A 72,089-nucleotide genomic window follows, 5' to 3' on the forward strand; every position below is an offset into this window, starting at 1 on the left:
GGGAAGCCTTAGGGGTCAATCCAATTAGCCGCGACGTGTGCGAGTTTCCGTTGCAACGGCGTTAAAACGCCAGCAACGGATCGACACCTTGCATTCTTCATGGCCCCCTCTGAGCCCGAATTTGCAAAATGGGGCTGCGAGCTAAATTCAGCGAATCCAGGCTGCCATAAAGTGCGGCTATTGCCGCGATGATTTGCGCTGGCGAGATCATCGCGTCTGATAGCATTGACCCCTTAGAATGGGCTAATCCGCTTACCGAGTCCAATGTTACTATGCTCCAAGATTTGCGGTTCTTCATGATGCTGTAATTAAAAAATTTAGTCCAAAGACTTTAAAACCAAATTATTTTAAAAACACCTTCTCTGAGAAAGTTTGTGCCTTCCTCCAAGCATTCTACATGTCCAGCCCAGAATCCGTCTATTGCTCTGTCCTCCACTCCTCTGAAGTCTGAGCAAAATCAAACTTTAAAGGGCCAGCGTGCTGACTCCCAAGCCTCCACAAAAAGCAGCACTACAAAATCTGCATCCATGGACATGAGAATTGGATACAATTCTTCCTTGTCTCCTTCTTACAGCAGTTCCTCTCAAAACACTGATCTTCTAGATTCATAGTCTACTCAACTCCCTAGATATCCCTCCCTTTCCGAGCAAGATAAAGCTTTGTTGGATCAATACATCAAGAATTACAAGAATAGGAATACTCCAAAAACAGTTCAGAGAAAACAGCCTGTTGACTTAAGTGTTGGCTATGTTTCCCTCAATTCATCCTCTGATTTCTTTGGGTATTCCAGTCCTTCCAACTGATTTAGATTCTGCTGTTTCCAGAAAAGAGGATCCAATGCTCACCTTGGTCTCTGATTCTGCTTCCATGATCCTATCATGATGCTACTCACTTTCCTGATGGTCCCATGCTTCCAGACACTATTTTTCCTAGCCATGTATTTTCCCAAGAATTGCCGACAGTTTCACGTACAAAACCTCTTTGTACCTCAGTCTCAGGAAAGCATCCTTATACTGTTGACTCAATGGGCTTTCTAAATGAAGAAAATTTAGTTTATACTGATAAATGGTCCACTTGTCCTGAAGACAAATGTCTTTTTTTTCTGGATATGAAAGTTGAGAAGATTGCTGAAGACCACAGTTTGAGAGTGTGTTCCAAGGTCCGGAGTACACCCATGAAGGGAGGGGGGGATACTGTCAGGATCCTGACTATTTCTTTAATTTGTTTTGTCTTGTGAGTTACCCCTGCCACTGGGTCACATACGCTTCTACTGCCTACCAACCTACTTCCATGGCATAGTGCCCACATTTTCTGTCACCTCCAAGATGTATAGGCTTCATAAATTCCCGGCCTACTAGGCCTCAATCCACATCCGAGCCTCACCAGATGTACTGCTGTGACAAGTCTCGATTATCTGACCACAATACAGCCAATCGCGTAAGACAGCATGAGCTTCCCTGCATCACATGATATCGCTCAGCCTATCCCAGCTAACCCAGGGTTATATCCCCCAGCCTCTGGCACTCAGCGTACATCTAAAGGGCCCCATACATTACTGATGGATCGCAGTAATCCTGCGATAGGATCGGAAACGCCGATCCACAGGTCGGAAATGCCGACCGGCGGACATCGACGTTCCGCAATCCGTCGCAGGATCGCTGATGTTTTGCATGTTAAATTTCACCGATTTGACAATCACTATCAATGTCCTATCTGTGAAATCCAACATGTTGACTTTCTGTGATCTTGCAATGCCTGGTTGCAGGATTGCGGCAATCCATTGCTGATGGATGGGGGCCTTAAGCTACACTGAATTCCTGGACTTCTTTCCCTAAAGTAGTGAGTATCCTGTAAAGTGCAGTTTTGTCATCCTGCTGTATTGCTAGCTACTGTTTAATCCAGTCCTCACTGGGTGAAGCTTTCCTGTATCCTGTACTAGTTTCCCTGCTAGTACCTATCCTAGCAATTGTTCAGCATTGCTTGAGTCTGTGTGTTTGCCTGCTGTGAGTCTAATCACCAACTATGTGGTTCACCTGCATTTCCACTCTGCTACTAAGAATCCTGAAACCACGCCAGTGCAATTAACCTGTGGACTCCCAGTTTTATGTTTTAGTATTGCATTCATCTGTGACCTGACTGTACAGTTTTGTTCTTAATAGCTGTACATGTACAGACTCCTGCATCATCTCCAGACCGGTGCCTACTATTTATCTGGCTGCAAAGGTAGTTTTTCTGCACCTGGTTCCTGATTCAAGCCTGTGCTCATCATTCCCTGGCAGCACAAATAGTTACTACTGCCGGTCCCAGTCCAGCTCTGCAGGTTACTCCTACCGGTCCCACTCATTTGTCAATAAAGTTGGGAAGGACATGTGACTCCATCTGGCCAATGATAGAATATTAAAAATCATATGGCCAAAATCTGGAGTCCATTGTTACGGTTGCCATCAAGCATCCAAGTAGGTAGCAAGGGTTTGTTGCCAGGTAAATGACCATGACAACTACCCTATATAAGTCGCATTATAAAAATATTAAACTAAATGAATATTAAGTGAAATCTAAAATTCGGAGTCCATTGTCATGGTGACCACCAAACACCCATGCATATGGCGAGTGTTTGTTGCCGGATAGATCACCATGACAACCGTCTAATCAATGATGGAATCTAACTAAATGACAAAAACATTCCTGTTGTGTGGCTCAGATGGACTATCAGCAGCATGAAAATTAAGAAACACCCGTTGTCATTATACAAATGCATCTATAACACAACTTACAAAAAACACAAACCAAATATACTCTATTGTTAGTAACCCCTAACGTAGTTCTAAATTACCTACCCTTGCTAGTACAGAGTTGGAACCTGATTTATGTCAGTTCCTTATTGAAGAAATATCTTTCATTTTGTCAAATACTTATTTCAATTTGATGGCCAATTTTATAAACAGAACATCGGCACGGCAATGGGCACCAGGTTTGCGCCCAGTTATACTAACATCTTTATGTCCAGATGGGAGGAGTCCCATATATGGGCACAGCATGACTGGAGTGCGAACCTGGTGCAGTGGTGGAGGTATATAGACGACGTTCTGTTTAGTTGGAAAGGTGAAATGTCTGATTTGGAAGCTTTCTGTAGGTACCTTAATACCAACAATTTAAACATAGTACTGACTTATACTATCAGTTCCACCACAGTCAACTTTTTAGACTTGACAATATAAATTTTAGAAGGTGAAATTATCACTTATAATTATATCAAACCGACAGACTCAAATACATAGATAAATAAAAATAGTAATCATCTTCCTCAATGGTATACCCAAAAGCCAGCTGTTAAGATTACGGCGAAATTGCATTAAGAAGAAAACCTTTGAAAGTCAAGCAGATAATATGGTAAAAAAATTTGTTCAATAAGGTTATAGTAATGATGACCTGGATACCATTTTGAAAGAAGTCACAAATTTGGATAGAAAACATTTGTTAAGTAATACAAATAAGAAAATTTCCAATTGTAATGACAATTTTCATGTGGCATTTTGCACACAATTCAACAAACAATATAAGAAAGTAGAAACTATAGTCAGAGAAAATTGGAATATCCTCCTTTAAAGATGATACACTTAGTAAGATCTTACCAGAAAGGCCCAAATTTATTTATAGGCGGGCTCCCACACTAAAGGACACTATCACTTCAAGTGCATTACCGATGAACAAAAACAGATTACTTCCTAGACACAAGGGTTTCTACAGATGCGGAGAATGCAAATTTTGCAAAACCTGCCGCAGTAGTCATTCTAAAGCAACTAATTTTGACACTAAAGGAAGCAATTTTGTTATTACAGACTTTATTACATGTAACACCTGTTATGCTATCTATGCAATCGAGTGTTCATGTAATTTAGTATATGTTGGCAAAACCAAGCGTCTACTGAAGGTGAAAAGGCAGAGCATGCCAGAAACATCATTAAAGGCCTAGATAGTCATCCATTCTCTGCCCATTTCAAAGAAAAGCACAATAGTTCCCTTGCGGGTATAAAACGGTTTAGTGGCATTGCGTTAATGAAAGACAATTGGAGAACAAACAATAAAGATATTAGGTTAGCACAGAAAGAAATGCGTTGCATCTATGATTTAAATACTCTGAAGCCACATGGATTAAACCATGACTTTAAAATTAAATGGTTTCTACAATGAATAGGTACCATTTAACATATATTGCTCGTCATCAAAAGGTTAATCAATGTTCACTATATTATTTAGTGTATTTTTTATATGGTCACTTAGTATACCTACAGTTACCATGTAGAATGGCTTTTGCAATATGTACCTCCTTTATTCCATTGATAGATTATTCATGAACCAGTGTATATGTAGGTGATTGAGTACTATGTTAGGGGTTACTAACAATGGAGAATATTTGGTTTGTGTTTTTTGTAAGTTTTGTTATAGATGCATTTGTATAATGACAACGGGTGTTTCTTAATGCTCATGCTGCTGATAGTCCACCTGAGCCACACAACAGGGATGTTGTTGTCATTTAGTTAGATTCCATCAATGATTCAATTTTAAGATTACTTTTATGATGCGGTTCACACAGGATGGTTGTCATGGTGATCTATCCAGCAACAAACACTCGCCATATGCATGGGTGTTTGGTGATTACCATGACAACGGACTCCGGATTTTAGATTTGACTTATCATTCATTTAGTTTACTATTTTTATAATGCGATTTATATGGGGTGGTTGTCATGGTAATTTACCTGGCAACGAACCCTTGCTACCTACTTGGATGTTTGGTGGCAACCGTAACAACGGACTCCAGATTCTGGCCATATGATTTTTAATATCCTATCACTGGCCAGATGGGAGTCACGTGTCCTTCCCAACTTTATTGACAAATGACCAACCGTTTTTTTACATTGTAATAAAACCACGGAAGCCGCTATTTAGTTATTGGGCATGGTTACAATGTGCAGGTTTTAGAGATTGCGGGTTCCAGGTCCGTTATCATGTGAAGTATATCACCATTGGTAGTAACTTTTGCAACTTAGGTTTTACATTCACTTCCGGTTCTAATAGTTCCGGTACATTGGTATTTAACCCCGCTTTTACGTAAACATGTCGGAGGAGTGAGGGGGGATAATTCCATCCACTTACCTGCCAGAGAGATCAGAAGCATCGACAACGTAAGATACACCCGGGTGCCATCCATCTACGTGTCTGTCCTATGCTGATCTTTTGTTTATCTCATAGTACGGAATATATCCTCCCATTCTATTGCTTTTATTTTGTGATTTATTAAACCCATACATTTTAAATATTACACCATGAGGAGTATTTTTTACTCCCCATTCATCTGTCCATGTTGAATTGAACGGGGACCTGGAATGAAAGAAACCTTTATATGTGTTCTCTCACTTACTTTCAAGTAAGCCTGACTGTGAGCATTCATTTCATGTAAGTTATTTTCTCTGCATGCCTACTGACACAGGTGCATTGATGAAAAGAAACCTCTATAGGTACTTATCCTATGCATTTATGTAAGCACTTTTTTTTTCGTATATGGGTTTACTGGAGACACTTACCTGGCTTTGTGGGGCCTATTTACCCTATATGTTGTAATATTTTAGTCTGTATACAAGGATACAAGGACTTATACTCCCTATCCGACTCTCCACCGCTCTACAAATCTTCAAATGGGGTCTCAAGACTCACTACTTCAAATCCTTCCAGCTCTCATCCTAACTTGCTGCTTACATGCTTCTTCCTCACTGTCTACCCTATCTGTCACCCCTCCCTAAATAATGTAAGCTGTCACGAGCAGGGCCCTTTTCCCTTATGTGCTTTTCCTTCCCTCACTCATATGATCATCTACTCAAAACTCCACAAGGGCACCTAACACTTGGTAACTGCTTTTTTGAGTGTTATGATCGCTGCAGCAATGTTTATAAACTATGTTCTTATTCTGTATTGCCTTGTACTGTAAGTCGCTGTTTTACGAGTTTGCTAATTTGTTTATTATTATTATTATACTTTATTTAAATGGCGCCACAAGTGTTCCGCAGCGCCTTACAAAGTACATAGAACTAATAGGTGAACAAGAAACAAGTAACTTACAGTACATTACATTACAGTGCAGGACAAGGACACGACTTCTATACATTGCTGAAATAGTGATTAAAGCACTCACAATAAGCTGCCGGAAGTTGGCAGTCCCGTGTTAGGTGCCCTAATGGGGAGTAGAGAGTAGAAGAAAATGTAAAGAGAAGCACATGAGGGAAGAGGTCCCTGCTCATGAGAGCTTACATTCTAAGGGGAGGGGCAGACAGACAGGCATGACACAGAAGGGGAAGATAGGAAGGAAAGAGCATGAGGTGGGTTAGGATGTGTGCTGAAAGGCCTTGATGAAGTAGTGGGTCTTGAGAGCCCGTTTGAAGATTTGTAGAGAGGTGGAGAGTCTGATAGGGAGAGGGAGAGCATTCCAAAGGTAGGGAGCAGCACGGGCAAAATCTCGGATGCGGGAGTGGGAGGAAGTAATCAGTTGGCAAGAGAGGCGGCATGCATTAGTTGAGCGAAGTGGACGGGCGGGAGTGTGAAGGGAGAGAAGGTCAGAAATGTATGCGGGAGAGGATATGGTGAGGGCTTTGTAGGCGAATGTAAGAACCTTGAATTGGCATCTGAAGGGGAAGGGGAGTCAGTGTAGGACTTGAAGGAGAGGGGAAGCAGATGTAGAACATCTGTAGAGGAAGATGAGCCGAGCAGCAGCATTGAGAACTGATTGTAGTGGAGAGAGGTGAGAGACTGGGAGGCCAGCTAGGAGAAGGTTACAGTAGTCTAATCTGGATATGACCAATGAGTGGATGAGGGTTTTAGTGGCATCCTGGGTGAGGAAGGGTCTAATCCTGGAGATATTTTTTAGGTGAAGACGGCAGGACTGAGAGAGGTGCTGAATGTGCGGTTTAAAGGAGAGGGAGGAGTCTAGGATAACTCCAAGACAGGGCACTTTGGGGCTAGAGGAGATAGTTGTGCCATCAATAGATAATGAAATTGTGGGAAGTGATGTAGTGGAAGAGGGTGGGAAGATGATCAGCTCAGTCTTAGACATGTTAAGTCTAAGAAAGCGCTGGGCCATTCCCGAAGTGACAGCAGAGAGAGAGTTATTGTACTTTGTCAGACGCTGCGGAGCCGTTGTGGCGCCATAAAAATAAAGGATAATAATAATAATTATTATATTTGTTTCTATTTTATATACCATCATATTGAGAACTACCCTGCAAATATGAAGTTGGATTTTATCACTCTTGTGAGTTCCCGGCCATTTTTGCAAGTTACAGCAAATCCCGCATAGCTTGTTCTGCTCCACAGCTCAGCACATCCCACATAGCTGGTTCTGCTCAACAGTCCAGCACATCCTTCATAGCTTGTTCTGCTCCACAGCCCAGCACATCCTGCATAGCTGGTTCTGGTCCGCAGCCCAGGACATCCTGAATAGTTGGCTCTGCTCTGCATTCCAGCATAGCCTGTATAACTGGTTCTGCTTCTAGTTATCCACAGCTATCATCCATTCCGGTGCTTGGTCTGCATCCGGTCCTGCTATCATCTGAGTGCTCCCAGATCCTGGACTATAGCGACATCCCAGTTCCAGCCTGGTTATTACTCTGCCAAGTTCTGCCACTCTAGCATTCCGGATTACAGTTACCAGGTAAGGAAAGTGTAATTTTCTATTTACAGTATCAATCCAGTAATCAGCCTGGTTAATCTACTGCCACTCTTCTCTGCTACACATATCATGCTGTCACCAACACCAAAGTCCTTGGTGTTTTAGTGGATACGATCCGACATCTCTACGCCGAGATCCGGGTTCGATTCCCGGTCAGGGAAGCATACCAGACTCTATCTGTTTCTCATGCCAGGTGGTCTTTTCAGGCCTGCCAGCTTCATCCACCCTCCTCCAGACTACGATACAGACTTTTCCCTGACCCCAGTTCCACAAAACAAACACAAGCTTGACAAACAACATCTAATATTTATACCTAACACAATGTACTCAGTCACTGTGTGTCTCCTACACATGGACTGGGTCTCCAGGGAGGCGGGGAATTCCCGGGTGGGCCTCGGTGATATATAGCCACGCCCTTTTTTGTGGGAGGGTGGGACTTGGTTCATGACAGCGGCGTCATTGTTTACATGTGCAGCTACGTGCCGGGCAGTCAGCGTGAATTTGCGCACCCGAGAATTGCGAGCTTCATTTAGAAATGCCAATTTGCGATACTCGTGGCAAGGTTTTGTAACTTATCTACAAAAAGTGACCTGGGAGCAGGGATGGACTGGGAGATCCTCTTCACTACTACCAACAGGTCAGTTAAATCTGTTGTGGGGAGCTGGGGCAATAATCAATGAGTGTTTGTTTATCTGTGGGGGCTAATGTATTTTTATTTTAAGGGGACCAGTGTGTTTTATTTTTTTCTTGTTGGACCCAATGTGTGTGTGTTTTTTCCCTGTGGGGGCGAATGTGTGTGTTCATTTTCTGTGGGAAATGGTGTGGGTGTGTTTTTGTCTCATGGGGTACTGATAGCGTGACTTAGCTAAGTTAAAATCTTGTTCGATATGCCGTGAGTTGAAAAAGGTAAAAAACCATTTGTGTATACAAATACAGCTCTCTGTTCGGGTTGGGTGTGAAATACCGATGCTGGAAGCCCGAACAAAAAGAATCCCGACTAGGCAGGTAAGTCAGCTAACCCTCCCTTGGTGATGCCTAACCCTAAGTCCCCCAGGGGGTGCCTAACCCTAAGTCCCCCTGGCAGTGCCTAAACCTAACCTCCCCCCAGTAGTGATGTCAGTTAGTCCGCCCTACAAACGGCAGGCGTTCCTAAGGGAACGCCTGCGTTTGTGCAGCCACCCCCCCTACCCGCCCACAAAACGGGGAGAGCTGTCAATCACCATCGACAGCCACCCCGTCTTGTTGCGAACCCCGTAGCAACTGAACTTCAGTCGCTCAGCGGGGCTCGCACATGCGCGTGCCGGACGCGGCGCATTTGCAGTTCATTAACATTGGGCTGATTGCGAGCGCACAGCGCTTGTGAGTGGCTCTGAATTGGGCACCAGGTGTATGGATAGAGAACATCTGTGCCAGGTTACAGCCAGGAGAAAACACTAGTACAGTATTTGCTTGGCTTATTGCAGGACCATCCGCCAAGGCAGTGATGGCTAACCTGATACATTTTGGGGGCTACATTGGGAGGCTATCTTTTATAAAGTCCGTACATAGGGATACTGTGATAAAGATAATGCTATATCCTGCTAGCATGATGTGGTTCAATGATACATGTGAAAATGGCCCCAGTCCAACACTGAAAAGAGATACCCCAGAGAGATGTCCCCCATCCTCTTTATTCACAGGGTTGTACAGAGGAGAATCACAGTTACCCACAGGGCATAGTAGGTAGTTGGGATTTAGGGTCTCCCAAAATACCAAAGTGACTGTCACCATATGATCTATAGAGAAGCTATGTGTGTCTTATTTACTGGATTTTTTTCCTCCTAAATGTGAATTAATGAAATCAGACATTGGTTATTTTATGTTGTGGGTTACTTAGGGTGAAGATATTAAGGTAGAAGTTATTGAGGGAGAAGAGACGTATGTGAGAGGTGATCAGCAGCATAAGGAGGAGGAAATCCCTACAGATATCAGCACAGGTGAGTAATAAACACTTATTACAGAAAAGAGTCACATATTCTCCTTGCACAGTCACTACAGCAATCTATTCTCCTACACCCTCAAATGAGGGAAATGTATCTGCCCATCGGGAAGTTAGGTGCCATCAGCCCCTATTATACTCCTGCTCTCCCCCTCACATCATGTCACTGTGTGTTACCAGCCCAGAGATCTGACCAGTCTCCTCCCCATACTCTCTGGTGTATCTCCTACATCAGCAGCCATCAGACCCTATTATACTCCTGCCAGGGCCAGATTATAGGGAGGGCGACAGGAGCGGTCGTCCCGGGGCTCCGACACATAGGAGGCCCCCTGCCATATGCCCCAGATTAACTTTTTTTTTTGTAACGGAGCGGCGGCCTGTGATTAAGCGCCATCTGCTCTGCTGCCTGTGGAACCAGAAGTAAGCTGTAATAATATATATATATATATATATATATATATATGTGTCTATAGACCAGGCATTCCCAACCACGGTCCTCAAGGCACACTAACAGTCCTGTTTTTAAGGATAGCCATACTTTAGCACAGGTGATTTAATCAGTACCTCAGTTATTTTGATTGAACCATCTGTGCTTAAGCATGGATACCACTAAAACCAGGACTGTTAGTGTGCCTTGAGGACCGAGGTTGGGAATCACTGCTATAGAGTGGGTGTGTGTGTGTGTGTGTGTGTGTGCGCGCATGTATGTATGTATTAGGGGTGAGCGGGTTCGGATTTCGGAATCCGAACCGATCCGAGTCAGGCTCGACTTTTCCCGCCTGACTCGGATCTGAAATCGAGGTAAAACGTCATCATCCCGCCCTCCGGGTCTCGCAGGTTTGGGATCCTATATAAGGTACCCGCGTCGGCGCCATTTTCTCACTCAGCTGTGGACAGTGAAGAGGGAGGGAGGGTGGGAGTTAGGGCTGGCTGGGCTGTGTAGTGTAGTGCAGTGTTGTGCTGCGCTGTGCTGCTGTTGTCCATAGGGGCTGTGTCCACTACTTCAAAGTCAATAGGGGCTGGCTGGACTGTGTTGTGTAGTCAGTTGTCCATAGGGGCTGTGTTCACTCCAAAGTCCTATGCAGTGTACCAGTCCTAAAGGGGTGCTGTAGTGTTGTCCAGGGGGTGCTCTGTCCATCAGGGGTGCTCCCCCAAGTGCAAAAAAATATATATTTTCTGTGTTTGTGAATTGTGTGCACTGTGGCTGCACGTGCATCAACAAATGAGCAGCGATCAAGCGTGCGCCTGTGTCCCATAGGTAAAGGGCACTCCAAACAAAATAAAAAAATATTTTTTTTTGTGTTTGTGAATTGTGTGCACTGTGGCTGCACGTGCATCAACAAATGAGCAGCGCCAAGTGTGCGCCTGTGTCCCATAGGTAAAGGGGCTGGCTGGCTTGACCGCTAAAGGGTGCTGTAACCCCCAAAAGGGCACTCCAAGCAAAATAACAAAATATATGTTTTCTGTGTTTGTGAATTGTGTGCGCAGTAGCCGCACGTGCATCAACAAAGTAGTGCCAAGCATAGTGCCTGTGTCATAGGTAAAGGGCCGGCTGGCTTGACCGTTAAAGGGTGCTGTAACCCCCAAAGGGCACTCCAAACAAAATAAAAAAATATTTTCTGTGTTTGTGAATTGTGTGCACTGTGGCTGCACCTGCATCAACAAAGGAACAGCACCAAGCGTGTGCCTGTGTCCCATAAGTAAAGAGCCGGCTGGCTTATTTCTTAAAGGGTGGTATAACCCACAAAGTGCACTACTCTCCAGCAAAAATAAAAAAATATTTTCTGTGTTTGTGTGCGCCTTAGCCGCACGTATATATCAAATCAATATAACATAAATGGAGGACCAAACTTTCTCCGATAAAAATAAAATAGGGAAAGATCAAGAACCACTTCCTCCTAGTGCTGAAGCTGCTGCCACTAGTCATGACATAGACGATAACATGCCATCAACGTCGTCTGCCAAGGCCGATGCCCAATGTCATAGTAGAGGGCACATACAATCCCAAATCAAAGTTCAGGAAAATGACCTTAAAACAAAACATTTAAATCATCTGAAGAGAAACGTAAACTTGCCAATATGCCATTTATGACACGGAGTGGCAAGGAACGGCTAAGGTCTTTCCCTATGTTCATGACTAGTGGTTCAGCTTCACATGACGATGGAAGCCCTCCTCCCGCTAAAAAAATCAAACGAGTTAAGCTGGCAAAAGCACAGCGAAGAACTGTGCGTTCTAAGAAGATATCACAAATCCCCAAGTGTGGTGGCGGTTACGATGCCTGACCTTCCCAGCACTGGACGGGAAGAGGTGGCTCTTTCCACCATTTGCACGCCCCCTGCAAGTGCTGAAAGGAGCACCCACAGTCCACTTGCTGATATGCAAATTGAAGATGTCACTGTTGAAGTACAACAGAATGAGGATACTGGTGTAGCTGGCGCTGAGGAGGAAGTTGGCGAGGAGGATTCTGAAGGTGATGTGGTTTGTTTAAATCAGGCTCCGGAGGAGACAGTTGTTGTCCGTGGGATGAAAAAGCCCATCACGGTCATGCCTGGGCAGAAGACCAAACATTCCACCTCTTTGGTCTGGCAATATTTCTATCCAAATCCGGACAACAACTGTCTTGCCATATGTACCATATGTAAAGGTGAAATAAGTAGGGGTAGGGACGTTATCCACCTAGGAACATCCTCCCTTATACGGCACCTGCAGCGCGTTCATAAAAAGTTACTGTCAAGTTCAGAAACTTTGGCTAAGACCGTAAGCAGTCCAGGGACACCTAAATCCCTTTTTCCTGTTTTATCCAAGGAATCGGTTGATGAGGAGGATGAGGACGACATCTTGCCTCCGTAGAGCCAGTTTGTGTAGGGACACATTAATTGCCAGCTTGTTTTGAGAGGTCCCAAACGAACCAATCATTTCAGCCACAGTCATGTGGCAGACCCTGGCGCTAAAATGATTGGTTTGTTAAAGTGTGCATGTCCTATTTATACAACCATAAGGGTGGGTGGGAGGGCCCAAGGACAATTCCATCTTGCACCTCTTTTTTTTCTTTGCAGTATGTACTGTTTGGGGCCTAGTTTTTCAAACAGCCATCCTGTCTGCCACTGCAGTGTCACTCCTAGATGGGCCACGTGTTTGTGCCGCCCACTCGTGTCGCTTAGCATAGTCATCCAGCTACCTCAGTGCAACCTTTTGGCCATAAAAACAATATTGTGAGGTGTTAGGTGTTCAGAATAGACTGGAAATGAGTGGAAATGAAGGTTATTGAGGTTAACAATTAAATACGAGCATAAAAACCCACAAATTCTGTGATTTTAGCTGTTTTTATGCTTTTTTTTTTCAAAAAAATACAGATCCAAAACACAAAACCCAGAACCCAAAACACGGAAGGGTGGTTTTGGCAAAACCAATCCAGATCCAAAACACGAAGAAAGATCCAGATCCAAAACACAAAAGTGCACACCCCTAGTATGTATGTATGTGTATATATATATATATATATATACATATATATATATATAGTATATGGGAAAGATTTCTGGACTGCACACCCTGAATATATATATAATGGGAGGTGCTACCTGATGAGACATTGCAGGCACAAAAACAGACAAATCTCAGGTGCACAACTCCAAATTATTAATAATATATAAATGCAATACAATTTTGCAATCAATAGAGGTTTTTAGCATAATGTTGGCCAAGGTTATGGGCCTACCCACCATATCCAGGTAACCTCTGTAGGGTAGGTCCCTAACATACTACGATTCAAATCCAGAGCGCAGGACACCCCCCAAACTAGCCCAGCTAAGCCACCCCAGGGCACCGCCATAGTAAGAAAAGTGCAGTGTGAAAGAGATAGTTAGGAGCAGCTACTGCATATAAAGAATGAAAATAAAAAGTGAGGTACATATATAATAAACAAACAGTGAAGGGTTAAAATGTGTTATAAAAAAAAAAGTGTGTTATAATGCGGTGCCCTGAAACAGATCAACAAAGGCAATCCAGGGGGACCCACGGCCCAAAAATGAACCAAAGTTGCACTACAGTATATAAAACTTGTAGGACTTACCTAGAATTGTGCCTATTACTTGTGTGCATATTCATTACAAGACTCCATGCTTTTAAACCAATAAGGTAGGGGTGCTAATCCAGACTGAGGGCGTCTCCTTTCCCTCAGGTGTGCAATAAAGCACATTAAATAGAGTATATGGGAAAGATTTCTGGACTACACACCCTGATATATATATATATATATATATATATATATATATATATATTGTCTCTCAAAATTGCGGACACATTTTGAAATGTTAATGTTAACTGTTACACTTCATGCAGTGCAATGATTCATATATCAAATGAAAGGAAATTTAATACTGAATTCAACACAATAAACAGGTTAAATATTTGCATTACAAGGGAAGTTATGCTACTTTCAGTCAGACAAAGAAGCACAGATGCGTGAGATTCAAGAAGCAGATTGTAGTAACAGCTACTACTAGCCAATTGGAATCGCCATTCTGAGGACCAATCAGCAGTGGTTTATGAGCAGGTGCAAGGTCATGTTCAAAGGTGGGAAAGGTCAGATTGGCTGCTTCATTTTGCAGAATAAAGTTGGTTACTGAAGTGCAAATACGGTTGGATGTTTGTGTGTATTGTTTAGTGCTATTGACGTTGTAAAAAATAAATACAACAATGTCATCCAGGCAAAGTGGTGACTGCTCAGCCAGGAAGAGAGCCAGGATTGTGGTGTTACTTGAAACTGGTCTTTCGTATGCAGCACTTGCGAGAGAAGTTGGTGGGAGTGTGACAACATCAGGAGTACGAAAGTTTTGTTTACGCTAGCAGGAAACACAATCTATACAAAACAAAGAAGAAATAGGACGGAAAAAGTGCACTACAGCTGTTGATTATAGGAGAATAAAACAAATTTGCGTCAGGGACAGATGAATGTCATCTGCGGCCATTAGCAGTGAACTGAGCACAACTTGTGTTTTTGTCAGTGCAAGAACAGTACGGAGAAGACTAACAGAGGTTTGAAAAAACTGGTACATCTGAGGCTTCCATCCAATAAAAGACAATTAATTGAGGCTATAATTGTCTCATGGCACCACATAATAAAGAAGGAAGAGCTCCAAACATTGGTTGGCTCAATGCCAGGTCGCTGTGCTGCTGTCTTGAAAAATAAAGAATACCCAACGAAATACTGATAGTGACCCTAAGTGTTGTTTTAACTGCATAACTTCCCTTGTAATGCAAATATTTGACCTCTGTTTATTGTGTTGAATTCAGCATTAAATTCCTTTCATTTGATATATGAATCATTGCACTGCATGAAGTGTAACAGTTTTTCAACTTTGAATGCTTATAAAAACTATCAAATTTCAAAAAGTGTCTGCAATTTTGGCCACCACTGTGTGTGTGTGTTAATTGATAGGGGCCCCACACATTTGTTGCCCAGAGGCCCCCACAGACCTTAATCCGGCTCTGACTCCTGCTCTCCCCCTCACATCATGTCACTGTGTGTTACCAGCCCAGAGATCTGACCAGTCTCCACTCCACACTCTCTGGTGTATCTAATACAGTAGGTGCCGCCAGTCCCTATTAGACACCTGCACTCCTCATAGCATACATGCCTACCCTCCCGGTTTTCACAGGAGGCTCCCGATTTTTCAGGTAACCCCCCGCAACCCCGGAAGGGTAGGCATTTCTCCCGCATTCTGCCCACTACCTAGAGAAGTGGGCAGAATGGGAAGATTTTCCACGGCGATCGCGGGTACCCGAGTAGGGGGCAGGGTTTAATGACACGATTCACCATGAATCGTGTCACTTAGCCCTGCCCCCTATATAAATTTAGGCCAAGCGCGGCAATTTGCAGTGAAGGAGGCAGGCTTAATAATGTGACCCGTCAGGCTCCGCCCGCATCACAGCCCATCTGCTTGTCCTCCCCAGGCTTCTCCCAGGGAGGACAATGAAAAGATAGGCAGCTATGCCTCATAGTCATTTGTGCTACCAGCTCAGTGATCAATCTCCTCCCTGCATCACAACAAATTCCATGTATGCACACACAAAACTATAACCACACGCTCATCTTTGCACAGTCCTTCAATCAGTGCTTGTTTAAAATGAATGATTCAGCCTAAAATATTATTTTGTCTCTGATAGTGGGAATGTGGGCCGATTTAGAGTTGTACATAAACCCAATGGTTTACACACAAATACGATGTTTGATCGATGTGCAGGATATTTACTGCGCATGTGCACTTTGGAGGGAAGCGCCGTGAGCCCCTCAGCCCAGCGCAAACACAGGGAGGGCGTGATCAGTGTGATTGCTATCCCCACAGGCAGAGAAGACTGCAGCCCAGCACAAAGCAGCATGTCCTGGGCTGCTGACAAGTAAGGGGGAGGGGAGTGGTGTCAGACCTGGGCCCCCACCGTGCCCCTCCAACAAGCCCTGTCCCGGGTAACTAGTATCCACCCTCCCCCTTCTTGGCACCCCTACCCATAGGGATGTTTTGGCAGATTGCAAAATAAAAAAGAAAAACATTTTTTGGGGACACACTTGTATAACAAACACTCTGATGTATTATGTTTAATGTAGAAATGATAACATATACTTTATTCATTTATCTTATAATAAGTAGGGATGTGCAGGCTCGGTTCCGTTCGGTTTTTTTTTACCGAATCTTATTGGCTATCCAAAACTCGTGACAGCTGAAACCCAATAAGATTCGGGGAAAAAAACCGAACGGAACCGAGCCTGCACATCCCTAATAATAAGGGTTGGAGAGATTACTTTATTAGAGTGGACCCTGTTGCTAATAGCATTGCAGGGAGGCGCAGTCTGTGCAGATGAAAGCATCTGATAAATGAAATACCTGGGATGATTTGTGATTCCCAAAGTGCTGTACAATCTACAAATAGTATGATACATCTAATTGTACAGTCAGGACCAGACTGATTGAAAGATGCACATTTCACCTGTCCAACGGAGGCTTTGTCAATCTATAAAATATGTATATAATATCTCCTAATTATCAGTACCAATGCTTTATACTTTTATATATAATATTTTTGCCTAATTTGAATAAGGTATTGCCATTTATATCTCAAACATATATTTTGTAACTTTATCATTTATGGCATTTATTGATTTTAATATTTGTCACTTTTTTTTGTTTTGTCTGAGTGAGGAACACCTTCAACCACTCACTAAGGGAGTAATATCTCCAAACCTTTTTTAAGATAAATGAATAAATGTTTTAATTTCTACATTAAAACCTAATTATCTCGTTTACACTAGAGTGTCCCCAAAAATGTTTTGGTTTTTTTTGCAATCTGCAAAAACTTCCTTGGGTGTACTTTGCATACCAAAATTTAGGGTTGAACCACCAACATCATTTAATTCACTACTTTAGGATTTTCCTTAAATATTTAAATGATTGTTGGTTATATATTACTATTTTTTTTCTGCCTGTTATATTAGAGATTTCACTATAGAGTTCTTGTAATGTGTATTTTTTATTATAGTGAGAGAACATAAAATATCAGATTTGCAATTACATAACATATGTCCTTATATGTCTATAGCGATGGCAGCTTCCCACGTGGATGGGCTCCGCTCTCCTGCACTGCCCCAGAGACGCTACAGAGGGGAAGACCAGCCACAATGCACGCTGCAAGGTAGGTGGCTTTCAGCTAATGACACTACTTTTTTCAATGTATCTAGTTTTCAGTGTTGTGGAACTATAAAGCACAGCATGTCCTGTCAGATGCCAAGCTGGAACTCCAAAATAACTGTAGAGCCATAGGTTACATGGGCAGTTTCACCATTCCTGGTACCTGAATGCACCTTAAGAAATGGGCACTGCTCATACAGCATGTACTGTGTGCTTGTGCCCATGTACCACCAGCTGTGCTCCTCATGTTCTTCTACCATTGCATTATACCAGTGGGCCCTTCATGCCCCAGTTCCACACTGCCCCTCATATATATTTTTTCTTTACTATTTGAACGCCTCTGTGTGCCGGCCTGGCCCCGTCCCCACACAGAATGGGACACTGGGTACTGTAGCATTCACTTGCTCTGGGTGGCATCCACACTCCACCTCTGGTCACAAATAAGTCACAAATGGTTTTACATCAGGGACGGGTGACATTTGCTCGCCAGGGCCAGTCCCATGTAAAATGCCTTGGACTGGGTCACTGATATTGCTAATACTAATAGTAAAGAATAGCATGTCAGTTATACTTGGTCAGTTATTGTCATCACTTGTCTGTAAAGTAGACTCCAAGCCAAGCACTCAGGCTCAGACTTGTGTACAACCCTCACACACTCATTCTATATTCCAGAACAGGGTGTTTGGCAGCATAGAATAGTCTTGTTCTAAGCAAAAAATATATTTTTTAAATCTTTGTGGAAAGTGTTACACACAACTGGCATGCTAAGCGGGTTATTTATGTATATGGGTACATGGCATATTGGAGAGGTGTATGTTAATGGCCAAATGTGGGGTTATCTGCTCTTCTAGTTACAGCAGTGATGTATTGCTGGTAATTGTAGGTCCAGATTAATGTTTGTGGGGCCCCAGAGTAGCCAAGTTGTTGAGGCCCCTACTGATATAGTTTTTTAATAACATTGTCAGTATATCTTATTGACAATTTTAACGTATAAATACTCCCAGTACCACAAGTGTGTTATACACAGTGTAGTGCCCCCAGTTCCCATTATGCCACACAGAATCCTCAATCCTAATATGCCCCCCACACTGGTGATTGTGTGTTTGGCCCTGGTATGTTGAGGCGCCTTGGCAACTGCCCCAGCTGCACTGTTGTCACTCTGGCTCTGCATTACTGCATTGTATAACAGCCATCACTGCCTTTATAATGCACCTCTCATCGCTATTTATTTTGATTTGCAGGGTTGGGGTGATGGTAAGTATTTTCCCTGGGTGACAGCCTAGATATGCCCCTGCCAGTACAGAGCTGCACATTATCAGAAGAGGTGCTCATTCTGGCCTTCTGAGGGCACAGTGTGTGTCCTGGGAGGTTGGAACAGCATCACCAAGCCCCTACCCAAACTTTACTATGATGCTTGCCACTGCCTGATCCACTGCGCAACATTCAGACATGTTACATTGGAACAAAATAAGCCCTCCCCAATCTGCCAAACTATGCCCGATCTGGTTGAAATATTGTCCCTTTCAGGCATTGTAACTTGGGGCAGTTGGGCAGTATGCTTTCTACTTCAGGGTCCATAGGGGGTCCACAGGGTTGACCTTGGGGTATAGGTTGGGAACCAAATCCGGGCACCACGCAGTTAAAGCTTTTAGCTCCCAGGATGCACTTGGGTCCACTCTCCCTATAACCCCACCCCCAGCCAGAGGCACCTCAGTTTAAGTTGTACCCGGCCGGAGTCGGGTCACCGTTTAGTGCAGTGGGGAGCTGATTAGCAGCCCCTAAGCTTTATTTTTTCTAAGTACAGAGTTTTTTTATTTTTACTTTGGACTTTCAGAGCGGCAGCGTCGGACTGTCCATAGGACGTCTAAGCTGCCGCTCCGTCACCCCGCCGGCGCTGAGACGCCAGTACAGATCTGGGGATCTCAGCGGGACCCCAGAGTCTGTACTAGCCGGACTCTGCGGGCGCCCAGGACTGCTGCCGGATCTACGGGCAGCAGGTAAGGTCGCAGATCACCGCTTGCGGTGATCCGCGCATTTAATATGCAGTCCTGTGCCTCCGGTCTCCGGGGACAGACCGGAGGCGCCGGCAGTGGCGGCTGGCCCCCCATACCCCGTGTGTCCACTAGACCACCAGGGACTTACTGATCGGCGCTGGGAGCCGGCGTCCCGGGAGGTTAATAGCCGGCCAGGGGAGGAAGCTTTCCCTGTTACAGCGGCTCCTCCCCTCAGCTCAGCGCGCCTTTCAGTATGTATAGTCTGGCGTCGCTGAGCTGCTTTCTCCGCGGGCCACGCTTCTTCTGAGGTCTCCAGCGGCCATTTTCTTGTGGTGCAGCAGCAGAGCTCCGGAGATGGCAGTGAGTCCAGTCCCCAGGCGTACCTCACCATCAGGTCAGTGTACACAGCGCTGTAGCCTTCCCAGACACTGAATCTGGGTAAGTTGAATGCAGTGTAATAGTGCAGTATATTATATCACATGTTTATGTATATATGTATATATCTGCATGGTATGTGACTTATGCTAGTGCTGACTGTCTGTATTTAATTCTCTCACCTGTCAGTGTATATCTATCCCTTTTCCTTATCTGCCCTAATACAGCTGTACTTAGGGTGGTTCTGAGACCTCACATTTATATACTCGTTGATATTTGTGAGGTTTGTCACATACTGTTGCGTGCTGCACGTTGCCACATTTTCGTTGGAACTGTGTGTTGCATACGCTGAAAATGGGTCCCTGCGGCTAATTTTAGCATCAGTCAGGACCAGTATAGCACTGCTTGATATTTCCGTCAAGATTGGTCAGATATGTTTGACCAGGAGATAGAGCGTTATACTGCACCCATTTTCGCTATCCTGCAAGTCATGTGCTGCAGGTGTTAGTGCGGAGGATTTGTTTCATAAAGGGTTCTGTGTGGCGTCATCTGGTGCCGGCCCCTTTCACGACCCCCTTGGGAGGTTTGTTTTCTCGGGATCCTCTCAATTGCGGATCGCCTGTGGGCCCCATTGTTGTACCTCACCTGGGGGTTACTTCACCATAATGCCCTTTTCATCTCAGGGTATCTCGCAGTTTCTTGCACTCTTCCCCTGTGACACAGACTACTGCTCCCTGCAGGGGGTTTTCGCAGTATATGAGATCCCCCTGGTGCCACCATAGTCTGTCATTCCCCTTGCAGGGATTCCCACGGCCACCCTGGGTGGATGTCGTTTTCTACGAAACGCAAATTGGCGTGGTTGACGCCCTGTGGTTACTTCCCAGTTGGCTCTGCGTGAACTGGATACTGTTTTGGGCTCTTTCCCTCTTACACGGGGGGAAGCCTATTTCAAGTATTATTATCCCTGCTTTGGGCTGGTGGCAGGTCCATTCTGGTTAGAGTGAATGTTGACCTGCACCTGTATCATACACCCTCAGTATTGCGTGCCTTCTGGTTCCCTGTTGCTGACTAGCGGGGGGATTGCATGGCGGGACTCTGGCTGTTGTCAGTTATGAGGTATTACAACAGTGTTTGGCCTCCTGTCCCAAATTCCCTGAGGGTCATCACGAGCCCCTCATGGGGTGGATGGGCGTGTTACTCGTCAGATTACAGACGTTACTATGCATCCCATTCCTGCGTGGTCGGATTCTTCTGATCCGTAGGTGGTAACTCTGCCTGAAATCAGTATACTCGCTTTCAGGGGTTGTTACCCATCCTACCATGGCTATAGCATGGTTGGTTAATACTATTGCATACTGAGCTGATGCATTTGAAATGTTTTTTCCCCACCAACACGTCTGGGGTTCAAATGTATTTGGTCGCTCATGTAATATATGCAGTTGTCATAGGTGGACATGCCTATATTGGATACCAGTCTTCTAACTTTCAGAGTTCCGGCTGCGACGGTATCCTCCGTAATACCCTATGGCTGCGCTCTGGGAATGCAGAGGTGCAGATACCATCTATAGGGTAGATCTTGTTGGGTCCTGACCTTGACCGTGGCAGTACAAATTTCCCGCCTTCAGCTATGCCCACTACAGGGCCTCAGACTAAGTCTATTAAGTCTTTTTGTCCTCTGGGTCAGTCTAAAGGTCTGTTTCTTCAACCGAGCAGGCCTGGACTGCCAGCCGATCCTGCTTCTGAACCTACGGATATATCGTCAGCATGACGAGACAGGCCTACCACTGGGAGATGGCAATTTTCTCAGTTCGCCCGGTACTAGTGTCTAGTTGCCGCGGCTACGTGGGTAGGAGGGTACGCCCTCTCTTTGCTCAGGCGGCCTAATTCCATGTGATGGTACGCAGGCCCTTATTCGGACCCGAACAGGGCCTTACGAATCCAGAAAGCTATACAGTTGTTGGGGTAAGCGGAGCTAATTGGGCCATCCCCACTTTCTCAGCGAGGGACTGGTTGTTCTGCTTTCTTTCTGGTGCGGTGGCTGAATGGTCCTCTTTGGCCTATTCTCTGTCTCAATTCCCTGAACCAGTTCCTAAAGCTACCTGGGCTCAGGAGGCAATCCCTATGCTCCATCATACTATGTTTGGAACCTGGGGACTTTATGGTATCACTGGATATACAGGACGCGTGCCTATGGGCACTTACAGAGACCTTGCCTCAGCATGGACTGAGGTTTGCTGTATCACAGCACTTACGGTTTTCGGGCTCTGCCTGTTGGGACTGTTCTTAGCCCCACAGGGGTTTACCAGCGTTTTGGATTTTCTGACAGTTCTTCTGTTCAGTATATCCCAATGCTCCTGTACCTGGATGGCCTCCTGCTCTTAGCAGGATCACCGGGGTACTTTACAGCCGGGTCAGGTTGACTGTGGCTTCTTCAGGGTGCAGAAGTTTAATCAATGGGGAAAAAGTCCTCCCTGCATCCCTCTCTGGGTATTCTTCACCTAGGAGCCCTGCTGGATTCTCAGAATCTGAGAATTCTTCTGGCGTAAGACGGCATCTCCACTCTTCCATTAGGAGTACATGGATGTCTGCGCAGTTGACATATGTCTTTGCACTCTGGGATGCATGGTCCACTATTCAGTTTCTGCCTTTGGAAGGGTGGAATGGGCTTAGTTCCATTCCAGGCCTTTCCATAATTGGCTTATCTCCAGATGGAACCAGGTTTTTTTTTCCTGTCTGATCACTGTTCAAATGATGCTGCTCTCCCCGGAGCCAAGTCTGTCCCTTTTCGGGTGACTATGACCATCTCGTCCAGGGTATTCTTTGCTAAGGACAGTGTCTGGTTCGCATCCATTTCAGTGCAATTGGATGTCTGTCGATTCCACCCTGTCAATTAACTTGTTGGAACTTTAGCCTGTCTTGGGCCTTCACTCTGGCATAGCCCTTGTTTCCCGGTGAACCTGAAAAAGTTCAGTCCGACAGGGTCAGAACAGTAGCTTCCTTTTTAGCAGTACTGTTCGTTGGGTGGCAATGTCAGGTATGTCATACATTCGGACATTGTCTGAGGGTCTCCTCCCGACCATCTCGACAGTGTTCATTTCAGGTGCTCTCCATTGGGAAGCGGGAGTCCTCAGCCGTTACGACGTGCATCCCGGGGACTAGTCTCTTCCCCAAGAGAGGTTTCATCTCCTGGTGAGCAGGGGGGGGGCCCTCCTGAGGTGACATTCATGGCCTTCTGACTCTATCACACTATGGTGTTACAGTCCAACTCTGGGGATTCTGAAGCAACCTTCAGTGACTCTTTGTCGGTGAAGGGGTTCTTCCAATTTGCGTACCTGTGTTCTCCAGTCTCCATTCTTCCTCGAGGGAAGTGTTTCAATCGAGACAGAGATGCTTTCCTGCTGGTGGCTCCTGATTGCCCCAGATGTCAGGGGTACTTGTTTTTTCGGAGTCTCTCCATCGATACTCCATTCCTGATGCTTCACTACCCAGACCTGTTGTCTCAGGGTCCTGGGGTTTGCCTTGGACCTGGGTCGTTTGTCTTTGACTACGTCCCTACAGTGGTCTTACGGCTTCCATGGCTTTGTCATCGTTGGAATGATTGGAGCACATGGATCAGCTTTTGCTGGGACCTACCACAAACTGTGGCAGCCATAATTCTTATGGTATTATACCTATCGATACGATCCTCTGGTGTCCAGGATTTCCAGATATTCTGGCATTCCTTCCGGCTGGCTTGGGTTTCACCCTCGGCCTGGCCTTCCTGACAGTGCAGATCTCTACACTGTCAGTATGATTAGGTTATGGAATTGCTCCGCTCTGATATCCAGTTCATCCTTTGGAGTGTTTTCTGGATTATGCCTCCATTTGTCCTCCCTAGGGACTCCTTGGGAGTTAGGAGTGGTTCTTCATTAACTCCGGGGAAAGTTAATGGAACCGCTGGTTGTGATAGCCATTACATGGTCTATTGCTTTGGCTTTCTCTCTTTCTATCAGGGAGTTTATATCAACCAGGTGAGTGTCGGAATTGGGAGCGTTCTCATGTGGCTCCCTCTTCTGGAGGGCATCTTGTCAGGGTGTGAGTTGCTCTCACCCTGTGTTTCTTCTTAGTGATTTTCAGGTTCCATATTATTCTGGAACTTATGGTGCGGCCATTCAGTCCCCAGTCCTCTCGGCTGGTGTGGCCTCATTGACTGTGGTCCGGCCTCTGTGGATTTATGTGATCCATTCAAGTTCCTGACGGAAATCGGACTCCTTATTGGTGGTCTGAGATTTCTGGTTTTAACAGGAAAAGATGGCCGGCCTGTGGCCATATGTTGGCTGGACGGCCTCGTATGTCTTCTTCAGGGGCCTACCCATGGGTAGGCCTTTCTGTTGTTACTGCTTGTTTTTTCTCGGGCCATGTAACCCTCCTGGGTGGCTCGCTGTGGCGCCTTGGCTGTTTTGCCTTGCTTGGTGGCCACGTGGTCTTCTGTCCACACCTTTTTAAGGTTCTAGGCATTGTTTTCCTTTGCCTCTCAGGATGCTTCCTTTTTGGCGGCGGATTCTCCTCTCAGCACAGGAGCGTCCCCTCCCTTGGTTGAACTGCTTTGGGACATCCCCAAGGTCAACCCTGTGGACCCCCTATGGACCCTGAAGTAGAAAACAAGAGATATGGTAAGAACTTACCTTTGTTATCTCTGTTTCTACGAAGTCCATAGGGTCCACAGGGCGCCCGCCCTGACGCACCTGGCTTCAAATGGGCTGTGTGACTGGTCACCGGTTTTCCGTCTCCCATTTCTGTGAGTATGGTTATCGAGTGTTCCAGTTTTCTCTCTTTTTTTTCTCCTCCTCCGGCCTTTGGCTACTTACAAACTGAGGTGCCTCTGGCTGGGGGTGGGTTTATAGGGAGAGTGGACCCAAGTGCATCCTGGAAGCTAAAAGCTTTAACTGCGTGGTGCCCGGATTTGGTTCCCAACCTATACCCCAAAGTCAACCCTGTGGACCCTATGGACTTCGTAGAAACAGAGATAACAAATGTAAGTTCTTACCATATCTCTTGTTATTCTGCCCCTGCTCACTCCTAATCACAGTCTGATACTTTCTTTCATACAACTATTTGCCTGTATGGCTGCTGCTAATGTCTGTGTGATGACATCACAATGACCCATTGTTACACAATAAGTGGTAACCAAGGGCAGGACACTACAGCTTATCCTGTTGCGTGGTCCCCCCTAGAGCAGGAAGCGTTGTCTGGAGCTGGTGGTGTTATTGATAGTTGGGTTTTAGTTATTATAGTTTTATTATAGTTTTATCTTTTTAGCATAGTTTAGTATAGTTTTAGCTTTTTAGCATAGTTTAGTATAGTTTTAGCTTTTTTCTTTAGTTATTTTAGTATCTCTAGTAGTTTCTTAGTGTCAAGTTTTAGGCAGTTTTCTTTTTCGTATAGGTTTAGGAATATCTTTAGTTTAGTATATTAGTATTTTAGTGTATATAGTGGTAGGAGAGGAGAGAGTAGGGAGGAGGGAGGAGAGAGTAGGGAGGAGGCGTTGGGTGCAGTCATGAGCTGTTTCCCATTTAAGTTTCGCTGGCCCTGCTTTAGGAGAAAGGTAAGTGCGCTGTTATTGTTATTTGTTATACTCTGTTGTTTGCACCATTAGGATTTTTCATGGATCTCAGTGGGGCGGAGCTCAGCTGAAAGTGGGCGTTTCTGGGCATAGAGGGTGGGGTTTATCCCAATTTAGTAGGTGTAAATGTTGGGAGGCATCTGTGCCCAAGTCTGACCACTAAGGTGCTATGTATCATTATTATTTATGGCATTGCTGTAACATTGCTGACTGGCTGCGATAAGAGGTCAGCCCTTGGCTTATAATACCAGTTGCAGATCCATTAAAATGGGAAGAAGAGCAGAAATATAAATGGTTGTTCTAGTCTCTAAGAAGCCCAGCTCATGTCCCTGTATGCCTGTAACGTGGGGCACTAATGAGGAAGTGTCATTCTCTATCACACTGCTTACACCTACACATGAGAAGGGCCCCAGGGTAATGTCTGTGTAATATAACTAATGCTGTAAATACATTATTCTCTCTCTCTTAGAGCCGCCGTGGGGCCCAGTTGGCGGAACAGGCTCAGAAAATTAAGGAGCTGACCGGTAAGAGAATCATCTTACCTTCTATATTGTACACACGTGTGACAGGGAGAGATGTGTGTGTGTGTGATTTTAGCCATGATTGCTCTGTACCATTCCAGTTGGTATTTCCCAGTTAACTAGTAATACAAGGAGGGGACAGATTCAGCAGCATTCTAGCAGAATAAATAAAAACCAGTTGCTCTCCACCTACTTCCACAACACTCCTTATCTCAACCCAATGGGACATAACCTGCTCCATCAACCTATCCCTATTGCATGTAGACAAGCAAATCACAGTAACTATACACCCTCCCAATAGTAATAAATCGCTCTATATAGCACATATAACATGGCTTATCCATGTTCTGAGCTGATGTACATCTGTATAATGTTACTGCATGGCCTGTAACCAATTATACTAGCAATATAATATATGTAATACAGGTTGAGTCTCCCATATCCAAAATGCTTGGGACCAGGGGTATTTTGGATAACGGAATATTCCGTATTTTGGATTATTTGCATATCATAACGAAATATCTTGGGAATGGGACCCCAATATACACACAGAATACATCTATGTGTTATATACACCTTATACACACAGCCTGTAGGTAATTTTATACAATATTTTTAATGATTTTGTGGCTCAAGCAAACTTTGTGTACATACATGAAATTCAGTTATGTTTCATATACACCTTCTACACATAGCCTGAAGGTAATTTTATATAATAATTTAAATAATTTGTGCCTTTAGACAAAGTTTGTGTACATTAAACCATCAAAAATCAAAGGTTTCATTATCTCAGTCATGCCAAAATTATTCCGTATTTCGGAATATTTGGATATGGGAGACTCAACCTGTATATGGATTTAAGAGGAGATTTAAAAAAAAACAACAAAAACAAAACAATGATCATTTATATATGGGGATTGGAAAATGCCATTACAGCTGCTGCCACCTGTCTCTGACAGCCGTCCCTACAGGTCCTTATTGGATATGTTATAGAGTCTATGTGACTTGATGTGGTTTTTCCCTGCATCTCATAGAGGTACACAGGAATCTAACGATGTTCAGTCTACCGTAATATTTACATGCGAACGCAACCTGACACCGTGAGATGCTAGGTGGCCATTTACCTTTATTTGAATGACCCCCTTTGGAGTCCATCTACTCCACGTGACCTGTACTCTCCCTGCTGCTGTACAGGGCTAACATACTGATAGGAGTTGGGCTGTAAAGAAGGGACATTCTCTGAAAGGGTCCATGTTCCATCCTTACAGAGTAGGTGCCCTGTGAAGATAGACAATCCCTTTAAGAAAATGTTGATTTTAATGGTCTACTTGGTTTGCGTTTGCCTGAGGAGTATTTTGTAGATATAGAACATAGGGAGAGATGTACTAAGCCATGTAAAGAGTGGAGGATGTGCCCTGGCTTGGAACAGATGTTATCAGATTGTGACACGTTGTGAACAAGGTCATGCACCATTTAGGCAATCTGGATAAAACACCACCTTATATGGCTCACCGAATCTGTATGGAAGTGCCCACTGTTTTGTTTGCGTGACTAACATGAGTGACAGGTAATGTCCTCTGTATTGCGCCTCAGAACATTGCCTCTGTTTTTTGTAGCGCTGTGTAGATTGTTGTATTTCATTAGAAACAAATAAAACATATTATGGAGTATGATGGCTCAGTCTGATACTCTCTTGTCCTAATACACAGATAAATTCCAGCAACAGGAGAGAGAAATCCTCGCTCTCATTGTGCAGAACTGTGAGGAGATGTACTCAATGCACAAGGCCCACCAGCTTCAAGAGACCCTGCTGAGAGAGGAGATGAGGCAGCTGCGGGAACAGGTCAGATGCAGATCTATCTATACATAGTGTTTTCTCTTTAGGTAGAAGAGGGCAAGATTAGTAGATGGTGAATTACACTTGGCCCAAGCGCCTCCTTAATTTCCCTGAGAGCTTATTTGCACTAGTTTAGTCCCTATGGACCTTTTGTGGCCCTAAGAGCTTCTCGCCTAATTAGACCGTACATACAGAGTGCCCTCACTTAGCTATGCTTCTAGGGGGGACAAAGCTAGATGAGGGGGGATGCAGATGAAATCCCGGCTGTCGAGATGCTGGCGCTCTGATAGCTGGTGTCGGAGTCCTGACACCAGTCAGAATCCCGACCGTCGGCATCCCGACAGTAAGTAGTAGGGTTAGGGGGAGGGTTAGGGGTTAGGCAATAGGGGGGGGGTTAGGGTAAGGCACTGGGGGGGTTAGGTTTAGGCACTAGGAGGGAGGTTAGGAGTAGGGTTAGGATACTTACCAACAGGTGTTATTTTATAATAAGATTATAACTAATAATATATATTATGTTACTGCATTTAAACTGTAAACATTATTCCACACTTTGTGTATTGCAGGCTGTTATGGATCAGGAGATTGCGGTGGAGAGGGCGTGTGCAGGTAAGGAGATAGCAGGTATATTTTTGTTGTGCCACATATAGGTGACGTGTTATCTGAGTTTGCTAAGCAATATTTTCCTTCCTATAATGTTACTAGGAGCATGTAACATCACTGACACCTGTCTTATGTGCCCATCAGGCTCTGGTTACCAGTGACATCACTGAGGCCTGACCTGTGCCCATCAGGCTCTGGTTACCAGTGACCTCACTGAGGCCTGACCTGTGCCCATCATGCTCTGGTTACCAGTGACCTCACTGAGGCCTGACCTATGTGCCCATCAGGCTGTGGTTACCAGTGACCTCACTGAGGCCTGACCTGTGCCCATCAGGCTCTGGTTACCAGTGACCTCACTGAGACCTGACCTGTGCCCATTAGGCTCTGGTTACCAGTGACCTCACTGAGGCCTGACCTATGTGCCCATCAGGCGCTGGTTACCAGTGACATCACTGAGGCCTGATGTATGTTCCCATCAGGCGCTGGTTACCAGTGACATCACTGAGTCCTTCTGGTGCTGGTCACCAGTTGATATAGGGACCTATTTGTCAAATAATAATTGTGTTATATCCCATGAAAACACCCGTATTTAGCTGTCATCCCACATGGAGTGAACACAGCAGCTATCTCCATATAGGCTTCGGTCTCTCTATTTCCAGAGCAGCCGCACCCCCCATAGGTTTCTATGGAGGCCTGGTCAGATTTACCATGTTTGGTCCCTGCAGCTAACGCCATCTGCAGACAGCCCTCATTGCCACCTGCGTGGGCTTCAGGTACATGGGAAGAGGTGGAGAACACTGTGATTTATCAGCACTTTACTGGCCAGTATAGGGGAACAAATGTTATTGGTTTCTCCAGCTAAACAGCACTTCCCAAACCAGGTATGATTGCAGTCACTGGTGCTGAACTAATTGCCGAGAAGGGCGTCTATCCCAGGTGAGTGCAGTCATCCATTGCGTGGGATGTACAGGAGCACTGTGTACCTGGTGGAAGGGGCCATGCTGGAGGCTGTGGTCTGTGTGTGTTTGTCCTCTGACCTACTATGTAACTGTACTCCTTATCCCTATAGCGCTTCAGACAGAACACCTGCAGGAGATGACTGAATATAACAGGACCATCACCTCCCTTAGGGTTTGTGTTACACCTATTATTGCACAGTCAGGGCACTTTCCCAGCAGCACCTGGTGGGGTTATTACCCAACTCTACTAATTGGCTCATTTATTATGTAGACAAGTTATTTAAAGACAATCTGGGCAATTGCTAATACATAGAAAAAAACAAAACAGTTCTATGTGAAGTAATACTCCTTCAGGTCATTGTAATGTACTAGTATACCTACCTGTGGCCTTTGCCAAGTATATAGGTTCAGTATCTAGTACTTAGATATTGTACGGCAGGCTGCAACGATGTGTCATGCATCTAGCCCTGGCAGGAGTTAGGTTGGCAGGTGGTAGCAGGGCGCCCTGTAATCTGTATATATCCCACTGTATAAGTGATGAGCATGGGATTGGTTAGGGTCACATAGGCCACAATATATTACAATGTTCTTTTTGTTCAAGGAGAAGTATTGTAGCTGTGAGCTTAGCTATGTGGATTTCTCTTATAACAGATTATATATGTAATAATCACAGCTGCCAGTCTGCTCCACTAGATGGTGTGATATGACTGAGAGGGTGTGACACAGTATCTGCTCCACTAGATGGCATAATGTGACTGAGAGGGTGTGACACAGTATCTGCTCCACTAGATGGCGTGATGTGACTGAGAGGGTGTGATACAGTATCTGCTCCACTAGATGGCCTAATGTGACTGAGAGGATGTGATACAGTATCTGCTCCACTAGATGGCCTAATGTGACTGAGAGGATGTGACACAGTATCTGCTCCACTAGATAGCCTAATGTGACTGAGAGGGTGTGACACAGTATCTGCTCCACTAGATGAGGTGATGTGACTGAGAGGGTGTGACACAGTATCTGCTCCACTAGATGGCCTAATGTGACTGAGAGGATGTGACACAGTATCTGCTCCACTAGATAGCCTAATGTGACTGAGAGGGTGTGACACAGTATCTGCTCCACTAGATGAGGTGATGTGACTGAGAGGGTGTGACACAGTATCTGCTTCACTAGATGGCCTAATGTGACTGAGAGGATGTGATACAGTATCTGCTCCACTAGATAGCCTAATTTGACTGAGAGGGTGTGACCGAGTATCTGCTCCACTAGATGACGTGATGTGACTGAGAGGGTGTGACACAGTATCTGCTTCTCTTTGTAGAACACCGTGGAAGCGCTGAAAGCGGCTGCAGCTACATCACCTGCCCAGACACCAGGATAAGCTGCTCAGCCATGTGATACAGTCAGGATGCATATAAAGGTACTAACTCCTATGAGAAGTAATGGCAAACACATAACTGACGTACAGATGTTGGGGGTAAATTTACTAAAGGGCGATTTTAATTGATTTTGATTGATTTTTAAATCTAAATCAATCTTGTGTTTCAAGGGCTAAATCACACATTTACTAACATTTAAAAATCAGTATAAAAATTGTCTGTTAGTAAATGTGCGATTTAGCCCCTGAAACACAAGATTGATTTAGATAGAGTTATAATCGACCTTTAAAAATATATCCCTTGGACTTTGTTCTGTTGGTTTTTTCAAAAATGTTTTTATTGAAAACACAGTAAATATGGTACATTATACATCAAGAATATGTTTCATATTTCTTGTTTTATATAGAGCTGAAAGAGTATACCAAAAACAAAGATATAAATACCATAGAGATATACTGGTTACAATATCAAACTATCACATTGTACATAGAGGAAAAGTAAACAGGACACTTAGTACAATAGAAATAAAATATCAATATCTTGGTGAACCAATACACATAAAATAATTTCAGTATTACATTAATAGTATTACAGATTAACATACATAGTAAAGAAGCATACAAAATATTAAAGAACATTCTGTATATAATCTTATTGTTGTCTAAAATAATCATTATCTGTAACTAGGAGGGTGCACCGGCCACTTTTCGTATTTTGTGTTTTTGTTTTGCATCTTTCTTCGTGTTTTGGATCTGGATTGGTTTTGAAAAAAAAAAACCCTTCCGTGTTTTGTGTTTTGGATCTGTATTTTTTTGGAAAAAAGCATAAAAACAGCTAAAATAACAAAATTTGTTTTTTGTTTTTATTTGCACGGTGGCTAAAATGTAGTGGTCTGATTTCAACAGATAGACCACCCTCGAATCCTGGCAAAGTGAATGAAGGGCTTCATCCACAAGTCCCAAGTGGAACGGAGAATAGAAAGAAAGCAAAAAGAAAGGAAACGGAGATGAAGTAGAAGGAAAAGTAAGAAAGAAACAAAAGAGAAAAAGGAAGGAAGAATAAAAGAAAAGAATGAAGAATGAGTAACTCACGCCTGGGTCAGAACTCCAACGCTAGACATAAAATGAAAGTTATTTGGAGGTCTTGAAGCAGCATCCTGGTCTCCTACCACAATGTAGATTTAAAGCAACACCGAATTTGTTTTTTAAGATCATCATGTAAAGTGTCAATAAAACTTTCCCAAATGGAAAAGAAATGTTCTGTTTTGTCAGTCTTATGAAAGGATGATTCAATCTAGTCCATTCTAAAGACAATAAATAGTTTATCTTTGAACATAGAAAGAGAGGGTGGGGTGGGCTGAATCCATTGCTGTAGAAGGTATTTTCTTCAGGGTCCATAGGCTCCATAGAGAGACCTTGGGGTATAGCTGGATCTCGATCCCGGGCACCACGCAGTTAAAATCTTTGCTTCCAGGATGCATCGGTCCATACCTCCTATACCCTGCCCCCGAGCCAGAGGCACCTCAGTTTAAGTTGGTGCCCGGCTGGAGTCTGGTCACTGTTTGATGCAGGGGGGCTAATCAGCAGCCCCAAAGCTTTTATTTTATGATTTAACAATTTTTATCATCTTCAAAGCCGACAGTGGACATCTGCACTGCCGCTCTGTCACTTTGCCGGTGCTACGATGCCAGTACAGATCTGGGGATCTTGGAGGGGGAGGCAATCGGGAAGCCGACTGCCTAAATACCGGCAGCCGGCTTCCCGACTGTCTTATCCCGGCAAGGGTGAAATGCCGGGCGTCTAGATGTAGATGCCCGCATTTCTCCGACGCCGGGAGACCGGCGCCCGGCATAACGATCGTAGTGATGCCGGGCACCGCGAGCGGACAGCCGCGGGGGGGAGGGTTAGGTTTAGGGCTCCCGGGGGGGACTTAGGGTTAGACACCCCCCCGGGAGGGTTAGGGTTAGGCTAGGGGGAGGGAGGGTTAGGGTTAGGCACCCCCGGGGGGGACTTAGGGTTAGGCACCCCCCCGGGGGATTTAGGTTTAGGCAGCAGGGAAGGGGGTGGTTATGGTTAGGCACTTGGGGGGGAAGTTAGGGTTAGGCACCCCTAAGGAGGGTTAGGGGGGTTAGGTTAGTAAATACTTACCTATCCACGATCGGGATTTCCAGCGCTGTCGGGCTTCCGCTGCGTCGCACTCTGCTCCTGTCGGGCTGCTGCTGACGGGAATCGAACCGGCGGCCGGCGGTATTTCATACCAATCCTCTTGGAGGGACCCCGGGGTCCGTGCTAGCTGGGCCCCGTTGGACATCCCGGACTGCTGCCGGACATATAGGGAGAGGTAAGAGCGGATTACCGCATCAGCAGTCCAAACCTCCAGTCTCTGGGGACAGTCCAGAGGTACTGGCTGTGGAGGCAGGCCTCCCTTACCCTGCGCTTCCACTAGACCACCAGGGACTTGTAGTTGGTGCGGGAGCCAGCGTCCCGGGCGTTAATTGCCGGCCAGGGGAGGCAGCCTTCCCTGTTTAGCGGCTCCTCCCCTTAGCTCAGCGTGCCTTTCCGCTAAGGTCTGGCTTTGCTGAGCTGTTTCCTCCTACGGCCACGCCCCCTCTGAGGTCTCTGGTGGCCATTTTCTCTGGATGGTGCATCGCAGCTCTCTCACGATGGTGTGAGGTCCAGTCCCCCTGTATACCTCTCCATTTGGTTAGTGTATACAGCACTATAGCCTTCCCAGACACTGAATCTGGGCAGTTGATTGTAGTGCCAATTTGTAGTATTGATATATATCTGCATTGTATGTGACTTATGTTAGCGCTGACTGTGTTTTTTTTCTGATCTGTTAGTTTATATCTATCCCTTTCCTTTACTACCAGCCCTAACAGGTGTATTTAGGGTGGTTCTTTGACCTCACAGGTACGGAATTAGAAAAGGATTGAGGCCACAGTTTACAAGCCAAGATCTCTCATGGTTCTACACCTAAAACACCACTACATGCTACATACTAAGGAATTATGGAGCTAAGGAATTATGGAACTTTGGCCCTCATTCAGAGCCGTACGCTCTGAGCAGAGCGCACGCTCTGAATGAGGGCCGGCCTCCATAAAAATGGAGCGTCCTTCTGGACGCTCGTATAGCTGTGGGTCACCACCCACAGGCTATACGAGCGTGCATTTTGATGACCGCGATGGTCGAGACCATCGCGACCATCGAAATTGCAAGCCGGAGCCTGCGGTTGAGGTTTTCAACCGCAAGCTCCGGAGTGATTTTGGCTCTATCAGAGCCAAAATCACTCCAGTGGGCCAGCTTTTGACGGGAGGCGTTCCCGTGGGAACGCCCCCATCAGGGAGGCACGCCCCCGGCACGCCTACCAAAGGGGGCGTGCTGTCAATCAACATTGACAGCACGCCCCCTTTGATCGGACACAACGAGCGAAGGACTTTCCTTCGCTCGTCGCGTCTGGCGCATGCGCACGACGGAGCTCCCTCCGTCGTGCGCATGCTCAGTCCAGAACATCGACCCACTTGCGAGCGGACAGCCGCTCGCGAGAGGGTCTGAATCAGGCCCTTTATTCTGTAGCATATAATCTAAGTCTCTGAACATCATTTACTATGGCTCTCGCATGGAGTTTACAGTACCTTTTAAATGCTGTATGAATTTATTAGGGATGAGTGGGTTCGGTTCTCGGAGAACCGAACCCACCCGAATTTCGGGGATCCAGGGTGATCCGAGCCAAGCTCAGATCTCCCTGCCTGCCCTGGATCCCTCACCCAAGACAAAACCTCGCAATACCACTGTTAGGTCACAAGGTTTTGTATTGAGCGGGATTAATGCTGATTGGCTGAGAGAGCCGTCTGTCACGGCTCTCAGCCAATCAGCGTTAACCCAATTAATATGCACACAGGAAGCAAAAGAAGATGGCGCCCGCCATCCCTCGCTGCCTGACACCGCCAGCACCACCGGCACCTTCACTGGCAGCATACCCCGCTGCCAACACCACCACTGCCGACACTGTCGGCACCCCTGCAATGCTGCCCCACATACTCAGCACACCCTTAGCGACCCCCACACTGCCAACACTGCCGCCACTCCCACACTGAGGACACCACCAGCACCCCCGCATTGCCAACACTGTCAGCAAACTAGCACTGAGGACACCGCTGGCACCCCCGCACTGCCGACATCGCTGGCACCCTACATTGAGAACACCCCTACACAGTCAGCAAACCTGCATTGAGGAACCACTATTGATATTAAGCCAGGCTTATTTTTTGTCTAACCTCTTTGGTTGCTGGACCGCACTATAGAACGCACAGAGGCTACATCCGGTTCATTCAATTGTCAGCCCCTGAAGGGTAAAACCCATTGGATGAATCTTATACACCGTGGAGACCCAGAATGCCGGAAACAGCTGCACAAGGAACTGGAAGTAGTTGCTGTGCATTTCATAGTGCAATCCAGCAACCAGGAAATACACAGTCATCCTGGTATCAGAGCAACAGAAGCTCTTGGCTGTGTTTACACTGTACATCCGACAAAATTTTGAATGCTTCTATCTCCGAAGTATGCTTTACACCATTACAGGTCCTACTTTCTTCAAAAACCTTAGGACTGTGGATGGGGAAGTTTGTCACACTTTTCATGAGGCCTGCCTAAGGAGAGGTTTGTTGGAGGATGATGTGTAAACAAACATTCTTAAAATCCCGGGCAACGCCGGGTGCTCCATCTTATGTATGTGTATGTGTATATATATATATATATATATATATATATATATATATATATATAAACAAACAAATTACTGATGGGGCGCTCTTAATAGAACACAACTTTTGTTTTTGTCAGTGCAAGAACGGTACGGAGAAGACTAACAGAGGTTTGAAAAAACTGGTACATCTGAGGCTTCCATCCAATAAAAGACAATTAATTGAGGCTATAATTGTCTCATGGCACCACATAATAAAGAAGGAAGAGCTCCAAACATTGGTTGGCTCAATGCCACGTCGCTGTGCTGCTGTCTTGAAAAATAAAGAATACCCAACGAAATACTGATAGTGACCCTAAGTGTTGTTTTAACTGCATAACTTCCCTTGTAATGCAAATATTTGACCTCTGTTTATTGTGTTGAATTCAGCATTAAATTCCTTTCATTTGATATATGAATCATTGCACTGCATGAAGTGTAACAGTTTTTATAAGTATTCAAAGTTGAAAAACAATCAAATTTCAAAAAGTGTCTGCAATTTCGGCCACCACTGTGTGTGTGTGTTAATTGATAGGGGCCCCCACGCATTTGTTGCCCAGAGGCCCCCACAGACCTTAATCCGGCTCTGACTCCTGCTCTCCCCCTCACATCATGTCACTGTGTGTTACCAGCCCAGAGATCTGACCAGTCTCCACTCCACACTCTCTGGTGTATCTAATACAGTAGGTGCCGCCAGTCCCTATTAGACACCTGCACTCCTCATAGCATACATGCCTACCCTCCCGGTTTTCGCGGGAGGCTCCCGATTTTTCAGGTAACCCCCCGCACCCCCGGAAGGGTAGGCATTTCTCCCGCATTCTGCCCACTTCCTAGAGAAGTGGGCAGAATGGGAAGATTTTCAGCGGCGATCACAGGTACCCGAGTAGGGGGCAGGGTTTAATGACACGATTCACCATGAATCGTGTCATTTAGCCCTGCCCCCTATTTAAATTTAGGCCAAGCGCGGCAATTTGCAGCGAAGGGGGCAGGCTTAATAATGTGACCCGTCAGGCTCTGCCCCCATCACAGCCCATCTGCTTGTCCTCCCCAGGCTTCTCCCAGGGAGGACAATGAAAAGATAGGCAGCTATGCCTCATAGTCATTTGTGCTACCAGCTCAGTGATCAATCTCCTCCCTGCATCACAACAAATTCCATGTATGCACACACAAAACTATAACCACACGCTCATCTTTGCACAGTCCTTCCATCAGTGCTTGTTTAAAATGAATGATTCAGCCTAAAATATTATTTTGTCTCTGACAGTGGGAATGTGGGCCGATTTAGAGTTGTACATAAACCCAATGGTTTACACACAAATACGATGTTTGATCGATGTGCAGGATATTTACTGCGCATGTGCACTTTGGAGGGAAGCGCCGTGAGCCCCTCAGCCCAGCGCAAACACAGGGAGGGCGTGATCAGTGTGATTGCTATCCCCACAGGCAGAGAAGACTGCAGCCCAGCACAAAGCAGCATGTCCTGGGCTGCTGACAAGTAAGGGGGAGGGGAGTGGTGTCGGACCTGGGCCCCCACCGTGCCCCTCCAACAAGCCCTGTCCCGGGTAACTAGTACCCACCCTCCCCCTTCTTGGCACCCCTACCCACAGGGATGTTTTGGCAGATTGCAAAATAAAAAAGAAAAACATTTTTTGGGGACACACTTGTATAACAAACACTCTGATCAGGGGCAGAACTATGGGAGACAATGGAGGCGCCTGCCGCCGGGATCCAGCTGTGAGGGGGCACCTCCTCCATTGTCCACAAATATTCACCCCACTTAGGGCTGTAACTATGTACCCGGAGTGTACTGTCATGGCCGCCTAATACATGGCACCTATTCCCAGCACCTGAGAAGCCACCATACACTAGTGGAGAGCTCCATGTCAGACCATCAGCTGCTGCCTTCGTCTATCTATAGCCTGTTTGCATGCGAACTGCTATATTACAGTGTCAGCGGCTGTAACGGGGAGGGGGGGGCACCAAATTATAACTTGCCTCCGGGCATTTGGGATGAAGTTACGCCACTGACTCTGATGTATTATGTTTAATGTAGAAATGAAAACATATACTTTATTCATTTATCTTATAATAAGTAGGGATGTGCAGGCTCGGTTCCGTTCGTTTTTTTTTACCGAATCTTATTGGCTATCCAAAACTCGTGACAGCTGAAACCCAATAAGATTCGGGGAAAAAAACCGAACGGAACCGAGTAGAACCGAGCCTGCACATCCCTAATAATAAGGGTTGGAGAGATTACTTTATTAGAGTGGACCCTGTTGCTAATAGCATTGCAGGGAGGCGCAGTCTGTGCAGATGAAAGCATCTGATAAATGAAATACCTGGGATGATTTGTGATTCCAAAAGTGCTGTACAATCTACAAATAGTATGATACATCTAATTGTACAGTCAGGACCAGACTGATTGAATGATGCACATTTCACCTGTCCAACGGAGGCTTTGTCAATCTATAAAATATGTATATAATATCTCCTAATTATCAGTACCAATGCTTTATACTATTTTATCCAATATTTTTGCCTAATTTGAATAAGGTATTGCCATTTATATCTCAAACAATATGCTATATTTTGTAACTTTATCATTTATGGCAATTATTGATTTTAATATTTGTCACTTTTTTTTGTTTTGTCTGAGTGAGGAACACCTTCAACCACTCACTAAGGGAGTAATATCTCCAAACCTTTTTTAAGATAAATGAATAAATGTTTTAATTTCTACATTAAAACCTAATTATCTCGTTTACACTAGGGTGTCCCCAAAAAAAGTTTTGGTTTTTTTTGCAATCTGCAAAAACTTCCTTGGGTGTACTTTGCATACCAAAATTTAGGGTTGAACCACCAACATCATTTAATTCACTACTTTAGGTTTTCCTTAAATATTTAAATGATTGTTGGTTATATATTACTATTTTTTTTCTACCTGTTATATTATAGATTTCCCTACAAACTTTAAAAAACTCTTACATCCTGTGTGGAATTCTTTACCAAACCCCTTTCCCCTCCCCTGTTTCCTTACCACGATGGAAATAACAGCTAATCTGGCAAGCCGGCTCACAACTTGGCCTGGCAAAGCCGCATCACGTCTAACCACTTTGTGCCAATATTAGTGATATATATTTTTAATACATTGTGAAGATAAATGTGTTTTTGTTTTTTGTTTTCTTACGGTGATAAGTCATCATAAAATGTTATTACATATTGCCACATAGGGGCTGTTCACAATAAATAGGTTCCAATATCTTTGATGAATTTTATGTCTGATGAAAGGAACAGATCAAATTCTAATGCCCTATGTTTTTAAAAAAATATATATTTCTTGATTATATATCACTTGATGGTGGCAGATTATACATATGGGGTTTATTTACTAAGAGTCAGGTTCTAAAACCCTGCACTACCGATCGTGTTTATGCCCGAAATGTAAAAGCGCGATTATTTTTACTAGCAGACATAGATGGTAAAAGCAATGCTCTACTAAATTTCTGGCATAAACACGAATGGAAGTGCAGGAATATAGAAATAAATTCCATTGTATCAGAATGACTTTTTTTTTCATAAAGATATAGCATGATAAATATATAGAGTTCTTGTAATGTGTATTTTTTATTATAGTGAGAGAACATAAAATATCAGATTTGCAATTACATAACATATGTCCTTATATGTCTATAGCGATGGCAGCTTCCCACGTGGATGGGCTCCGCTCTCCTGCACTGCCCCAGAGACGCTACAGAGGGGAAGACCAGCCACAATGCATGCTGCAAGGTAGGTGGCTTTCAGCTAATGACACTACTTTTTTCAATGTATCTAGTTTTCAGTGTTGTGGAACTATAAAGCACAGCATGTCCTGTCAGATGCCAAGCTGGAACTCCAAAATAACTGTAGAGCCATAGGTTACATGGGCAGTTTCACCATTCCTGGTACCTGAATGCACCTTAAGAAATGGGCACTGCTCATACAGCATGTACTGTGTGCTTGTGCCCATGCACCACCAGCTGTGCTCCTCATGGACTTCTACCATTGCATTATACCAGTGGGCCCTTCATGCCCCAGTTCCACACTGCCCCTCATATATATTTTTTTCTTTACTATTTGAACGCCTCTGTGTGCCGGCCTGGCCCCATCCCCACACAGTATGGGAGACTGGGTACTGTAGCATGCACTTGCTCTGGGTGGCATCCACACTCCACCTCTGGTCACAAATAAGTCACAAATGGTTTTACATCAGGGACGGGTGACATTTGCTCGCCAGGGCCAGTCCCATGTAAAATGCCTTGGACTGGGTCACTGATATTGCTAATACTAATAGTAAAGAATATCATGTAAGTTATACTTGGTCAGTTATTGACATCACTTGTCTGTAAAGTAGACTCCAAGCCAAGCACTCAGGCTCAGACTTGTGTACAACCCTCACACACTCATTCTATATTCCAGAACGGGGTGTTTAGCAGCATAGAATAGTCTTGTTCTAAGCAAAAAATATATTTTTTAAATCTTTGTGGAAAGTGTTACACACAACTGGCATGCTGAGCGGGTTATTTATGTATATGGGTACATGGCATATTGGAGAGGTGTATGTTAATGGCCAAATGTGGGGTTACCTGCTATTGTAGTTACAGCAGTGATGTATTGCTGGCAATTATAGGTCCAGATTAATGTTTGTTGGGCCCCAGAGCAGCTAAGTTGTTGGGGCCCCTACTGATATCGTTTTTTAATAACATTGTCAGTATATCTTATTGACAATTTTAACGTGTAAATACTCCCAGTACCACAAGTGTGTTATACACAGTGTAGTGCCCCCAGTTCCCATTATGCCACACAGAATCCTCAATCCTCATATGCCCCCCACACTGGTGATTGTGTGTTTGGCCCTGGTATGTTGAGGCGCCTTGGCAACTGCCCCAACTGCACTGTTGTCACTCTGGCTCTGCATTACTGCATTGTATAACAGCCATCACTGCCTTTATAATGCACCTCTCTTATCGCTATTTATTTTGATGTGCAGGGTTGGGGTGATGGTAAGTATTTTCCCTGGGTGACAGCCTAGATATGCCCCTGCCAGTACAGAGCTGCACATTATCAGAAGAGGTGCTCATTCTGGCCTTCTGAGGGCACAGTGTGTGTCCTGGGAGGTTGGAACAGCATCACCAAGCCCCTACCCAAACTTTACTATGATGCTTGGCAGTGCCTGATCCACTGCGCAACATTCAGACATGTTACATTGGAACAAAATAAGCCCTCCGCAATCTGCCAAACTATGCCCGATCTGGTTGAAATATTGTCCCTTTCAGGCATTGTAACTTGGGGCAGTTGGGCAGTATGCTATTCTGTCCCTGCTCACTCCTAATCACAGTCTGATACTTCCTTTCATACAACTATTTGCCTGTATGGCTGCTGCTAATGTCTGTGTGATGACATCACAATGACCCATTGTTACACAATAAGTGGTAACCAAGGGCAGGACACTACAGCTTATCCTGTTGCGTGGTCCCCCCTAGAGCAGGAAGCGTTGTCTGGAGCTGATGGTGTTATTGATAGTTGGGTTTTAGTTATTATAGTTTTATTATAGTTTTATCTTTTTAGCATAGTTTAGTATAGTTTTAGCTTTTTAGCATAGTTTAGTATAGTTTTAGCTTTTTTCTTTAGTTATTTTAGTACCTATAGTAGTTTCTTAGTGTCAAGTTTTAGGCAGTTTTCTTTTTAGTATAGGTTTAGGAATATCTTTAGTTTAGTATATTAGTATTTTAGTGTATATAGTGGTAGGAGAGGAGGGAGGAGAGAGTAGGGAGGAGGCATTGGGTGCAGTCATGAGCTGTTTCCCATTTAAGTTTCGCTGGCCCTGCTTTAGGAGAAAGGTAAGTGCGCTGTTATTGTTATTTGTTATACTCTGTTGTTTGCACCATTAGGATTTTTTATGGATCTCAGTGGGGCGGAGCTCAGCTGAAAGTGGGCATTTCTGGGCATAGAGGGTGGGGTTTATCCCAATTTAGTAGGTGTAAATGTTGAGAGGCATCTGTGCCCAAGTCTGACCACTAAGGTGCTATGTATCATTATTATTTATGGCATTGCTGTAACATTGCTGACTGGCTGCGATAAGAGGTCAGCCCTTGGCTTATAATACCAGTTGCAGATCCATTAAAATGGGAAGAAGAGCAGAAATATAAATGGTTGTTCTAGTCTCTAAGAAGCCCAGCTCATGTACCTGTATGCCTGTAACGTGGGGCACTAATGAGGAAGTGTCATTCTCTATCACACTGCTTACACCTACACATGAGAAGGGCCCCAGGGTAATGTCTGTGTAATATAACTAATGCTGTAAATACATTATTCTCTCTCTCTTAGAGCCGCCGTGGGGCCCAGTTGGCGGAACAGGCTCAGAAAATTAAGGAGCTGACCGGTAAGAGAATCATCTTACCTTCTATGTTGTACACACGTGTGACAGGGAGAGATGTGTGTGTGTGTGAGTTTAGCCATGATTGCTCTATACCATTCCAGTTGGTATTTCCCAGTTAACTAGTAATACAAGGAGGGGACAGATTCAGCAGCATTCTAGCAGAATAAATAAAAACCAGTTGCTCTCCACCTACTTCCACAACACTCCTTATCTCAACCCAATGGGACATAACCTGCTCCATCAACCTATCCCTATTGCATGTAGACAAGCAAATCACAGTAACTATACACCCTCCCAATAGTAATAAATCACTCTATATAGCACATATAACATGGCTTATCCATGTTCTGAGCTGATGTACATCTGTATAATGTTACTGCATGGCCTGTAACCATTTATACTAGCGATATAATATATGTAATACAGGTTGAGTCTCCCATATCCAAAATGCTTGGGACCAGGGGTATTTTGGATAACGGAATATTCCGTAATTTGGAATATTTGCATATCATAACGAAATATCTTGGTAATGGGACCCCAATATACACACAGAATACATCTATGTGTTATATACACCTTATACACACAGCCTGTAGGTAATTTTATACAATATTTTTAATGATTTTGTGGCTCAAGCAAACTTTGTGTACATACATGAAATTCAGTTATGTTTCATATACACCTTCTACACATAGCCTGAAGGTAATTTTATATAATAATTTAAATAATTTCTGCCTTTAGACAAAGTTTGTGTACATTAAACCATCAAAAATCAAAGGTTTCATTATCTCAGTCATGCCAAAATTATTCCGTATTTCGGAATATTTAGATATGGGAGACTCAACCTGAATATGGATTTAAGAGGAGATTGAAAAAAAAACTAAAAACAACAAAAACAAAACAATGATCATTTATATATGGGGATTGGAAAATGCCATTACAGCTGCTGCCACCTGTCTCTGACAGCCGTCCCTACAGGTCCTTATTGGATATGTTATAGAGTCTATGTGACTTGATGTGGTTTTTCCCTGCATCTCATAGAGGTACACAGGAATCTAACGATGTTCAGTCTACCGTAATATTTACATGCGAATGCAACCTGACACCGTGAGATGCTAGGCGGCCCTTACCTTTATTTGAATGAGCCCCTTTGGAGTCCATCTACTCCACGTGACCTGTACTCTCCCTGCTGCTGTACAGGGCTGACATACTGATAGGAGTTGGGCTGTAAAGAAGGGACATTCTCTGAAAGGGTCCATGTTCCATCCTTACAGAGTAGGTGCCCTGTGAAGATAGACAATCCCTTTAAGAAAATGTTGATTTTAATGGTCTACTTGGTTTGCATTTGCCTGAGGAGTATTTTGTAGATATAGAACATAGGGAGAGATGTACTAAGCCATGTAAAGAGTGGAGGATGTGCCCTGGCTTGGAACAGATGTTATCAGATTGTGACACGTTGTGAACAAGGTCATGCACCATTTAGGCCATCTGGATAAAACACCACCTTATATGGCTCACCGAATCTGTATGGAAGTGCCCACTGTTTTGTTTGCGTGACTAACATGAGTGACAGGTAATGTCCTCTGTATTGCGCCTCAGAACATTGCCTCTGTTTTTTGTAGCGCTGTGTAGATTGTTGTATTTCATTAGAAACAAATAAAACATATTATGGAGTATGATGGCTCAGTCTGATACTCTCTTGTCCTAATACACAGATAAATTCCAGCAACAGGAGAGAGAAATCCTTGCTCTCATCATGCAGAACTGTGAGGAGATGTACTCAATGCACAAGGCCCACCAGCTGCAAGAGACCCTGCTGAGAGAGGAGATGAGGCAGCTGCGGGAACAGGTCAGATGCAGATCTATCTATACATAGTGTTTTCTCTTTAGGTAGAAGAGGGCAAGATTAGTAGATGGTGAATTACACTTGGCCCAAGCGCCTCCTTCATTTCCCTGAGAGCTTATTTGCACTAGTTTAGTCCCTATGGACCTTTTGTGGCCCTAAGAGCTTCTCGCGTAATTAGAAAGTACATACAGAGTGCCCTCACTTATCTATGCTTCTAGGGGGGACAAAGCTAGATGAGGGGGGATGCAGATGAAATCCCAGCTGTCGAGATGCTGGCGCTCTGATAGCTGGTGTCGGAGTCCTGACACCAGTCAGAATCCCGACCGTCGGCATCCCGACAGTAAGTAGTAGGGTTAGGGGGAGGGTTAGGGGTTAGGCAATAGTGGGGGGGTTAGGGTAAGGCACTGGGGGGGTTAGGTTTAGGCACTAGGAGGGAGGTTAGGAGTAGGGTTAGGATACTTACCAACAGGTGTTATTTTATAATAAGATTATAACTAATAATATATATTATGTTACTGCATTTAAACTGTAAATGTTATTCCACACTTTGTGTATTGCAGGCTGTTAGGGATCAGGAGATTGCGGTGGAGAGGGCGTGTGCAGGTAAGGAGATAACAGGTATATTTCTGTTGTGCCACATATAGGTGACGTGTTATCTGGGTTTGCTAAGCAATATTTTCCTTCCTATAATGTTCCTAGGAGCATGTAACATCACTGACACCTGACCTATGTGCCCATCAGGCTCTGGTTACCAGTGGCATCACTGAGGCCTGACCTGTGCCCATCAGGCCCTGGTTACCAGTGACCTCACTGAGGCCTGACCTATGTGCCCATCAGGCTGTGGTTACCAGTGACCTCACTGAGGCCTGACCTGTGCCCATCAGGCTCTGGTTACCAGTGACATCACTGAGGCCTGACCTATGTGCCCATCAGGCTCTGGTTACCAGTGACATCACTGAGGCCTGACCTGTGCCCATCAGGCTCTGGTTACCAGTGAACTCACTGAGGCCTGACCTGTGCCCATCAGGCTCTGGTTACCAGTGACCTCACTGAGGCCTGACCTGTGCCCATCAGGCTCTGGTTACCAGTGACCTCACTGAGGCCTGACCTATGTGCCCATCAGGCTGTGGTTACCAGTGACCTCACTGAGGCCTGACCTGTGCCCATCAGGCGCTGGTTACCAGTGACCTCACTGATGCCTGACCTGTGCCCATCAGGCGCTGGTTACCAGTGACATCACTGAGGCCTGATGTATGTTCCCATCAGGCGCTGGTTACCAGTGACATCACTATGGCCTGACCTGTGCCCATCAGGCTCTGCTTACCAGTGACATCACTGAGGCCTGACCTATGTGCCCATCAGGCTCTGGTTACCAGTGACCTCACTGAAGTCTGACCTGTGCCCATCAGGTGCTGGTTACCAGTGACCTCACTGAGGCCTGACCTGTGCCCATCAGGCGCTGGTTACCAGTGACATCACTGAGGCCTGATGTATGTTCCCATCAGGCGCTGGTTACCAGTGACATCACTGAGTCCTTCGGTTGCTGGTCACCAGTTGATATAGGGACCTATTTGTCAAATAATATTTGTGTTATATCCCATGAAAACAACCGTATTTAGCTTTCATCCCACATGGAGTGAACACAGCAGCTATCTCCATATAGGCTGCGGTCTCTCTATTTCCAGAGCAGCCGCACCCCCCATAGGTTTCTTTGGAGGCCTGGTCAAATTTACCATGTTTGGTCCCTGCAGCTAACGCCATCTGCAGACAGCCCTCATTGCCACCTGCGTGGGCTTCAGGTACATGGGAAGAGGTGGAGAACACTGTGATTTATCAGCACTTTACTGGCCAGTATAGGGGAACAAATGTTATTGGTTTCTCCAGCTAAACAGCACTTCCCACACCAGGTATGATTGCAGTCACTGGTGCTGAACTAATTGCTGAGAAGGGCGTCTATCCCAGGTGAGTGCAGTCATCCATTGCGTGGGATGTACAGGAGCACTGTGTACCTGGTGGAAGGGGCCATGCTGGAGGCTGTGGTCTGTGTGTGTTTGTCCTCTGACCTACTATGTAACTGTACTCCTTTTCCCTATAGCACTCCGGACAGAACACCTGCAGGAGATGTCTGAATATAACAGGACCATCACCTCCCTTAGGGTTTGTGTTACACCTATTATAGCACAGTCAGGGCACTTTCCCAGCTGCACCTGGTGGGGTTATTGCCCAACTCTATTAAATGGCTCATTTATTGTGTAGACAAGTTATTTAAAGACAATCTGGGCAATTGCTAATACATAGAAAAAAACAAAACAGTTCTATGTGAAGTAATACACCTTCAGGTCACTGTAATGTACTAGTATACCTACCTGTGGCCTTTGCCAAGTATATAGGTTCAGTATCTAGTACTTAGATATTGTACGGCAGGCTGCAACGATGTGTCATGCGTCTAGCCCTGGCAGGAGTTAGGTTGGCAGGTGGTAGCGGGGTGCCCTGTAATCTGTATATATCCCACTGTATAAGTGATGAGCATGGGATTGGTTAGGGTCACATAGGCCACAATATATTACAATGTTCTTTTTGTACAAGGAGAAGTATTGTAGCTGTGAGCTTAGCTATGGGGATTTCTCTTATAACAGATTATATATGTAATAATCACAGCTGCCAGTCTGCTCCACTAGATGAGGTGATGTGACTGAGAGGGTGTGACACAGTATCTACTCCACTAGATGGCCTAATGTGACTGAGAGGGTGTGACCCAGTATCTGCTCCACTAGATGGCATGATGTGACTGAGAGGATGTGACAGTATCTGCTTCACTAGATGGCGTAATGTGACTGAGAGGGCGTGACACAGTATCTGCTCCACTAGATGGCGTGATGTGACTGAGAGGATGTGACAGTATCTGCTCCACTAGATGGTGTAATGTGACTAAGAGGGTGTGACACAGTATCTGCTTCACTAGATGACGTGATGTGACTGAGAGGGTGTGACACAGTTTCTGCTTCACTAGATGACGTGATGTGACTGAGAGGGTGTGACATAGTATCTTCTCCACTAGATGGCGTAATGTGACTGAGAGGGTGTGACACAGTATCTGCTCCACTAGATGGCCTAATGTGACTGAGAGAATGTGACCCAGTATCTGCTCCACTAGATGACGTGATGTGACTGAGAGGGTGTGACACAGTATCTGCTCCACTAGATGGTGTGATGTGACTGAGAGGGTGTGACACAGTATCTGCTTCTCTTTGTAGAACACCGTGGAAGCGCTGAAAGCGGCAGCAGCTGCATCACCTGCCCAGACACCAGGATAAGCTGCTCAGCCATGTGATACAGTCAGGATGCATATAAAGGTACTAACTCCTATGAGAAGTAATGGCAAACACATAACTGACGTACAGATGTTGGGGGTAAATTTACTAAAGAGTGATTTTAATTGATTTTGATTGATTTTGAAATCTAAATCAATCTTGTGTTTCAAGGGCTAAATCGCACATTTACTAACATTTAAAAATCAATATAAAAATTGTCTGTTAGTAAATGTGCGATTTAGCCCCTGAAACACAAGATTGATTTAGATAGAGTTATAATCGACCTTTAAAAATATATCCCTTGGACTTTGTTCTGTTGGTTTTTTCAAAAGAGTTTTTATTGAAAACACAGTAAATATGGTACATTATACATCAAGAATATGTTTCATATTTCTTGTTTTATATAGAGCTGAAAGAGTATACCAAAAACAAAGATATAAATACCATAGAGATATACTGGTTACAATATCAAACTATCACATTGTACATAGAGGAAAAGTAAACAGGACACTTAGTACAATATAAATAAAATATCAATATCTTGGTGAACCAATACACATAAAATAATTTCAGTATTACAGTAATAGTATTACAGATTAACATACATAGTAAAGAAGCATACAAAATATTAAAGAACATTCTGTATATAATCTTATTGTTGTCTAAAATAATCATTATCTGTAACTAGGGGTGTGCACCGGCCACTTTTCGGATTTTGTGTTTTTGTTTTGCATCTTTCTTCGTGTTTTGGATCTGGATTGGTTTTGAAAAAAAAACCCTTCCGTGTTTTGTGTTTTGGATCTGTATTTTTGTGGATAAAAGCAAAAAAACAGCTAAAATAACAGAATTTGTTTTTTTTGCACGGTGGCTAAAATGTAGTGGTCTGATTTCAACAGATAGACCACCCTCGAATCCTGGCAAAGTGAATGAAGGGCTTCATCCACAAGTCCCAAGTGGAACGGAGAATAGAAAGAAAGCAAAAAGAAAAGAAACGGAGATGAAGTCGAAGGAAAAGTAAGAAAGAAACAAAAGAGAAAAAGGAAGGAAGAATAAAAGAAAAGAATGAAGAATGAGTAACACACGCCTGGGTCAGAACTCCAAAGCTAGACATAAAATGAAAGTAATTTGGAGGTCTTGAAGCAGCATCCTGGTCTCCTACCACAATGTAGATTTAAAGCAACACCGAATTTGTTTTTTAAGATCATCATGTAAAGTGTCAATAAAACGTTCCCAAATGGAAAAGAAATGTTCTGTTTTGTCAGTCTTATGAAAGGATGATTCAATCTAGTCCATTCTAAAGACAATAAATAGTTTCTCTTTGAACATAGAAAGAGAGGGTGGGGTGGGCTGAATCCATTGCTGCAGAAAGTATTTTCTTCAGGGTCCATAGGCTCCATAGAGAGACCTTGGGGTATAGCTGGATCTCGATCCCGGGCACCACGCAGTTAAAAGCTTTGCTTCCAGGATGCATCGGTCCATACCTCCTATACCCTGCCCCCGAGCCAGAGGCACCTCAGTTTAAGTTGGTGCCCGGCCGGAGTCTGGTCACTGTTTGATGCAGGGGGGCTAATCAGCAGCCCCAAAGCTGTTTTATTTTATGATTTAACAATTTTTCTACTTCAGGGTCCATAGGGTATCCACAGGATACCTTGGGGTATAGGTGTGACATCAGTCATCGGGCACCATAGAGTTAAGCTTTTCAGCCTCCCAGGATGCACTAGGACCCCCTCCTATACCCCGCCCCCTAGCCAAGGCACCTCAGTTTAGTTTGGTGCCCGGCCGGAGTCGGGTGCACCTGTCGGAGTGGGGGCTAGAAGAGCCCCTGAAGCTTTCTTCTATGCAGCTGTGGCTGCACATCTGGATGTACAGCATGGACAGTCAGTCCTGACGTCCATGCTGTCTTCCCTACACCCCCGCCGGTACCAGAACGCCGGTACCGATCCAGGGATGCTGGTGAGCATCTGGGGTCACAGCTAGCGGTGACCCCAACTGTTCTGGACCATGGCCGGATTCAAGGGGGACAAAGGTAAGCAGCGGGGTCCCGCGGTGGGTCCCAGCTGGTCACATGGTCCTAAGTCCCCAGGCAGGGGGCTCCCTGGGGACTGGCTGCAGCGTGGAGCCAGGCGACCAACCTGCGCTTCCACTACCCCCTGGGACAGCGGACCGCAGCAGAGCGGTAGCGCTGCGGCATCCCAGGTGTTAAATTCATGCCAGGGGAGCGCGCCTTCCCTGTCTCACAGCCGGCGCCTCCCCCGCTGCACACAGCCCTCTCTGCACGCTGCCAACTGGTCCTGTGGCAGCGCTCCTCCCCCAGGCCAGCCTCCTCTCTGCTCCTCGGCGGCCATCTTCTCTGAAATGCATGGTGAACGCTGCTGGAAGCCTGGACGGAAGCATCGTGGTCTGGGTCCCCCTGCATACCTCTCCTCCGAGCCTGTGTATGTGCGCTGTGTCCTACCAGGCCCTGTGTCTGTGTAGCTGAGTGATCAGCGCTGTTAGTGCAGGAATTGATATTTCTTTGCATTGTATGTGACTGTGCTAGCGCTGCTGCCTGTAACTTTTCTTCTAACTGTCAGCTTTATTACTGTCCCTGTTCTTTCTGCTAAGCCCTTGCGGTGCGGTGCTGCAGGGTGGTCTCTCGCCTATTTAATATATAATTGGTGAGAGGGGTCACATACGTGGTGCCATCATGTCTGAAAGTGATTTTCCCCTCCGGCTACAGTGTACTACGTGTAAAGTACCGTTAGCGGAGGGGGAGGGCAGTGCGGAGGGCCTCTGCTGGCAGTGTTTGTCCATGGCGCGGCCTCTTACGGTTACAGCACCGGCACAGGAGCCGCCCTGGGCTTGTTTCGCTCAGGCGCTTACAGCCTTAGTAGGCCAGTTAGCTCCGCAGCCCGCATTTACACCGATGGGTTTGTGCCAGCAGTCAGTGTTTGTGCCATGCAGGGTTTCCCACGACAATTGGTGGTACCACACAGTCTCCCTATTTCCCCGCTCCCGGTTTCTCAGGAGCCAGCGTGGGTTAACTCCCTGACGAGTTCTGTACAGCACTTGTCGGATGTGTTGCAAGGGGAGTCTGTGATGCGGCCACATAAACAGCCGGTGGCGTCTCTGTCGGCTCCTTATGAGGATGACGAGGGGACGTCTGATGATGGGGAGATACTGGATCCTTACGATCAGGAACCTCTCCATACTAAGGACGCTGACGCTAAGTCCAAAGTATATATTCCTGGACTTATTCGGGCGGTCCGCACAGCCTTGGTGATTGAGGACGAAGTTCCCCCAGCGGCTAAATCTAAGTATGCCTTTTTCAAGGATGTGAAGGGCGATGCCACAGTCTTTCCTCTTTCGGGTCAGTTAGTGGACCATTTAGAGGAGGCGTGGAAATAGCCTGGCAAAAGATACCAGCCGCAGAGGCGCCTGGCGGTGGCTTATCCGTTCGCGGATAATTATTTTGCAAAGTGGGAATCCCCTCCACAGGTGGATTCTCACGTGACCCGTCTTGTCCGTAGTGCCACATTGCAGATGCCATCCATGTCCTCCCTTAAGGATGCTACGGACCGCAAGGTGGAGATCTGCCTGAAGTCCGCTTATTCCCTTGCGGGGGGGCAGCACGGCCGGCTATGGCCATTTTCTGGGTTGCCAAAGCGATGGAGCGCTGGGTGGATTCATTAGAGGCATCTTTTGATTCCGACTGTCCGGCCGAACAGGCGGAGTTGATTGGTAATCTCCGTGATTCGGCCACTTATATCAACGAGGCGGCCCTAGACATTAGTACTCTGGTGTCTAGAATTTCTTCAGCAGCGGTGGCTGCTCGTCGCACCTTGTGGCTGCGATCCTGGAAGGCGGACACAGATTCCAAAAAGGGTCTGGAGGCGTTGCCATTTACCGGAGAAGTTCTCTTCGGTCCGGATCTGGATAAGATTGTGGCCACGCTGGCGGCAGCCAAATCGGCTTGTCTCCCGTCGGCCGCTGCTCCTTCTGGTTCTGGACCATCGTCCTTTCGGTCATCTAGGGCCCAGGGCAGGCCCAAACCACAGTCGTTTCCTCGACAGGCTGGCCCTAAGAAATCGGCCAAGCCCCGGAAGCAGGCATGGAGTACCAGACGTCCGGCCCTCAAGCCAGATGACAAGCCTGCAGCCTGACGGTCCAGGCCTCCCTTTGGGAGATCCCAAAGTGGGAGGCCGCCTGCTGCAGTTCGCCCAGTGTTGGTCGGTCACTATGACAGACACTTGGGTTCTCGACGTGGTCTCCCACGGGTACGCCCTCTCCTTCCGGCACAGAGCCCCGGCTCGATTCTTCACCACGGGTCTACCATCAGACCGGAACAAGGCTACGGAGCTGCGGAAGGTATTGCACACTATGCTCCAGGCTGGAGTTATAGTGCCTGTTCCATTCTCCCAGAGGGGCCAGGATTTCTATTCAAATCTTTTTTTGGTACAGAAACCCAATGGGTCATATCGTCTGATTCTCAACCTCAAAGCTCTCAACAGGTCTTTGCGGATTCTGAAGTTTCGGATGGAGACCCTACGGTCCATCATTCTGGCACTGGAACCTGGGGACTACATGGTGTCATTGGACATACAGGACGCTTACCTGCATGTCCCTATTCTTTTGCGCCAACAACAGTTCCTCAGGTTTGCAATCCGCAGTGACCACTTCCAGTTTCGGGCGTTACCTTTTGGCCTGGCGACAGCACCACGTGTTTTCACCAAGGTGATGGCGGTCATGGCGGCTTCTCTGCGGCTGCAGGGAGTCCGCATGTTGCCGTACTTGGACGACCTTTTATTGGTGGCAGGATCCCCAGAGCTCCTTCTACGCCACTTGGACCTGACCATTGCGCTACTGCAACGGCACGGCTGGATAATCAACTGGCAGAAGTTCACTCTAATCCCATCTCGGAGGATTCTGCACCTCGGAGCCTTTTTGGACTCGGAACAGCAGAGGATCTTCGTGACGGAGGAAAAGATCTCTGCTTTACAGTCAAGGGTGCGCAGTTGTCTGCTCAGCCGCCGGGTGTCTCTACACTCGGCGATGAGGTTACTGGGCTCCATGGTGTCGGTGTTCGACATGGTGGAATATGCCCAGTTTCACTCCAGACCTCTGCAGCACCTGATTCTGTCCAAGTGGAATGGGCTGCCTCAGTCTCTGAAGTCCCAGATGATTGTGCTCACCCCGGAGGTTCGCCTGTCCCTTGCCTGGTGGTTACAGATGACCCATCTCAGCGGGGGACGTCCGTTCTGGGTTCCAAATTGAGTCCTGTTGACAACGGACGCCAGTCTTCGGGGCTGGGGAGCAGTTTCGGGTCCACACTTGTTCCAGAGCAGGTGGACGCCGACAGAAGCGGAGCTTCCAATCAATATCTTGGAACTCCGTGCGGTCTTCAATGCTCTCCAGCAGGCACAGCGGGTTCTACAGGGTCATCCGGTACAGGTCCAGTCAGACAACGCTACCACCGTGGCCTACATAAGCAGGCAAGGAGGAACCCGAAGTCGGGCGGCTCTCGTGGAGGTCTCTCGGATCCTGGTATGGGTGGAGCGCAATCTTCCGGCCATATCAGCAGTCTTCATCCCGGGAGTGCTAAACTGGGAGGCGGACTTTCTAAGTCGCCAGGACGTTCATCCGGGGGAATGGTCCCTGCACCCGGACGTTTTTCAACTGCTGGTGGACAGATGGGGTCTTCCAGAGATTGACCTCATGGCGTCCCGGCACAACAACAAGTTGCCGGTGTACGGGTCTCACACAAGAGACGAAGGGGCGTCTCTGGTGGATGCTCTGTCCGTCCGGTGGACGTTCCGGTTCGCATACCTGTTCCCTCCGGTCTCCCTTCTTCCACGGGTAATCCGGAAATTCAAACAGGAAGGAGGGACGCTCCTGTTGATAGCTCCCGCGTGGCCCAGGCGGCACTGGTTCTCAGACCTTCAGGGTCTGTCTATGGACAGTCCTCTGCGGTTGCCGCTACGACCAGACCTTCTGTCTCAGGGTCCTTGTCTTCACCCGGACCTGACTCGGCTGTCTTTGACGGCGTGGCTGTTGAGACGGCCATGCTGAGGTCCCGGGGGTTTTCCAGCTCTGTGGTGCGTACCATGTTGCGAGCTCGGAAACTGTCTTCCGTGAGGATATACCATCGCGTGTGGCATACGTTCTTCCAGTGGTGTCGACCGAGAGGTTATGCACCGCGGGAGTTTCGTCTGTCTCGGATTCTCGCCTTCCTGCAAGCGGGACTAGATCATGGGCTTCGCCTTGCTTCTTTGAAGGTACAGGTTTCGGCCCTGTCTGTCTGGTTTCACTGTAGGATTGCTACAATCCCGGATGTGCGCACCTTTATGCAGGGTGTTCTCCGCATTCAGCCGCCCTTTGTTCCACCTGTGGCGCCTTGGGATTTGGCTGTGGTCCTGAGGACTCTCCAAGGACCGCCGTTTGAACCACTGGGCTCAGTGGATCTTAAATGGTTAACAGCTAAGACTGTTCTCCTTCTGGCTATTGCTTCGGCCAGACGTGTTTCTGAGTTAGGGGCTCTTTCTTGTAGACCCCCTTTCTTGGTTTTTCATGGGAACAGGGCAGTGCTCCGCACTCGGCCCGAGTTTCTTCCCAAAGTTGTTTCTCCGTTTCATGTTAACGAGGAAATCGTTGTTCCGGCCTTTAACTCACCGGGTCTTTCCGTGGGTGAGGCCTCTTTTTATGTTGTGCGGGCCTTAAGGACTTATGTTGACCACACTTCTTTGTTTAGGAAGTCGGACGCTTTGTTTGTCCTCTATGGCTTCCGTAAAAAGGGTTGGCCTGCCTCAAAGCAAACTTTGGCAGCCTGGATCCGTATGGCTATTTCTGAAGCTTATCTTCATGAAGGCCTACCGGTTCCTCTTTCTCTGAAGGCTCATTCCACTAGGTCTGTGGGTCCTTCGTGGGCAGCTCGACGTGGTGCCTCTGCAGTTCAGATCTGCAAGGCTGCTACGTGGTCCTCTGTCCATACCTTCGTGAGGTATTACAGGTTTGACACCTTCGCCTCTCAGGATGCTTCCTTCGGGTGGTGGATTCTCCTTTCTGCACAGGAGCGTCCCCACCCTTAAAGGATACTGCTTTGGGACATCCCCAAGGTATCCTGTGGATACCCTATGGACCCTGAAGTAGAAAATATGAGATATGGTAAGAACTTACCCTTGTTATCTCTATTTCTACGAAGTCCATAGGGTTCCACAGGACTCCCGCCCTGTCGCACCTGTGCTGCAGATGGGCTTTGCTTGGTCACCGGTTTTTCCGTCTCCCTCTGGTGAGAATGTGATTCTTGTGTGTGTCCAGATCTTTTTTCTCTCTCTTCCTTCTCCTCCTCCGGCCTATGGCTTGGTAACTAACTGAGGTGCCTTGGCTCGGGGGCGGGGTATAGGAGGGGGACCTAGTGCATCCTGGGAGGCTGAAAAGCTTATCTCTATGGTGCCCGATGACTGACGTCACACCTATACCCCAAGGTATCCTGTGGAACCCTATGGACTTCGTAGAAATAGAGATAAGGGTAAGTTCTTACCATATCTCATATTTTATCATCTTCAAAGCCGACAGTGGACATCTGCACTGCCGCTCTGTCACTTTGCCGGTGCTACGATGCCAGTACAGATCTGGGGATCTTGGAGGGGGAGGCAATCGGGAAGCCGACTGCCTAAATACCGGCAGCCGGCTTCCCGACTGTCTTATCCCGGCAAGGGTGAAATGCCGGGCGTCTAGATGTAGACGCCCGCATTTCCCCGACGCCGGGAGACCGGCACAATGCATCACAATCGTAGTGATGCTGGGAACCGCGAGCAGACAGCCGCGGGGGGGAGGGTTAGGTTTAGGGCTCCCGGGGGGGGACTTAGGGTTAGGCACCCCCCCGGGAGGGTTAGGCTAGGGGGAGGGAGGGTTAGGGTTAGGCACCCCTGGGGGGTACTTAGGGTTAGGCACCCCCCCCCGGGGGACTTAGGTTTAGGCAGCGGGGAAGGGGGTGGTTAGGGTTAGGCACTTAGAGGGGGGATTAGGGTTAGGCACTTGGGGGGGAAGTTAGGGTTAGGCACCCCTAAGGAGGGTTAGGGGGGTTAGGTTAGGTTAGTAAATACTTACCTATCCACGATCGGGATTTCCAGCGCTGTCGGGCTTCCGCTGCGTCGCACTCTGCTCCTGTCGGGCTGCTGCTGACGGGCGGCCGGCGGTATTTCATACCAATCCCCTTGGAGGGACCCCGGGGTCCGTGCTAGCTGGGCCCCGTTGGACATCCCAGACTGCTGCCGGACATATAGGGAGAGGTAAGAGCAGATTACCGGATCAGCAGTCCAAACCTCCGGTCTCTGGGGACAGACCAGAGGTGCTGGCTGTGGAGGCAGGCCTCCCTTACCCTGCGCTTCCACTAGACTACCAGGGACTTGTAGTTGGTGCGGAAGCCAGCGTCTCGGGCGTTAATTGCCAGCCAGGGGAGGCAGCCTTCCCTGTTTAGCGGCTCCTCCCCTTAGCTCAGCGTGCCTTTCCGCTAAGGTCTGGCTTTGCTGAGCTGTTTCCTCCTACGGCCACGCCCCCTCTGAGGTCTCTGGCGGCCATTTTCTCTGGATGGTGCATCGCAGCTCTCTCAGGATGGTGTGAGGTCCAGTCCCCCTGTATACCTCTCCATTTGGTTAGTGTATACAGCACTATATCCTTCCCAGACACTGAATCTGGGCAGTGGATTGTAGTGCCAATTTGTAGTATTGATATATATCTGCATTGTATGTGACTTATGTTAGCGCTGACTGTGTTTTTTTTCGTATCTGTTAGTTTATATCTATCCCTTTCCTTTACTACCAGCCCTAACAGGTGTATTTAGGGTGGTTCTTTGACCTCACATATATAGATTCAAGTATTTGTGAGGTCCATCACATACGGTTGTGTGCTGCACGGTGCCATATTGTTGGACCAGTGATTTCCATACATTGTGAGTGCCCAGTATAGCGCTTCCTGATTTTCCTATATATTTATATATATCTACTATATAAAAATGAAAATTTGTCCTTCTGTCATTCTGTCTTTCTATACAAATCCACAGTTTACAAGCCAAGATCGTGAAATTTTACATACGAGCGTATTAAAACACGGCAGAGGCAACTAAAAAAAATTTTAAATCGAAATTAATTACTGTTAATTTTTAAATAATTAAAAAACACAATTTTTGCATAGAATTCACCCTTTACAGGTCAGGTATGGAATTAGAAAAGGATTTAGGCCACAGTTTACAAGCAAGATCTCTCATGGTTCTACACCTAAAACACCACTACATGCTACATACTAAGGAATTATGGAGCTAAGGAATTATGGAATTTTATTCTGTAGCATATAATCTAAGTCTCTGAACATCATTTACTATGGCTCTCGCATGGAGTTTACAGTACCTTTTAAATGCTGTATGAATTTATTAGCGATGAGTGGGTTCGGTTCTCGGAGAACCGAACCCACCCGAATTTCGGGGATCCAGGGTGATCCGAGCCAAGCTCAGATCTCCCTGCCTGCCCCGGATCCCTCACCCAAGACAAAACCTCGCAATGCCACTGTTAGGTCACAAGGTTTTGTATTGAGCGGGATTAACGCTGATTGGCTGAGAGAGACGTCTGTCACGGCTCTCAGCCAATCAGCGTTAAGCCCATTTAATATGCACACAGGAAGCAAAAGAAGATGGCACCCGCCATCCCTCGCTGCCTGGCACCACCGGCACCTTCACTGGCAGCATACCCCGCTGCCAACACCACCACTGCCGACACTGTCGGCACCCCTGCAATGCTGCCCCACATACTCAGGACACCCTTAGCGACCCCCACACTGCCAACACTGCCGCCACTCCCACACTGAGGACACCACCAGCACCCATGCACTGCCAACACTGTCAGCAAACTAGCACTGAGGACACCGCTGGCACCCCCGCACTGCCGACATCACTGGCACCCTACATTGAGAACACCCCTGCACTGCCAACACAGTCAGCAAACCTGCATTGAGGAACCACTATTGATATTAAGCCAGGCTTATTTTTTGTCTACCTCTTTGGTTGCTGGACCGCACTATAGAACGCACAGAGGCTACATCCGGTTCATTCATTTGTCAGCCCCTGAAGGGTAAAACCTATTGGATGAATCTTATACACAGTGGAGACCCTGAATGCCGGAAACAACTGCACAAGGAACTGAAAGTAGTTGCTGTGCATTTCATAGTGCGATCCAGCAACCAGGATATACACAGTCATCCTGGTATCAGAGCAACAGAAGCTCTTGGCTGTGTTTACACTGTACATCCGACAAAATTTTGAATGCTTCTATCTCCGAAGTTTGCTTTACACCGTTACAGGTCCTACTTTCTTCAAAAACCTTAGGACTGTGGATGGGGAAGTTTGTCACACTTTTCATGAGGCCTGCCTAAGGAGAGGTTTGTTGGAGGATGATGTGTAAACAAACATTGTTAAAATCCCGGGCAACGCCGGGTGCTCCAGCTTGTGTATGTATGTACGTGTATGTATATATATATATATATATATATATAAACAAACAAATTACTGATGGGGCGCTCTTAATAGAACACAACTTTTGTTTTTGTCAGTGCAAGAACGGTACGGAGAGGACTAACAGAGGTTTGAAAAAACTGGTACATCTGAGGCTTCCATCCAATAAAAGACAATAATTGAGGCTATAATTGTCTCATGGCACCACATAATAAAGAAGGAAGAGCTCCAAACATTGGTTGGCTCAATGCCACGTCGCTGTGCTGCTGTCTTGAAAAATAAAGAATACCCAATGAAATACTGATAGTGACCCTAAGTGTTGTTTTAACTGCATAACTTCCCTTGTAATGCAAATATTTGACCTCTGTTTATTGTGTTGAATTCAGCATTAAATTCCTTTCATTTGACATATGAATCATTGCACTGCATGAAGTGTAACAGTTTTTATAAGCATTCAAAGTTGAAAAACAATAAAATTTCAAAAAGTGTCTGCAATTTCGGCCACCACTGTTTGTGTGTGTGTGTGTGTGTGTGTGTGTGTGTGTTAATTGATAGGGGCCCCCACACATTTGTTGCCCAGAGGCCCCCACGGACCTTAATCCGGCTCTGACTCCTGCTCTCCCCCTCACATCATGTCACTGTGTGTTACCAGCCCAGAGATCTGACCGGTCTCCACTCCACACTCTCTGGTGTATCTAATACAGTAGGTGCCGCCAGTCCCTATTAGACACCTGCACTCCTCATAGCATACATGCCTACCCTCTAGGTTTTCGCGGGAGGCTCCCGATTTTTCAGGTAACCCACCGCACCCCCGGAAGGGTAGGTATTTCTCCCGCATTCTGCCCACTTCCTAGAGAAGTGGGCAGAATGGGAAGATTTTCCGCGGTGATCGCGGGTACCCGAGTAGGGGGCAGGGTTTAATGACACGATTCACCATGAATCGTGTCATTTAGCCCTGCCCCCTATTTAAATTTAGGCCAAGCGCGGCAATTTGCAGCGAAGGGGGCAGGCTTAATAATGTGACCCGTCAGGCTCCGCCCCCATCACAGCCCATCTGCTTGTCCTCCCCAGGCTTCTCCCAGGGAGGACAATGAAAAGATAGGCAGCTATGCCTCATAGTCATTTGTGCTACCAGCTCAGTGATCAATCTCCTCCCTGCATCACAACAAATTCCATGTATGCACACACAAAACTATAACCACACGCTCATCTTTGCACAGTCCTTCCATCAGTGCTTGTTTAAAATTAATGATTCAGCCTAAAATATTATTTTGTCTCTGACAGTGGGAATGTGGGCCGATTTAGAGTTGTACATAAACCCAATGGTTTACACACAAATACGATGTTTGATCGATGTGCAGGATATTTACTGCGCATGTGCACTTTGGAGGGAAGCGCCGTGAGCCCCTCAGCCCAGCGCAAACACAGGGAGGGCGTGATCAGTGTGATTGCTATCCCCACAGGCAGAGAAGACTGCAGCCCAGCACAAAGCAGCATGTCCTGGGCTGCTGACAAGTAAGGGGGAGGGGAGTGGTGTCAGACCTGGGCCCCCACCGTGCCCCTCCAACAAGCCCTGTCCCGGGTAACTAGTACCCACCCTCCCCCTTCTTGGCACCCCTACCCACAGGGATGTTTTGGCAGATTGCAAAATAAAAAAGAAAAACATTTTTTGGGGACACACTTGTATAACAAACACTCTGATGTATTATGTTTAATGTAGAAATGAAAACATATACTTTATTCATTTATCTTATAATAAGTAGGGATGTGCAGGCTCGGTTCCGTTCGTTTTTTTTTACCGAATCTTATTGGCTATCCAAAACTCGTGACAGCTGAAACCCAATAAGATTCGGGAAAAAAAAACGAACGGAACCGAGTAGAACTGAGCCTGCACATCCCTAATAATAAGGGTTGGAGAGATTACTTTATTAGAGTGGACCCTGTTGCTAATAGCATTGCAGGGAGGCGCAGTCTGTGCAGATGAAAGCATCTGATAAATGAAATACCTGGGATGATTTGTGATTCCCAAAGTGCTGTACAATCTACAAATAGTATGATACATCTAATTGTACAGTCAGGACCAGACTGATTGAAAGATGCACATTTCACCTGTCCAACGGAGGCTTTGTCAATCTATAAAATATGTATATAATATCTCCTAATTATCAGTACCAATGCTTTATACTATTATATCCAATATTTTTGCCTAATTTGAATAAGGTATTGCCATTTATATCTCAAACAATATGCTATATTTTGTAATTTTATCATTTATGGCAATTATTGATTTTAATATTTGTCACTTTTTTTTGTTTTCTCTGAGTGAGGAACACCTTCAACCACTCACTAAGGGAGTAATATCTCCAAACCTTTTTTAAGATAAATGAATAAATGTTTTCATATCTACATTAAAACCTAATTATCTCGTTTACACTAGAGTGTCCCCAGAAAAAGTTTTGCTTTTTTTTGCAATCTGCAAAAACTTCCTTGGGTGTACTTTGCATACCAAAATTTAGGGTTGAACCACCAACATCATTTAATTCACTACTTTAGGATTTTCCTTAAATATTTAAATGATTGTTGGTTATATATTACTATTTTTTTTCTACCTGTTATATTATAGATTTCCCTACAAACTTTAAAAAACTCTTACATCCTGTGCGGAATTCTTTATCAAACCCCTTTCCCCTCCCCTGTTTCCTTACCACGATGGAAATAACGGCTAATCTGGCAAGCCGGCTCACAACTTGGCCTGGCAAAGCCGCATCACGTCTAACCACTTTGTGCCAATATTAGTGATATATATTTTTAATACATTGTGAAGATAAATGTGTTTTTGTTTTTTGTTTTCTTACGGTGACAAGTCATCATAAAATGTTGTTACATATTGCCACATAGGGGCTGTTCACAATAAATAGGTTCCAATATCTTTGATGAATTTTATGTCTGATGAAAGGAACAGATCAAATTCTAATGCCCTATGTTTTTAAGAAAAAAAATATTTCTTGATTATATATCACTTGATGGTGGCAGATTATATATATGGGGTTTATTTACTAAGAGTCAGATTCTAAAACCCTGCACTACCGATCGTGTTTATGCCCGAAATGTAAAAGCGCGATTATTTTTACTAGCAGACATAGATGGTAAAAGCAATGCTCTACTAAATTTCTGGCATAAACACGAATGGAAGTGCAGGAATATAGAAATAAATCCCATTGTATCAGAATGACTGTTTTTTTCATAAAGATATAGCATGATAAATATATAGAGTTCTTGTAATGTGTATTTTTTATTATAGTGAGAGAGAACATAAAATATCAGATTTGCAATTACATAACATATGTCTTTATATGTCTATAGCGATGGCAGCTTCCCACGTGGATGGGCTCCGCTCTCCTGCACTGCCCCAGAGACGCTACAGAGGGAAAGACCAGCCACAATGCACGCTGCAAGGTAGGTGGCTTTCAGCTAATGACACTACTTTTGTCAATGTATCTAGTTTTCAGTGTTGTGGAACTATAAAGCACAGCATGTCCTGTCAGATGCCAAGCTGGAACTCCAAAATAACTGTAGAGCCATAGGTTACATGGGCAGTTTCACCATTCCTGGTACCTGAATGCACCTTAAGAAATGGGCACTGCTCATACAGCATGTACAGTGTGCTTGTGCCCATGTACCACCAGCTGTGCTCCTCATGGGCTTCTACCATTGCATTATACCAGTGGGCCCTTCATGCCCCAGTTCCACACTGCCCCTCATATATATTTTTTTCTTTACTATTTGAACGCCTCTGTGTGCCAGCCTGGCCCCATCACCACACAGTATGGGAGACTGGGTACTGTAGCATTCACTTGCTCTGGGTGGCATCCACACTCCACCTCTGGTCACAAATAAGTCACAAATGGTTTTACATCAGGGACGGGTGACATTTGCTCGCCAGGGCCAGTCCCATGTAAAATGCCTTGGACTGGGTCACTGATATTGCTAATACTAATAGTAAAGAATAGCATGTCAGTTATACTTGGTCAGTTATTGACATCACTTGCAGGGCTCAAAGTGAGCCAGTATACGGCGGTATGCCATACCGCCACTTCAGCCAGCAACCTCTGTTGCAGCGATGGAAACATGGAAACAAAAGAGAAGCTTCCTCCGTATTATGTTGAGATGTGTCCCTCTGGGGACACATCATTAAGCAGCGCTGGGCAGGCATCGAGTGACAGGTACTGGCGGGCCGACAGCAGAAAAGATGTGGCGCCCGGCGACAGTACACAATCCCCGGCCCCGGTCGTGAACCAATCACAGACTGGCGGCCAAGTAAAGAGATTAATTGGCGGTGGCCGTTAGCCAATCACGGCTTGCGGACCAGCAGCCAATCAGAATCAGCCATGTGGCTGTTTCTGATTGGCTGCCGGTCCGTGCTGTGATTGGTTCACAGCCGGCACTATGTACAAATCGCCCTCGCAACTTCCCCGGCGCTCCATCCCAGCGCTAATCAATAGTGTCCCTGCCTGATGATGCAACGCCTGCGAGAGCCCACTGCCAGCTGGTGGACAGGGAGAAGAAGCCGGACTCTGCCAACTCCGGACATGGAAATAAAGGTACAGGGGGGAGGAGAAAGAATAAGGCAGTATTAGATGCAGCGTGTGGGAGAGTGAAGCAGGTAGTGAGGGAGAGGGAAGCAGGTAGTGTAGTGTGGCGTGCAGGGTGTGGGAGTGGGGAGTAGGCAATGTTAGGTGCAGGGTGTAGCCGTGGGAAGCAGGTAGTGTGGAGTGCAGGGTGTGGGAGTGGGGGGAGTAAGCAATGTTAGGTATAGGAGTGGGAAGCAGGTAGTGCGGAGTGCAGGGTGTGGGAGTGGGGAGTAGGCAATGTTAGGTGCAGGGTGTAGCAGTGGGAAGCAGGTAGTGTGGAGTGCAGGGTGTGGGAGTGGGGGGAGTAAGCAATGTTAGGTATAGGAGTAGGAAGCAGGTAGTGCGCAGTGCAGGGTGTGGGAGTGGGGAGTAGGCAATGTTAGGTTCAGGGTGTGGGAAGCAGGTAGTGTGGGGTGCAGGGTGTGGGAGAGAAAAGCAAGTGGAGTGGGAAGCAGATAGTGTGGGGTGCAGGATGTGGGAGCTGGAAGTAGGCAATGTTAGATGCAGGGTGTGAGTGAGGGAAGTAGGCAGTGTGAGATGCAGGAGGGTGGGAGAAGGCACTACGCAGTGAGAGATGCAGGGGTTTATATAGAAGCAGAGACTGAATCTTATTATCAAAATCCCTAAAGCATGGGGAGTGGGGTTCAATTAAAATTTCCATACCCCCACTTCAAAATTTCCACTTCGAGCACTGATCACTTGTCTGTAAATATAGCATTCACTTGCTCTGGGTGGCATCCACACCACCACTGGTCTCAAATAAGTCACAAATGGTTTTACATCAGGAACGGGTGACATTTGCTCGCCAGGGCCAGTCCCATGTACCACCAGCTGTGCTCCTCATGGGCTTCTACCATTGCATTATACCAGTGGGCCCTTCATGCCCCAGTTCCACACTGCCCCTCATATATATTTTTTTCTTTACTATTTGAACATCTCTGTGCGCCGGCCTGGCCCCATCCCCACACAGTATGGGAGACTGGGTACTGTAGCATTCACTTGCTCTGGGTGGCATCCACACTCCACCTCTGGTCACAAATAAGTCACAAATGGTTTTACATCAGGGACGGGTGACATTTGCTCGCCAGGGCCAGTCCCATGTAAAATGCCTTGGACTGGGTCACTGATATTGCTAATACTAATAGTAAAGAATAGCATGTCAGTTATACTTGGTCAGTTATTGACATCACTTGTCTGTAAAGTAGACTCCAAGCCAAGCACTCAGGCTCAGACTTGTGTACAACCCTCACACACTCATTCTATATTCCAGAACAGGGTGTTTGGCAGCATAGAATAGTCTTGTTCTAAGCAAAAAATATATTTTTTAAATCTTTGTGGAAAGTGTTACACACAACTGGCATGCTGAGCGGGTTATTTATGTATATGGGTACATGGCATATTGGAGAGGTGTATGTTAATGGCCAAATGTGGGGTTAACTGCTATTGTAGTTACAGCAGTGATGTATTGCTGGCAATTATAGGTCCAGATTAATGTTTGTGGGCCCCAGAGCAGCTAAGTTGTTGGGGCCCTTACTGATATAGGGCCTGATTCAGACCCACTCGCGAGCGGCTGTCCGCTCGCAAGTGGGTCGATGTTGTGCACTGCGCATGCGCACGACGGCGGGAGCTCCGTCATGCGCATGCGCCAGACGCGACGAGCGAAGGACTTTCCTTCGCTCATTGTGTCTGATCAAAGGGGGCGTGCTGTCGATGTTGATTGACAGCACGCCCCCTTTGGTGGGCGTGCCGGGGGCGTGCCTCCCTGACGGGGGCGTTCCCAAGGGAACGCCTACCGTCAGAAGCCGGCCCACTGACATCACTAGTGATGTCAGTGGGAGTGATTTTGGCTCTGATAGAGCCAAAATCACTCCGGGCCATGCGGTTGAAAACCTCAACCGCAGGCTCCGGCTCGCAGTTCCGATGGTCGCGATGGTCAAGACCATCGCGGCCATCAAACTGCACGCTCGTATAGGCTGTGGGTGGTGACCCACAGCTATACGAGCGTCCAGGAGGACGCTCCATAATTATGGAGGGCAGCCCACATTCAGAGCGTACGGCTCTGAATGAGGGCCATAGTTTTTTAATAACATTGTGAGTATATCTTATTGTTAAATTTGTAAATACCTTTTAATACATTCCTGCCTATAAACCTCTAAGATTCACCTGCCTAGAACCTCTAAGACAAAACCTGCCTGTACCTTCTAAAACCACAAGATGTCGCTATTTTTATTATACCATTAATGAAATACCAAGACAGTTGAATAGCGGTCCGAAGCGCTAAAGATTATTATTCAGGTAAAAGTACAGATGTTACAACGCTATGATCTAATAATGAGCGCAAATAAATTGTACAAACATTAGGTGATAAGGTACAGTTAAAATACATGAAACGGTTATTAAAGATCAAAATACAATGAGCAATATGAGACACAGAGAGAGAGAGAGAGAGAGAGAGAAAAAGACACATTAAAATACAATGAGAGATATATCAATGTCTGCTGAGAGCACATGTTCAAGATGGCTGGTGATGGAGTGTGTGTGTGTTTGTGTGTGAGGGGGGGTTGGGAATGCTTCCTGCCCTATTGTCCAAACCGCATGGTCTACAAATAAACTCCATTATGAAGCTACCTCATTGAAATCTCCCATAATGCCATAGTTAATTAAATATGCAAGCTGAATATCATATGCCAACACATCAGGCAAACACTGCACCTTTTAATATTCCAACATGTACCACACAAGCTGATTCCAATATACAACAATACCATCCTACTACAGACCTCATCCAGTAGTCACTAGACCGTGGGGAGGGGGAAGGGCCGAAGCACATGTTTTTCCTTTGTTTGCAAGCCTCATGATCCCTAGGCAAACTCCATCCTACACCAAGCTGCAACTCCGCAGATCATCCATCAATGACCACAACCACAAAAAAGACAATATACCTATCTGACCCACACAACACCACAACTGGGCAGAATCACAATTTCCCTTGTTCACCCCACATGGAGGCAAGCCATCTCCAACAAACCGCAGACAACATACCCATCTGACTCACACAACACCACACGGCAACCACCCACGACCATTCAAAGCTGCCATCAATTCAACCTCCACGATACAACACTGACACCACCCTATGATCACATTCATGAGTATACAGCACACACAAAGCTCATCTCTCCCAAGCAGAGATACCGTTCAAGCACATGGCAAGGCCCTAACACAGAACACATGGCAAGGCCCTAACACAGAACACATGGCAAGGCCCTAACACAGAACACACCAGAGGATCTCAATCAACCAGCATCAATCATTCACAAATATCACAACAATTCCACAATCAATCCCTTTTCTGCATGCTGACAACAGACCACTGTACCCTACAGTGCAGATGAAAAGCACAGACCAGACAACACATCATCCAGTGCATGCCAACACAGACCCATGAATATCCTTAGAAAACTACAAACCACACACCATGCTAAGCTAATAACAGATTAACACCAAACATAGCTACAGACACCCAAATAGGCTAAATATTACACATTTTATACTCAGCTATAACCCAGAGGAACTGAGACCCATTCTTCCGTTGTCTTGTCAGGGAGTGAACCTCTCTCTTCCTTCTAAAATCTGCCAGTGTGTCCCAGTCTGTTTCTCCAAGTGTGTGCATGCTATGGTTCCCACCCCCTTTTACCTGTGAGGTCATCACAAAGGGAGTATCCTTTTGGTTACCTGAGACTACTGTTAATTAGATTCTACTCTCAGCTAACTAGCTCTATTGATTAGACTGGAATAACCAGTCCTTTGGACAAAAATGTAAACAGGCCTACACCATGTTATTGTCTTTTGGTAAAGGTTAGAAATCTGTTACAGGGCATTTATTGGACAATTCCAAATGGATACAAAAGGTCTCCAACCTCCTTTTGTATCCCCCACCTGCAAATCTAAGCTGCTATGGAAAACAACATTTCAAATAGATATTCTCTCTAACATTCATATTTCATAGCCGCATGTTCTGATCTTCATATTGATGTCACCGGAACGCTGTGGAAACAGAGTCGATCAGTACAGTTCCACACACAGTCCAATTGTCATTTACTAAGCCATAGTTACAGAAAACATTAATTTCTTTATATACTAACATTGCGTTTAAATTATCCTTTTTGCGTTACGGGACCATTGCTTTTAAATGTATGTATGCGGGGAAAACAGCACTGAATTGCATTGTGCGTCTGATTGCAAACAGATTCTGTCTTCGCCAATTATCCGGTTTTGACATTATTGACAATTTTAACGTATAAATACTCCCAGTACCACAAGTGTGTTATACACAGTGTAGTGCCCCCAGTTCCCATTATGCCACACAGAATCCTCAATCCTCATATGCTCCCCACACTGGTGATTGTGTGTTTGGCCCTGGTTTGTTGAGGTGCCTTGGCAACTGCCCCAGCTGCACTGTTGTTACTCTGGCTCTGCATTACTGCATTGTATAACAGCCATCACTGCCTTTATAATGCACCTCTCTTATCGCTATTTATTTTGCTGTGCAGGGTTGGGGTGATGGTAAGTATTTTCCCTGGGTGACAGCCTAGATATGCCCCTGCCAGTACAGAGCTGCACATTATCAGAAGAGGTGCTCATTCTGGCCTTCTAAGGGCACAGTGTGTGTCCTGGGAGGTTGGAACAGCATCACCAAGCCCCTACCCAAACTTTACTATGATGCTTGGCACTGCCTGATCCACTGCACAACATTCAGACATGTTACATTGGAACAAAATAAGCCCTCCCCAATCTGCCAAACTATGCCTGATCTGGTTGAAATATTGTCCCTTTCAGGCATTGTAACTTGGGGCAGTTGGGCAGTATGCTATTCTGCCCCTGCTCACTCCTAATCACAGTCTGATACTTTCTTTCATACAACTATTTGCCTGTATGGCTGCTGCTAATGTCTGTGTAATGACATCACAATGACCCATTGTTACACAATAAGTGGTAACCAAGGGCAGTACACTACAGCTTATCCTGTTGCGTGGTCCCCCCTAGAGCAGGAAGCGTTGTCTGGAGCTGGTGGTGTTATTGATAGTTGGGTTTTAGTTATTATAGTTTTATTATAGTTTTATCTTTTTCGCATAGTTTAGTATAGTTTTAGCTTTTTAGCATAGTTTAGTATAGTTTTAGCTTTTTTCTTTAGTTATTTTAGTATCTATAGTAGTTTCTTAATGTCAAGTTTTAGGCAGTTTTCTTTTTAGTATAGGTTTAGGAATATCTTTAGTTTAATATATTAGTATTAGTGTATATAGTGGTAGGAGAGGAGAGAGTAGGGAGGAGAGAGTAGGGAGGAGGCGTTGGGTGCAGTCATGAGCTGTTTCCCATTTAAGTTTCGCTGGCCCTGCTTTAGGAGAAAGGTAAGTGCGCTGTTATTGTTATTTGTTATACTCTGTTGTTTGCACCATTAGGATTTTTCATGGATCTCAGTGGGGCGGAGCTCAGCTGAAAGTGGGCATTTCTGGGCATAGAGGGTGGGGTTTATCCCAATTTAGTAGGTGTAAATGTTGAGAGGCATCTGTGCCCAAGTCTGACCACTAAGGTGCTATGTATCATTATTATTTATGGCATTGCTGTAACATTGCTGACTGGCTGCGATAAGAGGTCAGCCCTTGGCTTATAATACCAGTTGCAGATCCATTAAAATGGGAAGAAGAGCAGAAATATAAATGGTTGTTCTAGTCTCTAAGAAGCCCAGCTCATGTACCTGTATGCCTGTAACGTGGGGCACTAATGAGTAAGTGTCATTCTCTATCACACTGCTTACACCTACACATGACAAGGGCCCCAGGGTAATGTCTGTGTAATATAACTAATGCTGTAAATACATTATTTCCTTCTTTCTTAGATCCGCCGTAAGGCCCAGTTGGCGGAACAGGCTCAGAAAATTAAGGAGCTGACCGGTAAGAGAATCATCTTACCTTCTATATTGTACACACGTGTGACAGGGAGAGATGTGTGTGTGTGTGATTTTAGCCATGATTGCTCTGTACCATTCCAGTTGGTATTTCCCAGTTAACTAGTAATACAAGGAGGGGACAGATTCAGCAGCATTCTAGCAGAATAAATAAAAACCAGTTGCTCTCCACCTACTTCCACAACACTCCTTATCTCAACCCAATGGGACATAACCTGCTCCATCAACCTACCCCTATTGCATGTAGACAAGCAAATCACAGTAACTATACACCCTCCCAATAGTAATAAATCGCTCTATATAGCACATATAACATGGTTTATCCATGTTCTGAGCTGATGTACATCTGTATAATGTTACTGCATGGCCTGTAACCATTTATACTAGCAATATAATATATGTAATACAGGTTGAGTCTCCCATATCCAAAATGCTTGGGACCAGGGGTATTTTGGATAACGGAATGTTCCGTATTTTGGAATATTTGCATATCATAACGAAATATCTTGGGAATGGGACACCAATATACACACAGAATACATCTATGTGTTATATACACCTTATACACACAGCCTGTAGGTAATTTTATACAATATTTTTAATGATTTTGTGACTCAAGCAAACTTTGTGTACATACATGAAATTCAGTTATGTTTCATATACACCTTCTACACATAGCCTGAAGGTAATTTTATATAATAATTTAAATAATTTGTGCCTTTAGACAAAGTTTGTGTACATTAAACCATCAAAAATCAAAGGTTTCATTATCTCAGTCATGCCAAAATTATTCCGTATTTCGGAATATTTGGATATGGGAGACTCAACCTGTATATGGATTTAAGTGGAGATTTAAAAAAAAAAAAACAACAAAAACAAAACAATGATAATTTATATATGGGGATTGGAAAATGCCATTACAGCTGCTGCCACCTGTCTCTGACAGCTGTCCCTACAGGTCCTTATTGGATATGTTATAGATTCTATGTGACTTGATGTGGTTTTTCCCTGCATCTCATAGAGGTACACAGGAATCTAACGATGTTCAGTCTACCGTAATATTTACATACGAACGCAACCTGACACCGTGAGATGCTAGGCGGCCCTTTACCTTTATTTGAATGAGCCCCTTTGGAGTCCATCTACTCCACGTGACCTGTACTCTCCGTGCTGCTGTACACGGCTGACATACTGATAGGAGTTGGGCTGTAAAGAAGGGACATTCTCTGAAAGGGTCCATGTTCCATCCTTACATAGTAGGTACCCTGTGAAGATAGACAATCCCTTTAAGAAAATGTTGATTTTAATGGTCTACTTGGTTTGCGTTTGCCTGAGGAGTATTTTGTAGATATAGAACATAGGGAGAGATGTACTAAGCCATGTAAAGAGTGGAGGAATGGGCCAGTGGAGGATGTGCCCTGGCTTGGAACAGATGTTATCAGATTGTGACACGTTGTGAACAAGGTCATGCACCATTTAGGCAATCTGGATAAAACACCACCTTATATGGCTCACCGAATCTGTATGGAAGTGCCCACTGTTTTGTTTGCGTGACTAACATGAGTGACAGGTAATGTCCTCTGTATTGCGCCTCAGAACATTGCCTCTGTTTTTTGTAGCGCTGTGTAGATTGTTGTATTTCATTAGAAACAAATAAAACATATTATGGAGTATGATGGCTCAGTCTGATACTCTCTTGTCCTAATACACAGATAAATTCCAACAACAGGAGAGGGAAAGCCTCGCTCTCGTCGTGCAGAACTGTGAGGAGATGTACTCAATGCACAAGGCCCACCAGCTGCAAGAGACCCTGCTGAGAGAGGAGATGAGGCAGCTGCGGGAACAGGTCAGATGCAGATCTATCTATACATAGTGTTTTCTCTTTAGGTAGAAGAGGGCAAGATTAGTAGATGGTGAATTACACTTGGCCCAAGCGCCTCCTTAATTTCCCTGAGAGCTTATTTGCACTAGTTTAGTCCCTATGGACCTTTTGTGGCCCTAAGAGCTTCTCGCGTAATTAGAAAGTACATACAGAGTGCCCTCACTTAGCTATGCTTCTAGGGGGGACAAAGCTAGATGAGGGGGGATGCAGATGAAATCCCGGCTGTCGAGATGCTGGAGCTCTGATAGCTGGTGCCGGAGTCCTGACACCAGTCAGAATCCCGACCGTCGGCATCCCGACAGTAAGTAGTAGGGTTAGGGGGAGGGTTAGGGGTTAGGCAATAGGGGGGGGGTTAGGGTAAGGCACTGGGGGGGGTTAGGTTTAGGCACTAGGAGGGAGGTTAGGAGTAGGATTAGGATACTTACCAACAGGTGTTATTTTATAATAAGATTATAACTAATAATATATATTATGTTACTGCATTTAAACTGTAAATGTTATTCCACACTTTGTGTATTGCAGGCTGTTAGGGATCAGGAGATTGCAGTGGAGAGGGCGTGTGCAGGTAAGGAGATAACAGGTATATTTCTGTTGTGCCACATATAGGTGACGTGTTATCTGGGTTTGCTAAGCAATATTTTCCTTCCTATAATGTTCCTAGGAGCATGTAACATCACTGACACCTGACCTATGTGCCCATCAGGCTCTGGTTACCAGTGACATCACTGAGGCCTGACCTGTGCCCATCAGGCTCTGGTTACCAGTGACCTCACTGAGGCCTGACCTGTGCCCATCAGGTTCTGGTTACCAGTGACCTCACTGAGGCCTGACCTATGTGCCCATCAGGCTGTGGTTACCAGTGACCTCACTGAGGCCTGACCTGTGCCCATCAGGCTGTGGTTACCTGTGACCTCACTGAGGCCTGACCTGTGCCCATCAGGCTCTGGTTACCAGTGACATCACTGAGGCCTGACCTGTGCCCATCAGGCTCTGCTTACCAGTGACATCACTGAGGCCTGACCTATGTGCCCATCAGGCTCTGGTTACCAGTGACCTCACTGAGGTCTGACCTGTGCCCATCAGGCGCTGGTTACCAGTGACCTCACTGAGGCCTGAGGCCTGACCTGTGCCCATCAGGTTCTGGTTACCAGTGACCTCACTGAGGCCTGACCTATGTGCCCATCAGGCTGTGGTTACCAGTGACCTCACTGAGGCCTGACCTGTGCCCATCAGGCTGTGGTTACCAGTGACCTCACTGAGGCCTGACCTGTGCCCATCAGGCTCTGGTTACCAGTGACATCACTGAGGCCTGACCTGTGCCCATCAGGCTCTGCTTACCAGTGACATCACTGAGGCCTGACCTATGTGCCCATCAGGCTCTGGTTACCAGTGACCTCACTGAGGTCTGACCTGTGCCCATCAGGCGCTGGTTACCAGTGACCTCACTGAGGCCTGACCTGTACCCATCAGGCACTGGTTACCAGTGACATCACTGAGGCCTGATGTATGGTCCCATCAACGCGCTGGTTACCAGTGACATCACTGAGTCCTTCGGGTGCTGGTCACCAGTTGATATAGGGACCTATTTGTCAAATAATATTTGTGTTATATCCCATGAAAACACCTGTATTTAGCTATCATCCCACATGGAGTAAACACAGCAGCTATCTCCATATAGGCTGCGGTCTCTCTATTTCCAGAGCAGCTGCACCCCCCATAGGTTTCTTTGGAGGCCTGGTCAGATTTACCATGTTTGGTCCCTGCAGCTAACGCCATCTGCAGACAGCCCTCATTGCCACCTGCGTGGGCTTCAGGTACATGGGTAGAGGTGGAGAACACTGTGATTTATCAGCACTTTACTGGCCAGTATAGGGGAACAAATGTTATTGGTTTCTCCAGCTAAACAGCACTTCCCACACCAGGTATGATTGCAGTCACTGGTGCTGAACTAATTGCTGAGAAGGGCGTCTATCCCAGGTGAGTGCAGTCATCCATTGCGTGGGATGTACAGGAGCACTGTGTACCTGGTGGAAGGGGCCATGCTGGAGGCTGTGGTCTGTGTGTGTTTGTCCTCTGACCTACTATGTAACTGTACTCCTTTTCCCTATAGCGCTCCGGACAGAACACCTGCAGGAGATGACTGAATATAACAGGACCATCACCTCCCTTAGGGTT

The 72,089-nt window shown here is 45.8% G+C and overlaps 1 protein-coding gene across 1 annotated transcript; it reads left to right on the forward strand.

The window, feature by feature from the left end:
* Positions 1-7,623: 7,623 nt before the first annotated feature.
* Positions 7,624-30,676, forward strand: LOC148517523 (uncharacterized). Its single transcript, XM_088478498.1, has 7 exons — positions 7,624-7,701; positions 17,292-17,384; positions 25,821-25,875; positions 27,582-27,715; positions 28,273-28,315; positions 29,379-29,440; positions 30,590-30,676. Exons 2-7 carry the CDS (start codon positions 17,313-17,315, stop codon positions 30,647-30,649), a joined length of 426 nt encoding a protein of 141 aa, XP_088334624.1. The 5' UTR covers positions 7,624-7,701; positions 17,292-17,312; the 3' UTR covers positions 30,650-30,676.
* The last annotated feature ends 41,413 nt before the right edge of the window (positions 30,677-72,089 follow it).

Source organism: Taudactylus pleione, unplaced genomic scaffold, assembly GCF_031769625.1.
Source record: "Taudactylus pleione unplaced genomic scaffold, aTauple2 ptg000214l, whole genome shotgun sequence".
NCBI lineage: Eukaryota > Metazoa > Chordata > Amphibia > Anura > Myobatrachidae > Taudactylus > Taudactylus pleione.

Bases quoted from the DNA above. Each gene is read 5' to 3' on its own strand.
- LOC148517523 (XM_088478498.1), top strand. From the start codon at position 17,313: ATGGGCTCCGCTCTCCTGCACTGCCCCAGAGACGCTACAGAGGGGAAG. The intron at 27,716-28,272 runs GTCAGATGCAGA...TGTGTATTGCAG, and splicing joins TGAGGCAGCTGCGGGAACAG to GCTGTTATGGATCAGGAGAT. The intron at 29,441-30,589 runs GTTTGTGTTACA...TTCTCTTTGTAG, and splicing joins GGACCATCACCTCCCTTAGG to AACACCGTGGAAGCGCTGAA.